Genomic DNA, 56,562 nt, shown 5'->3' with positions numbered 1-56,562 from the left:
AAAAATGCCACGTGAGTCATTGGAGCATCAGTCAGTGGCTGTGTACAGAAAATGCTATAAAATTGGCTGCTATATTCCCTCTCCAGCATCCATACAGTATCATTTCATGGCCTCCGTAAATGATTATATAATACGCACCATGGACCCTTTTCTTGCATTACAGTTATCAGCTCTGCTAACCTATTCCAGTGCAATCCCTCCTCACACCTTTGTCCCCTTTAATAAAGCATATTTTTCAGATCATCATTGCAGGGCAATTGAAGATCCTCTGAAAAATATTTTACCTAGTCCTTCCACAACCACCCTCTCAACCAACCTGCTAGAAGAGTTGTGGGGTGGCCTGATGCCAAGAAGTAAAATCAAATGTACCTGATCAAGCAGGTTTATGTATGTCCATTTGCTCAGTAGCTGGAACAGAGTACCTCACCTGCCAGGCTATTTAGGAGTGATGCAGCTAGTTGGACCTCTGCATATCAAGACAGGAGTGCTGCTGCCATAGCACTCAGAGAGTGCTAGGAGAGATTTTCACCTGCTGGGATGCTTCAAGCAGAAAGTCCCAGGCACGCAGGGCCTGTAAGTCACAGATGGTGCCTTTAGCCCCCAGCTAGAAGCCGACAGCCAGACCACAGAGATCCTGCAGTGCCAGCATCTTTCATTTCATATTCAACAGCTCAACACGCAACTCGTAGCCATATGTTGCAGGATGCTGGGGCTCTGACTAAAGACTGTGTTTGGACTCTGAATGGACACACCTTACTGTTAATCAAACCACAGCGGGCTTTGTTAGCCTTGTGCCATGGCAGGCTCCCAGCCCAAGGTCTGTGTCACATATATCTGACACCAACTGGGAAAACAGACCATGTCCAGAGGCAAAGATGGGGGCAAGATTTCACATATGTAAGTCAGCTGCAAAGACCACCTCTCCGTTTGTGAGGCAGAAACGGTTTGCTGGCACTAGAGAAACTTTATTTAGATAAGCTCAACTGGAAAGTGCTTTGGTATTATTTGCACAGATTTCCTACATGCTTTGCATTTGAATCTGAGCCACAAAAAGAAACACACAAAGTAGGTGTGTTTACATAAACAAACACACTGCAGTAAAGGAGTGATTGTCACAAATTCTATTACATCTTTTTGCCTGCCTGAATAATAAATACACATCTCCTTCTCTCTGTGAGCGTAAAGGCAATCGATAGAGAATCTATATCTGGACAGAGGATCTGCATTCTGTCTCCATTATTATTGATTATAATAAGTTCTGTGGAACAAGGACTGACTCTCCCAATGCGTTTGTGAAGGACTGGCACAGTCAGGCACAGGTCAGAGGTACTGCTGTAATAACCATCTGTGCCAATACAAATTGAAGCAGTGAGAACGTACAAAGAGATTTTGTACAACCATGACAAACAGGTGAGCTCAGCCACCATGAGCTCTGTGCTTGAGCATATCAGAGGAGCTACCAGATGCCCTTAGAAATGTGTTTTGCTGCTGCTGCTTTGGACACTGGAGGTAGAGTCTCCTGTAGCCCTCCCTGCTGGCATGTACTGTCCCCTCACAGTGGCCTCTATGTGACCCCATCACGTGATGTCCATCAAGCGCAGCCTCCAGGCTCCAGCAAACTGCCAGTCCAGCTCTCATCAGATCAGCTTTGGGTACCCATGAGTCCCATGTCCATTTCCAGCTCCAGGCCTCACACAATTGATGGGCACCACCCATTACTTTGCTTTGTGTTTGCACTAGCTTCTGTTTATGATCAGGAAAGACTGATTCACCTCATAAGCCAAGTGGCATTGACCAGCAAAGGAGTCTGTGCTGGGCTCCTGCAGCACCTCCACACTGCCACCAGGTTCCCATGCTTTACGCCTTGGAGCATTTGGAGACAAGGATGTACCAGGATCTTCTCCACCTGCCCAGGCCAGCTGAGTAAAGGCCACGTAGATGTGACTCACAAGCTAAGCCAAACCCCATGTTGCCCAGCTTCAGTCCTATTCTGCCCTGGTACAAGTCAGATCCTCTGTTCCCTGTTCACCAGCATTTCCCCCAATGATTGCCCCGGCTGAGCGTGTTTCCAGGCCATTCCTGAGCATCATGTACTCCATGAGATTAATTCGGTCAGGATGGGATTAAGTATTTCAATAGAGAATGGGCCTACAGACTCATGGACAACCTCATCATCAGCTGGTTAATATTCAAGCATCACCTCCTCCAGGCTCAAGAGCAGTGCATCCCTCTGAGGAAGAAATCCAGCAAGGCAGGCAGGAGACCTGCATGGATGAGCAAGGAACTCCTGGCAAAACTCCAGCAGAAGAAGGAAGCCTACAGGATGTGGAAAAGGGGACAGGCCACTTGGGAGGAATACAGGGACGTTGTCAGAGTGTGCAGGGATGCGACAAGGAAGGCTAAGGCCCAGTTGGAATTAAATCTGGCAAGGGATGTCAAGGACAACAAGAAGGGCTTCTTCAAATACATCAATAGCAAAAGGAAGACTAGGGAAAGTGTTGGCCAGCTCCTGAATGGGGCGGGTGCCCTGGTAACGAAGGATATAGAGAAGGCAGAGTTGCTGAATGCCTTCTTTGCTTCAGTCTTCACTGCTAAGGCCAGTCCTCAGGAATTCCAGACCCTGGGGACAAGAGAGGAAGGCTGGAGAAAGAAAGACTCTCCCTTGGTGGAGGAGGATCGGGTTAGAGATCTTTTGTCCAAACTTGACACCCATAAATCCATGAGCCCCGATGGGATGCATCCACGAGTGAGGAGGGAGCTGGCGGATGTTATCGCTAGGCCACTCTCCATTATCTTGGCAAGGTCCTGGAGAACAGGAGAGGTGCCCGAGGCCTGGAAGAAAGTCATTGTCACTCCAGTCTTCAAAAAGGGCAAGAAGGAGGAGCCAGGAAACTACAGGCCTGTCAGCCTCACCTCCATCCCTGGAAAGGTGATGGAACAGCTCCTCCTGGAGGTCCTCACTAAGCATCTGGAGGACAAGAAGGTGATCGGGAGTAGTCAGCATGGATTCACCAAAGGGAAATCATGCTTGACCAACCTGACAGCCTTCTAGGATGGAATGACTGGCTGGGTAGATGAGGGCAGAGCAGTGGATGTTGTCTACCTGGACTTCAGCAAGGCTTTGGACGCTGTCTCCCATCACATCCTCGCAGGTAAGCTCAGGAAGTGTGGGCTAGATGAGTGGACGGTGAGGTGGCTTGAGAACTGGCTGGAGGGCAGAGCTCAGAGGGTTGTGGTCAGTGGTGTGGAGTCAAGTTGGAGGCCTGTGGCTAGTGGTGTCCCCCAGGGGTCAGTCCTGGGCCCAGTCTTGTTCAATATATTCCTCAATGACCTAGAGGAAGGGACAGAGGGCACCCTCAGCAAGTTTGCTGATGATACTAAACTGGGGGGAGTGGCTGACACACCAGGTGGCTGTGCTGCCATTCAGAGGGACCTGGACAGGCTGGAGAGCTGGGTGGAGAGGAACCTCATGAAGTTCAACCAAGGCAAGTGCAAGGTCCTGCACCTAGGCAGGAATAATCCCATGCACCAGTACAGGCTGGGGGTTGACCTGCAGGAAAGTAGCTCTGCAGAGAAGGACCTGGGAGTGCTGGTGGACAACAAGTTAAACATGAGCCAGCAGTGTGCCCTTGCGGCCAAGAAGGCCAATGGTCTCCTGGGGTGCATTAGGCAGAGTGTTGCCAGCAGGTGGAGGGAGGTGATCCTGCCCCTCTCCTCAGCCCTGGGGAGGCCTCACCTGGAGTCCTGTGTTCAATTCTGGGCTCCCCAGGACAAGAGAGACATGATGCTACTGGAGAGAGTGGGAGGCCTCACCTGGAGTCCTGTGTCCAATTCTGGGCTCCCCAGGACAAGAGAGACATGACGCTACTGGAGAGAGTCCAGCGGAGGGCTACAAAGATGATGCGGGGACTGGAGCATCTCTGCTATGAAGGAGGGCTGAGAGAGCTGGGCCTGTTCAGCCTGGAGGAGAGAAGACTGAGAGGCGATCTCATCAATGTGTGCAAGTATCTGAAGGGAGGGCGTCGAGAGGGTGAGGCCAGTCTCTTCTCCGTGGTGCCCAGCAACAGCACAAGAGGCAACGGGCAGAAACTGAACCACAGGAAGTTCCGTCTGAACCTGAGGAAAAACTTCTTGACTGTGAGGGTGACTGAGCCCTGGCACACACTGCCCAGAGAGGAGGTGGAGTCTCCTTCGCTGGAGATATTCAAAACCCGTCTGGACGTGATCCTGGGCAATATGCTCTAGAGGACCCTGCCTGAGCAGGGAGGTTGGGCTAGATGAACTCCAGAGGTCCCTTCCAACCTCAACTGTTCTGTGATTCTGTGATTCTGTGATCACCTTCACAGGTGGTGGTGAGCCGAACAGCAGCCTCCTCTGACTGGCCAAGGAGTTAACCATAGTACAGAGGATACTGGAGAGAAGTTTGGAAACTAGGTCCTGACTCCATTCTGCATCCACATCCAGCCCCTCTTGATTACTAGGACAGTGATTCTTTTTGGACAGCTTCTCCAGGGTATTGGACATGCTCTTGCATGAACACCCTTGCTGTTTTCGGGAGCTCTGCAGGGTGATTTCCCAGTTTTATCAATTCGTGTGTTGTTAGCCTCTATCACTAGCTAACTGCTCAATATTGCAATGAGCCATCACCTCCCGTTGCTGAACAGGTTGCACAGAGTCTAGGCTTAGCATGACCAGCAAGTAGGTCACCTACATTCCTCAGAGTGTCATGGGTACTTCCAAATCTGAGCCCAGGACCTCCAAATCTGACTCTTGCTCTTCCTAATTCAGAAGCAGTCATTAACATTTGATGCTGCTCCCACCTGGAGCAGATGATGTGTTAGTGAGGGGAGGAGGCTTCCTTTCCCTGTATCAAAGGTACTACTCTGAGTGATTACCTTCAAGATAACTCAGTGCTTAGCTGGGCAACAACATCAGCTGGTGCTGCCTTCCCAGAGAACAGCAAATCACCTTCACTCCCTGTTTTCAAAGATCTTGGTAGCAGGAACCCAAACTGTCTAAAAGAGTGCCTGTACCTTCAGGATCAGTAATGTGCTTGGCACCTTTGAACTTTCTACAGCCAAAGCTTGCAGTAATGAACTCTCTCTGTGTAAGAGGAAGATTCTATATGGGGCCAACTATACACAGTGGAACAAACTTTTCTCAGAGCTATAAGCTATAATAAACCTCAGTACCTCACCTCCACAAGTATAAATGGAAAGCACTGTATGTGTGTTTGTGTCTGCATATGTGTTTCTGTGAAAAAGCAAGAGACAGGATGATTCCGTGCAATGAGAAATTTCAAACAAAAAAATTTCATTACACATATTTCCCCCCCGTTAACAGGATGAAATATAAACATGTAACAGCTGTTGCTTAATGCATTCCTAAATGGCATGCATGCATATATTATGCTGATAAGCACCATTTAAGAACTGAGACAGTGAAGGAGAGAAAGAGAAGTGATGATGTTAGTTATGCAGAGAGCAGGTCAGAATCGCAGTATGACTTCAACAAGCCAGTTTCGATCCCTCCATTTGTTAGAACATTTGCAGTAGTACATGTTGCAGTGAAGCATTTTGATAACATTTTAGATGCAATAAAAGCTTTAGAAAGGTGACATCCATTGCACTGCTGTATAGCCTCCTCCAGAAAATGGAGGGAGCTACATCACATTCGCCTTTTAAAACCCGACTTGAAAAAATACCCTTTGAAAACCACACATTGGTGTGGCTTCTGTGCTGGCTGAGGATCTGCATGAGACCAAATAATTCCTGTCCATTTCAGATCGCTGACCTTCAGCAGCACACAGCTTGCCAGGGGAAATGCATGAGCAAACTGAAGAGGTGACCATCCTGCACTTCTCTCACACTGGCCTCTTCCTCACCACAACAACCACCACAGAGCTCATCCCTCATTCCCAGCTCCATGAGGTGGCAGCAGTACTCCTGCCTTCAGGAAACCACTCCTGTGTGGGACGGACACTGTCTTCTATCCTGGAAACAGGAGAAAAGCAAGAGCGCACTGACTCCCTCAGACATCCTCAGAATTTCTAAGCTGAACCACCGGCTGGAGTGGGCTTAGCACCATGAACAAGAACAGTATAAGACACAGGGAATGTGCATTAAATAGAAATTTTTGGAATTTTCATTTGGCTTGTTTTTTCACAACGTTAAAGGAGGGGGGAAAAAAACCCTTCTGGGATTGAAACTAGCCCTGAATCTCTGCTCACCTTTCCCAAGGAGAAGCTTTCTTGCACTGCTCATTACAAACACTTCTGTAGCAGTGTCAGGTTCATTGACACTCTCCAGACATCAGTGATCCTAGAGGCTGAGGACAAAGTCACAAACACGTGTAGGAGAAAGAATAAAGGAAAGAGAAAGGAATATTAGCATAAAACTGTCACAGGAGGTTAACACTGGACAGATAGTTTGTGTTAGGGACCATAGTCTGAATCACGTTCTTGTGGTGTGATTATTATTTTTGTAACGTTTAGAGACGCAGCAAGATCCTGTTCCTACTTCCGTTGTGCCTGAGCAGACACATCAAGAATATGAGTGCAGTCCTAGTCCCAAGGGCTGTACCACCTCAACAGATCAAATACATCATAAGAAATTTAATGATAAAAACCAGGAACAGACCAAAACGTCCAGCATCCTGGACCAATGCAGATCCAATCAGCTCACCAGCTCCCAAAACAAACTTTTAGTGAGAAACTTTCACCTGAGAAAAGTAGCAAGGCTGTACATGTCAGTGGGTGCAGTTTCTCTCCTACACATGGATGACGCTGCTGATGTTAGCTCCATAACATTGCTGGGATAGGTGAGCAGGAGCAACACTGAGGTCACCATTTATGAACACAGATTGCATAGACTTACCAATCAGGGTCCTGTGGTCCCTATGCGGGACGGCTTCTGGCGCTTGGGGACTTCTCTCATAGCCACAGGATACAATAATATTTGAAGGTCTATATGCAGGAAGGTACTGGTGTAGCCCAGTGAATATGATTTTTGAAATTACTAGTGAAAGGCTGCAACCTTTGTACTGACCGGAGGGTCCACCGCCTCAGGATTTTTCCAGGCTTGCCTTGAACTGAGCTGGTGTTAGCTTACTTTAACAATTGCTAGTGGTCAAGTGACTTTTGTACAACCTGTTTTAGCTTAATCACTATGATACCATAGTGATTAAGCAAGAAATAGCAGCAAGAAATAGCCCTTCAAGTTAATGGAGGCCGGGAGAAGCTATTGTGGAACTTTCAAACTTTATCTGGGAACCACTGAGAAAGAAGCAGACTGTGATGGGAAAACACATAAAAATAGCCCCAAGCAGACCTTAAGCTTTGAGGACAAGGGACCTCCTCCATGAACACTGTACTTCTCCTTGAGAACAACATAGGACATTGATGACTCACTGTGACTGGCCACCACCTATCTACTTGAGGAGACCGGTGTCATCAACGGCAAGACCCAGAGGAATGTTGGAAGAAAAGCCCAGCACCAGAGAAAAGGGTTAGGTATTAGTAATTTTTCTTTTATAACAATTTGAAGAGTATTCTTATTAATTAGGCATTTCTGTAGTAATTTGGCTCTGAGTGTTAGCATTGCAGCTAGACTAATAATAAGTGCTTAGTACATCTTGATTAGATCGCTAAGATTCTAGATAAGCTAACAATAAATTCCTGGCTCTATATGTGTATGGTGTGTTCCTCGATGCCCATAACAATGTTTTTAGTGTAGGAGCGGGAAAACAAGCTATGAGAGAAGCTGTCAGAAACCCAAGATTCCTTGGTAGTCAACAGGCACTTGCAGAGCAGAGACATGGGTGAACTCTACACAGATCCCTCCTTCTAAGTCTATCCTGTGCAGTTTGCCTGTTTGGGAATGCAGAGGACCACTGTTACTGTAACATCAACTGCCAGCCTTCAGACAGTTGTTTAGCATCAGGAGGCAAAATTTGTCAACTCAGCATAGCCTGTAAGAGCTGCAGCTCTCCAAAACATTCCTGCTAGTCCTTATGTAATCATCACCTTGAACAAATTTATCACCTGCTCCCAGTACGTGCCCACACATGCACATGCACACCCAACACTTCTCTTGCTGTCAGAGTTTAGCCCTTGATTTATCCAAACTGATCTTTCGCACGAACTCTTGCTCCTCTCATACAGGTGTGAACTGAAATAACTGGTGAGGAAGTGATCACTTAACACCCAGAGCAGTGCTCTGGTTCCAACTGATCAACTAAGTGTTACCTGTGTTTCCAAGGTCCCTCCCAGGCACAGCAATATACCATGATTTGAGATTACTCTGTGTACCTGCTCCCTCCCTCCCCCTCCCCCCCCCGGAGTACTCCCTCATCCCTGGAACATCCCCTCATCCCTGTCACACATTCTAGCCAACAGCCCCAGAGGAAGAACTTTCTAATAGTGAGACAGAGATCAGAGCTTATTAAAACTCATTTCTGCTCCTGGCTCTGTTGCTTCTCCTGTCTGTTGGGCAGGAGACCTCAACTTAGATCTGGTCATCACTTAAATGCACTTTGGTGTAAGTTCTCCTATTCAGTCTGCTGCTGTCACCCTCTCTGCTTCATATCAGTCTGTTTCTCTGTCTCTTTTTCTCATCAGCTGCTTAAAGCCACCAGAGAAATCCAAGGCAAAGCCCGTCTCAGTCAGCCATTGCATCAAAAACTATTGTCTTTCCTCAGGACAAGGTGACTCATCTTCTGCATTGCTCGCTACAAAGATGACCCTACCTACTAGACATAGAGTTAGCTCATAGCATTTTCTGCTTACATTGAAGTCCTGTGCTTGACTTCCTACTGTTTGACCAATAGACCTGAGGACTGCAAAACAAATTCAGCTGCTACACAGTGAACACATCCATATACCTTCTGCTTTACTACAGTTTCTCCCTCCAGTCTCCACCACCATGATATTCCCAGCTCCTTCTAGAATCTGCCACCTTTTCTTTTCAGAAAAAAGAAAGATGAGGAAAAAAAAAAGAAGAGAAGGAGGAAATAAGGACATATAATGAACTCTCATTAATGATCAGGTCTACTTCTGCAGTAAATTGCTTTTATATTACCTGCAGGTCATTAGTGCCCTAAGCACAGTGGACTCTCGGTCCAGGGCCATTCCCTGCAAATGGTACTTGCCAGTAGTTTTGACAGCTTACAACTACTCTGTCCTTCTGTAGAAATCCTGATGTGTAATTTGCAATATAGACAGCTCCTATAATCTGACGAATCTCATAATCCTTTAATGAATGTCTCCCATTTTGCCACATGTGAATATTAAGCATCTCAGCTCCCGTTTAGGGGAAAAAAAGTGTTTCCCACACTCATGTCTACAAAGCTCTTGAGTGAGCCATAAGGGTTTGAGATGAGAGGGCAGATAAAACAAGCCACATCTACAGTTTTAGACCGTTCGTGCTTGGGAGTGTGAGGGGACTGAGTCACACTTCTCAAAAGCTTCTAGTCATCAGCGCTGTGTGTCAGACTGCTGTCACTGTATGTGAGTAGTAAGCTGTGGATTCAGCAATACAATAAAGAAAGAGGAGAAGGCAAATGAACCCATTAAAAGGTCTTAAAGTCACCCTTTTACAGACATATTGTAAGGAAGCTTAACCACATATTAAAAGCCTGACCTCTTAAGCATACCTTGAGCCTCACACAGGTAAAACAGGTAAGCATCCTCCAACACTTTGTACTAAAGCTCCCACCTCTCCAGAGAGGACTCAGGTCCTGTAACTCCAACAAGCTCCTGCACTAAATCTGAGCTTGCAGCCAGCCATGACATACAGGCAGTGAAAAGCTTCTTCCCAAATTACTTCAACAGCTTTGGATCCAGCAGACCCTACAAGATGGGTCCTTGGTTGGAGGAAGGGTCCCAGGGCTGCCACTGGCTTTGTAGTTACCAGAAGGCACAGTAAGAGAAAGGTCTTAGAAGTCTATCTGCTTGGGCTGGATGATTTGACAAGTTACTCCAAGATAGGTGCAGGAGCAAATTTTATTTTCATTCATTCATCCACACGAGAGCTCCCATGAGTTTGGCCAAGATGTTCTGTCACAGTTAAGATATGTAAAGGCAGTGAGAGATACTTCTTCCGTATAGCATCAATAGGGATGGGGACCAAGAGCTGTTCTTGACAACATTCGAGAGATCATGTCCTGGTTGAAGAAAGAAGAGCAAATGTGTGGGAACTTGGGAATACTAGGTGTTCAATCCAGTATAAGTAGCCATGGAGTTAGGAGATGAGGCTATACAGCTTTGAACACAAATCCTAATCCTTAGCACAAGGCACTATGGGGCCTTTGCTCTCTTTGATCCACAGCTTTATGGTAAAACATCTTCTCCATGGAGAAGACAGTACGCTGGGGATGGCTTTCTCTTCCCCTAATATTGTGTGTCTGCAGTGGAGGTGCCTCTGTCAGTGGCAGCGACAGTGATGGGCCACTCAGTACAAATGAGGACTTGTGGTATGATTCATCCAACCAGAGGCAGGAGCTGATCTTAGCGGGCGACACTGACTTGATTTCCATGGGAGATTGGTGACATGCTCAGATGGAGACACCAACCCATTACATAAGCCCACACTTGATCAGATGGGTATGGGTCTGCTGCCCTTTCCTATAAGAGGCAGGAAAAATTCTTTAGTCTCTGATACACAGCAGAGCACACAGTCTTGCTGACTCTAAGAAAGATCCCTTGCTCATTCACTGTTTGTCCTCGTTTTGTCTTTGAAGAAGTGCAATTCCCAAAATACTTACTGGCCTTGCTGGCCCAGGTGCTTGACAAACTTCTTCCTAAAAGCCATGGTCTCGATGTAAATGAAATACAGCAATAACTTCACATTCCTTTGCAAATACAACCCCAGTCCATGCTTCAGCCTGAAAAGAGAGAAATCCATTGGCTCCCAGTGTCATGAATTCCCGATTTGAAAGTGCTGGGGCAGGAACACTTCCTAGGAAGTGAAAGGAAGACAGCTCCCAACTCCAGATATGCTGGAAAGAAGGAACTAAGGGTGTTTTTAGCATCTGAAAACTGCCTCGCATGGTGCATGGCTGCACAGCATACAGCTTCTTTTCCCCAGCTTCTGTAATTCCTGCCCCACACCTTCCTTGTCCACCCTCTACAGCTAAGGGTTGTGTCCACCCCAAGAACAGCTCAGATCCTCTCTCTGCCTAACTCTATAAAAACCCCATTGGACACATCCATTTCTCTATCTCAGGTCATTGGCAGTTTTTCTAGCAGACACTAGGCTTTCTGGTTGGCTCAACTGTTCAGGGAAGAACTGAAATTTCAGAAGAGGGAGAGAATGGCCAGACATTGCTAATTTTCCATCATGTGGGGAGAGATCACAATGCTCTGTGTCCTCTCTGCTACGTGAAAGCGGAGATCAAAGCTGTCCTTGACATGGTCTGTATTGTGGGTAAGGCAGGCCTCATCCAGCCATTCAGAGCTGTGTGCGTCTGGTGCCTGCCTGTATCTTGCATGCCTGTTAGTTGAAGTGTCTGCAAGATCTAAGGGAGGAACTGGTATTTACATGTCTGTAAGTGTGTGTCTGTGTGGGAGTAGGGTTTGTATATATTATAAAAAGAAACTGCAGATGGAAACAACCCAGTCTGGTGTCTAAGGCCTGGTTCAAAGCCCATTAAAATCAGCAGGAGTCATTCCATTTACTATGATGGGTTTTGGCCACATCTTTCCTTGCCCCTCCCCAACATGCCTATGAAATTAGGGCTGCTCCCTGCCACATATCCTCAATTAAACTCTGCAAGCAATGGAGCTTCTTATATTCACCACAGTGACTATTTTGCAGGGAACTGCTGGAGATGCCCCCTCCTCTGGTGTTCACATCCTAGAGATACTTAGAGGCAACTATTGCTCATTCATCACTCCTTGCTCAAGATACTGAGATCCCACTGTTTGATTTGTGCTTGTAAATTAGTGCCACCGGTTTTTTTACATCTTTTGTTTTACTTTTATCAGAACACACTCCAGCTTCATCTCCCTCTCCAGGAGCCGGACTTAAGATCAGAAGGGCTCATCAGCCCATCACCTTCCTGCGTACCTCGGTCTATCTACCGACTCTGCCTGTACTGCCTATAACCTTTCTAAAATTAAAGCATCTGTTTCTGAAAGGCTTTCATGCTGAATTTGCAGATATCAAAAGCTCATGACCCCTTGACACCTTTGGAGGTTTGCTCTAGTGGTTGCAGTCTCTGTACAGCAATGATGTGACAGACCTTTGGGTCTGTCAGGTTTCTGCTGTACTCTGATGTATAAAAGAGCCCTTTAAGATCTTATCTTTTTCCACATAAGTTTGTTTACAGCCTGTAAACAAGTCACCTGTCTATCCTCTTTTCCGTCAGATCACCAGTTTATGATCCTGAAGACTTTCACTGTAAGACATTTTTCTTGACGCTTTCCATTTTAATAGCCTTTAAAAATGTGGATGCTGGAAGAGGACCAAGTACTGACGTACCAGTCACAAATGCACAGTTGCTTCCACTCATCACTCCCTCATTTATATAGCCACAGAGTGCAACAGCTCTCTCTGCCACAAGAATGAATTAGAAGTCAAAATTGAGTTGCTTTTCCTCTCTGTGCCACAAACCTTTGTCGGAAACTTTCCTGTCTGCCGCCTTCCTCTTTGTCTTCCTCTAAATATCTCCCCAGCTCCTTGATTTTCTGGAGGTTTCTCACCCAAGCCTTGACCAGGCTGAACAAACCCATTTAGTTTTTCCAGCTTGATAACATCACAGGTCAAGGTGGAACAAACAAAAGTGGAGGGTTGAACCACTGAAGCGGTTCGAGATCTGCCATGGGGGATGCCACAGACAGCAATGCAATGTTCTGCATGAACGTGCAGGAGATGTGTTCAGGGATAATATACTTGCACAGATATAGAATTGTTTTAATTCCAGGCTGTTATCAGATCTGGAAAAATGCTGAACGAGTGGGTCGCTCAAGTATCAGTTTATTTCTACACCATCAAGAGGGAGCTGTATTTCCTCTCTAACATCCACACTGTAATTGCACTGCCTCTGCAAACAATTACCTGTGCCGAACCAGACTCTTTTCCCAACATTAAATCTATATTATCAGTACATTCCCCACCCCAAAAATTAATTTTCATTTTCATACCCGCACTCCTGTGTTATAATAGATAATGTGAAATTCTCTCCCAACTAATTGGTGGTATTATTTGAAAGACAGGAGCTTCAGCATGTTTGGGAAGAAGATGTAATCACTTCACTACTGCCATACATTATGGTTTGGTTTAGACAGCCAAAGTTTTCCATAGCACTTTCTGCCACAGTATTCGATTGAAAGATAAAATTGCATTGCTTGATCACTGTGACTCCTTGTCAAAAATAGTACACGCTTGCAGTGCAAGCTAGAACTGCTATAGACATACACGGACATAAACTTTGCTCAATAATCTTGTAGTCTCCTCCAAAAATTTGCTACCCTTTCCTAGTGGGTTACAATCATCTGGGGATAGATGGATAGCCTTCTGCCAAAGCCGAAGGTGGCCAGCATCTCTCCTACACTGTACCTCCAGATCTCTCCCAGATCTTCTACTGCTTTATCCTCCTGCCCCCAGCCCATACTACCTCCTAGGCACTGTGGTGCTGCCAGAGGCGCTGTTTTTCTTCAGTGCCTTTGTGTGCCTTTGTGTACCTCTCTTTGAGGAGAGCCAGTAGGGCAGGCAGTGGCTGAAGGGGAACAGCCAGGTGGTGGTGGATGATCCATGCAGGAGAGGGGATGCTAGGCCAGTTATGTATGTTGCTTGGCCAATAGGATGGAAATAGGCATAGGGCTACAAATTGCCATTACTTGGGCTCCTAGCAGTCTATCACCATAGAAAACTGCCTATTTTATGAAATCAAATCGTCCTAAGGCAAGTGGTTCCTTTGGATAATCTTGAAACCTGAGATAAAACAGGAGAGGAGTGTCTGGTAAGGCCAGAGGAGAAAGACTCTTACCAGGAGCAGTTCGCTTGTAGCAAAGAGTCGCTGACTGCTGTCTAAAATGAAGACTACTTCACGACTGCTTGGAGGCCACAAGCAGCCCTCTGAGCTGAAGGACCTACCATGGACACTTTGGATTAAAGGGAGGGAAGAGGGGGCGAACTACATCTCTAACCAGACTGAACCTCTCAGGAACTCACCTCAGGTCCTGTCCAGAGCCTAGCAAAGTGGCTAGCCAAATACAGGGGACTTTTACTGAGATAGGGGATGTAGACTCTAAGGCTGTCATGAGAGTTCCTGTCACCTGTGAAGTATAGAGGTAACATATGCAGTCTCCCCAGATCCTGATGTGGACAAAGCGCTCAGAGAACGTGCACAATTAAATCTATGCAGCTTTAAATCACATTAAATCAATCAGAAAACAAAAGGCATGTAAGTACTGTCTTTATTCTGCAAAATAATAAGAGAAGAAGAGCTAGTCTGAAAATGACTCCCCACGCAGAAGAAGCAAGGGCAAACAGGACTCTCTGCAAACCAATGCCAGAATTTTACAAGGGCTTTTCTTATTCCAGTCCTAGAGAGCATCAGAAAAAATACCTTAGCCAAGATTAATCCTGACAGAACAGGGAGAAAGAGGGCTTTTGGAGGGGGAAACCCAGAATGTATTCCGGCCAAAAGAGAGGCTGGCTTGCATTTGAACTGCGTTATTTTCATGTCCATCATTGCCAGTTGTTTTTTCCCTTCTCCTGCACCATTGCATTCAGAAATGGTAGTGCAGCCCTTCATGGCAACTTTCATAGACTGTCCACCTGCACAGAAAAAGAAGTACATGCCATGTAAGAGGGAAACCATTCTCCATAGCTATTCCCTCCCTGGTCACTGAGGCTCATGTTTTCTTCCTGAGCGCTGTTCATTTTGTGCATCCAGTTGACTACAAATCCACCAATCCATTCCCCTGCAGTTCCCTCCCCAAATAAGTTTGAAGAAGCAGGAAGGTCACCTTGGTTGACCTGAAATACAAAGGAACTTGGGTTTGCCTTTTCCTGCTTTCTGCTGAGTAAAGATAACAAAAATCTTTTAAATTGTTTTCTTTCTCTCAGGTAGAGTCTTCTCTTCAAATCTAGCACAGCTTCCTAAAGAAATGAGTTATGCGATGGTATTGCATGAATTTATTTGTCTCTTGCTCTCTCTGACCCTCTCATGACTTTTGAACCAAATGACCATCTTTCAGCCAAATTTGACATAGGGGATGAGAAGCTGCAAAGACATTAAAGGACAGTATTCACTTGGCTAAATGTGGCTATTCATGATAACGACTGACACGTTTACTCATGTAAATCCAAGCTCTAAGGCCTCACAGGATCTAGCCAAGCTGACAGAGAAAGCTCATTCATGCATCTGCTGAGAGAGGGCCTGAAGCCTGAACTTGTCCCTTACCAGACACCAGAACATCTACCTGAGAAAGGGACCTTAAAAACGCTGCAGCCACATGAAGATGCTCACATCTAGCCTACATCTTGGGCGTCAAAGATAAGTGGCCTGAGACCCAGCCTGGGTCCCTTGTTCCAGTGCTCCCAGAGTTCCTCATTAGCCTAGAGTTTTTTCCACTCAAAACGGTAATCTACTTAGGCCTGCTGTGCCAAACTAAAGACCTATGAGAAAAATTCTTATAGGTCAACAATTCCAAGCAGTTTTACAGTTAAATTACTTAACTACTGACAGCTAGGGACACACAGCAAGTCAGACAGGCCAAGTGTGACTCTTCCCTTTGATCCTGGGTTCATAACTCCCCGGGATTCATATATTTTCACTGTCATTGTTTTTTTGCTCACACTGCTCGTGTTTTCTCCTGTACACAGGCTCAGAGGTCTGGAATATTTGTTGGACATTTGTATCTTGAGTACAAAAAATGTATATGAGCATTTCACTGGTTCCTCATCTTCCATTGCTCCCTCTATACAGTTGCTTCCTCTGCTTGGCTCATCACACTGCACAGATCTCCTCGATTTACAGTGGCCAATCAATCAAGTCAAGACAAGTTAAGAACCTTTTCTACTTCAATAACATGCAGTTTGCACCACTCTTGTTCCGTTGTGGTGACTAAGCAAATGATTGTTTTCTCTTGTGTTGGCTCCGCAAAACACTTTTTAATTCAGAATTTGGACAAAAGGTGTACAAAATGTACAACAAATATCTTAAGGCCTAATATTATCACCTGACAATAATATCATCCCAGAGAAACTATGTCCATAACCACATACAAAGGCTTTTTTCAGTCTGCTTTTACAGCAGGTGCTGCTGGCCTTGACTTTAGAATTTTTTCTGCCTGCTGAAGCACTGATGGGGCTGCCCTGAGACGCAGAAGTTTATTACCCAGGGGAGAAAGGGAATGGGAGCTAGCTTTTCCAAGCAGGCGGGGAGCTTGTCTACTTTCCTCTCTCGAGCCACAGTCTCTACAGTGGAGAATAAGATTTCTGAAGGAGAGCATTTCATGTTGACCACTGCTGGTCAAAGACGATGAGTTCCCCTCACTAGGAAGGTTTTCAGGTTCCCTGACCCCAGAGGCTCAGCCGCCACATTCGTGAAGAGGGACTTGTCTCTGAATCTCTAGGCAAAGGACCACCACTAAAAGAAATAATATCCTGTGCCCACAGCAGCCAGTGTCACCTCATGAGACAGCTGATGGCTCTGTGTTAGGAGGCATCCCCTGTACTCCAGGAACGTGTCACCTGAACTTCCTCTAAGTTAGCAGCTGGCTTAGATTCAGACACATCCTCATGCACCTTAACTAGGGCATTCATGGTCTTGGTCAGATTTATTACATTTCCACATATCAGATTGCTTCATGAGTCCAGTTTTGCTCCTGGCCTCTGCCATACCAATGCTGTGAGGAATTCCAGCAGTTATCTGCGCATGGCAGGGAAGCAGGGAGAAAAAAGCACCCCTGCTCTTTTTAATCAGCTTTAAATATGTTCCCTTTCAGGTTTGTGTCACTTCCTCTGTTTCTCCTTCTCAATTTTTTTGCCCTTTTTTATTTTTATGTGATGCTTCCTCCTAGATTGGTTTCACCAATTTAACCAAAAAGAGGATAGTCCAAAAGAAAAGATAGTTACCAGGATTTATCAACCCAGCAAGGTCAATGCATTGTGTTTCAGATCCAGTGCAATTTATGGTTTCGTTACCACACTGGAAGGAGTCAATGCTGTAGCAGGCAGGACACTGTAATCCATTGGGCACGTTGTCCACTGGTGGCACTGGGAAGAAAGAGATTGATTTTAATAAAGAAGGAGAGGAAGTACAGAGGCTCATCACCCGTGACCTCTTTAAACGCCCATGCAAAGACCCTCTCTGCCAGCAGCAAGAATAACAGAGTCTATGTGGCCACAGACAGAAAAAGTTTTCTGTGCAAAACCGTGCTGCAGACTCCCTTCCAGAACCTGCTTTGTGCAAAATGGTTTATCACAGAATCACACAGAACAGTTGAGGTTGGAAGGGACCTCTGGAGTTCATCTAGCCCAACCTCCCTGCTCAGGCAGGGTCCTCTAGAGCATATTGCCCAGGATCACGTCCAGACGGGTTTTGAATATCTCCAGCGAAGGAGACTCCACCTCCTCTCTGGGCAGTGTGTGCCAGGGCTCAGTCACCCTCACAGTCAAGAAGTTTTTCCTCAGGTTCAGACGGAACTTCCTGTGGTTCAGTTTCTGCCCGTTGCCTCTTGTGCTGTTGCTGGGCACCACGGAGAAGAGACTGGCCTCACCCTCTCGACGCCCTCCCTTCAGATACTTGCACACATTGATGAGATCGCCTCTCAGTCTTCTCTCCTCCAGGCTGAACAGGCCCAGCTCTCTCAGCCTTTCTTCATAGCAGAGATGCTATCTTTCAACTTAACTTCCCATGGCAGGGGAAACTACTCACAGGACTATTTTGCAGAGCCCTTTCAAGCAAAAAGCCCATGCTGAATTTCAGTCTGTCCATGACCTGTCCCGAGAAGCATACAGGATCTGCGATGAAGTCATCTCTCTTGCAAGACAGGGCTGAATACCCCCAAGGCAGAGGCTTGGGCTAGAAAGCCATACCTCGAAATGGGAAGGCAGAGATAATGAGGTGACAGGGTAGAAGCAAAAAAGCAACTTGCTTGAGACAGATGCTGTTCGACAGGCATCACCCACGCAGCAGGCCCAGCCAGCTCTTCCTTTTACTTTCCCATAGTTCATGGTGACAGAGCCCAGATGGCACACACTGGACATCAGGCAGGTCTTGATGAATGAAGAGATTGTCATCCCACCTATCATGAAGGAGAAAGCAGTGCCGACTCATTAACCACCAGATAACTCCCTTCCCCTCCTATTATTTCCTATAGCAAGAACTTCTCTGTCCCTTTGCCTGCTATATGGCCTTCCCCACATCCTGACAGGGGTTTGGAGATAGCAAAGCCACCCTGAAGGCAGTGCTGAGGAACTTGGTAAGGTTAGCTCACAGGAACTAAGGTGGTGCTACTACATCTGAAACACTAACGAGGAATTTCTCCCTCTCCACAATAGGTTTAAAGGGAGAAGGAAGGTACAATTGTTCCCAGTCAACTAGTGTGTTGCAGATATTTATCTTAGCTATAATGCTCCAAATTTAGAGCTTATGGGGCAACCCATGTGCCTCTGACCCATAGCCCACACTTCCCTGTGTGCAGTCCACAAAGCACACAGATCCATCAGCTGCAAGCTCTGACATCCTCACACAGGCAAATCTAGTCTTTCCCATGAGCTAGACTTAAAAGGCTTGACAGGAGTGGCAGAACAATTACTGAAAAGCAGTCTCTTGAGTCTCTTCCAGCACTGGAAGGATGAAGGGTCACTTTGTGCAAGCAGAGGGAAGAAACACACTGGAGCTAGCAGCGTGAAACCTGACAGAATAGGAGCCAACTTCCAGTCTAAAATCCAGTGGTCACAACAGTGAATCTGGATGATGGCTAAGGCCAAGCCACTAACACAGCAGAGAGTGCAGCTGTGTATGACCTCAGCACCCAGTGCTAGTGTGCCAACTGCTGGGGGGATGTGCTGTTAGCTCAGTGCCAGTAGTGCCACCAGGCTACCTGGGATCTCCTTCCCAGTTCAGGGAAAGGACTCAGATGCAGGCCAGTTTCTGTCTCCAACCCATGGTCAACCTACCCTCAGTGCTAGATGTCAGCAACCTTGTGTCCCTAACAGTCCAATCCCTCGACTCAGCTACTCAGCTCAGCCCCAATTAAAAGCCAACTTCACCATCAAGTATGCTGTTTAGGTCTCTCCCCTCTTCAGCTCAGAACTAAGCCCTCCAGGTAGGTTTCTGCTCCTCAAGATGAAGAAATATTGTCCTTTTCCCATTCCAGGGCAATCTCTGCATCCTCACTGAGTGAAAATAAAAATGAACAACTCATCTGAGGACTTACCATATGGCAGAGATGGAGAGAGAGACCCATCCCCCTACCCTTCTCTGAAAGCTGCATTTGTAAACAGCCAGAATGATCTTCTCACCTACCTATTGTGGTCTCATGCAGAATGGTGCCACAGGAATCTTCATCACCACTACAGTTTTTCAGTGGGCAAGAGAAGCTTTTTGCTATGCTGTGACAAACCTCACACTGAAGAGTGGTCCCTGAGGAACGAAGTAGGACATGTTCTTGGGTAGCAGCCACAGGAGATTTCACTTCCCCTTTTATCTACATTTTGCTTCAGCATCTGATTAGCACTTTTCAAGTTTCACTTCCCTTATTTTTCCTGTTTCATTGTTCAATTTGGGGGGGGGGAATAGTTTTCTTTTGTTTTTAATTCTAATTTCAGTTTGGAGACATGAGAGGAAGCCTTGTCAAGATAGTTTTACATTTTAAAGCCAGTTTGACTTGTCTCTTATAGGATGTTGCTTGGTTGGTTTTGCTGGGGATGCTAAAGAAATAGGCTTCAAATCCCCTCTGCCCTGGCAGGCATTCAGGCATATCCTGGATTTGCAGCCCCCAAATCCTCTCTTTGCAGTGACCAGGGCAGCCAAGAGGCTAGGGATCAAGAGGCTGCCAGTAGGTCTTGACTATGCTATGTACAAATTGTGAATGGTATAGCTCTTCTTAGACATTAGAGGAACCCACTTTATTGACTGCCTGCTATTTCAGGACGAGAGTATCTTAAGCAGAACCAGAATATCAGCCAACCATCAGGAGGCATTTAGAGAGGAATAAAGAGTTTACGGAGAGAAGCCAAACAGCTCATCTTCCCTGACACACACGCTCATCTGCACCCAAGGGTTCACCATGCAGATTGAGCACATGTCAATTTCCTAATCACAGGTACCATCAAAGATACCTTGCAGTAGCTGTGAGACCTGCATGGGGTGGCAGTCATGACACAGAACCTCTGAGAGGCAGTGGTCTTCTAGAGCAGCACTGGAGGGCAGGTGAGATAATAAATAATGCATAAAATGTCACAAGACACAAGGCACGAGCAAATTAATTGAGCTCCTGAGTTTATATCAGTGGTGGCTAGAGACTGATTCAGCCAACTAAAGGTCTATCTGTCTAAGAGCGATTGGAATCACTCTCTAGACTCCTATGACTGCCTTGACTAGAATGTTAGTGACTGCTGTGGGAGCTCATGTAGACACCTACATCTTCATCTGCAAGCTGGATCATAGCACCAAAGAACCCCTACTCCACCCTGATCCACCATTCACCCCCATAAAAGGCAAATCCCCCAGAATAAGGGATTTGCCTGTGGCTCAGATGGCAGGAACAGCCCCAGGCACGGAATAACAGTTCCCAGGCCCGTTCCACATCTCACCGCCCCGCAGATCCTAATAGAAAACTTACCTGAGTCTAGGACAGCCAGGAAGAGGCTGAGGCCAAGAGACACTTTCATGCTGATGGGATGAAAGGACAAGAAGCCATCAACTCTTGCTGAACACAGCACTGCCTGTCACAAGGGCTTTTATAAACTGGAGGAAATGGGTACGCCTGTATTATTTAGAGAAAGCTGCTCTTTGAGGAAGTGGAATTTGGAGACATGCTCTCAAGAATACAGATGCAAGAGCATGCTAGCACTGGTGTTTATTTTTTTCTTTGATGAAAAATGTCTTCCTTTTCCTTTACATGAGGAATGCTGCAGATCTTTCCCCAGTTTAGAGTATGCAGGCTGTAGGAAAAGACTGGCTTGCTTGGGGTCCTTCAGGTATGTCTCCAGGGCAGACTTTGTTTGAACAACATTCTGCCTCTGCCATACATATGAATGCCTGAGAAGAAACCATTTGAACAGCCTTGTTGAACTCTCACCATTAAGCCCAAAGAGGCCAAGTGTAGCAAGGGCCAGCCTGGAATTTTCCTCATGGCTGAGTTTTTGCTGGCTGGCATCCCATCTCCCTCCCCATTAAGCAGTCAGGAGCTCTCATACCCCAGAGTAAGGCAGCAATGCAATGAACTTCCTCTCCAAGCTGGCATGCAGCTTCTCTTTGCAAAATGACTGCCAACAAGCACCTTGGAGCAGGCTGAGTCAAGGGTTCCTGGAGATGAATGTATCAGAGCTGCAAAGCGGGTACTCCAGGAAGCAGGTTTTGACATTAAACACTTGGAAACTAATAAGAAATTCTCCTCTCATTCTGCTGGGCTCTAAATCAAACCAGCCAGCAGAGAGAAACCATTGACGTGGCTGTGAGATAGCCTGGTCACAGGTTAGGTATTGTTAGAACAGGTTTTCCAAGCCTCGAGATCTCGTGATGAGCTAATGCCAAGAAGCAGTGACCAACTTACCATTTGCCCAAGGGTTGCCTGCTCCATTTGCAGGTTTTATCAGCATGTGCTGCCTCACAGTAATTATTCCCTACCCTGGAGACATCCTCTATAGACCTTGATCTGCAGCAGAGAGGAGGACACAGCTAGTTGATTTATGGGGATTTTGCAGGATTTTTAAGCAAGAAATCTAGTCTGCTGTGGAAGGAGTCTCACCTTGAACGTGGTAGGGTTAGATGTCCAATGACAAGCAAAGATGGTTTTACTGCTGAGGTTTCCAAGTGATGTGCAAATGAACTAAGTGCTACTCCTGGCTCTACCAAAGATTTCCTGCAAATCTGTAGGGAAAAATCTCAGATCTCTCTGATGTTTCTGCTCATTCTTTTGCTTTGATTTACTATTTCTTTTTCTCCACCTCGCTGTCTCCTTCTCCCATTTGGGCCCAGCCTCTTCAGAGGAGAAGTGTTTTCCTGCCATATCCAAATACAATAAATAGTCCAGTGGGGCCTCTTGTCAGCTAAGCCCAGGGTATTATCATAATGGAAATTAGTGCAATTAGAACGGATAAAAGATAGGTTACCCCAGTGGCCATAAAGCTGACATCGCAAGAGGACAAGAGAAAAGAGTACGCTCACTTTGAATTTGCTTGTCAGCTCAGCAAGGATCTGGTGTCACAAACAATATGTTGTAAAGAAGTCAAATTTCTAGCGGCAGCCAGTCTAGGATTAAATTACATTTCTCATTGGACTTAACTTCAGACTGAATAAAAACCTGTCTCCAGGCAGGCTGGGGTCCTCAAATCAACATGTTCCTGCTATTTAACTACATGTGGGACTGCAGATACAGATAGGGAGATGGGTGGATGTGGCTGTCTCTTGTGATTTTAATTTCATAGCCATTCACTTAAGATGATTACTGAATCGCCTGGGGAATTTTCCCTGAATGACATGACTGCACTAGCCCCACTGAATTACATTGAACTCACCCATTTCCCATCTCTCATGCAGGGAGGGTGTGAAATGCAGCCTTTTTATGTGTGTTTTTAGAGATGAAACCAAGTGCAGCAAGGAGCAGCCATGATCTGCAGCAATAAAAGGCCTGGAAAATATGACTTATGAGGGGAGATGGAAATAATGAAGGTACTCTGGGGACAGCCAGTCATATCCCCATATATCTCCCAAAAAAAGTAAAGTAATCTAGAAGGCAGGACAAGATGTCACTTAGGTTAGGCATTGGGGGAAGTTTCTAACACTGACAGCAGTGAAGCACTAGAGCTGATTCCCTAGGGAAGGTGTGAATCCTCCATCCTGGCTGGCTTGGAAGAACAGGCTAGACAAATGCTTGTCGGGGATGATTTAAGTAGATGGGATCCTGCTCCAGGCCTAAGAGATGGATTAGATGCTCTCTCTCAAGGTCCATTCTAAACAGGTGCCTATACTTTTATGATTTCACAGTGTGTATGAAGGGCCTGTCTTCTTGAGGATGTCTGTGGTTCCAGAAGCAGAGGAGGTGATAATATGTTAGTCATCAACGATACCGTGCAGGGAAGTGAGGCAAGGACCGGGAAGGTCAGAGAAATTTGTGAGCAGGAGAAGTTTGAAATCCAAACCTGAAAATAACGTTGGTGGGAGGGGTTGTTATGGACAAGTGGGTGGAGGTCAAGAACCAGACAAAGATCTAGGTTCAAATGCTGTTTCCATTGCACACTGTCTTTGGGAAACCGGCTGTGTTTATGCAAGAGATCACTAACTCTCTGAAACCGCATCTTACTCAGGAAACCCTGGTGCTGAAAAAAAGCTGAGGCTAGCAGAGCATTGTGGGGGAGGGGAGTATCATACATGTTTTTCAGGGTCCTGTACACCACCAATGGCTCTCATATTGGCTCTAATATCTTACTGGCTCTGACCAGTAAAAGACAACAGCTCAGACAGTGTCCCAAAAGCCCAGGCACAGTTTCTGTGGGAGCGACAGAGGAGAAGCTTCTTCTATAGCTCTCTTTATCTAAGGTGCGAAAGGAAAGAGCCACAATATGTGGGGACATTTTGACAGATAAGTCATCTGTAGCCCATAAAAAATGGCTCTAGAAGGAGAATCAAATCCACCCCTCTTCTGATCTGATCGCTTGCTTTCCAGAACAACTGGAGAGATTGGCAAAACCTGCCAAGCTGGTTAACCAGGCAAGAAAATATAAGACAGAAATGCTAACCACACAGTGCAAGGATTAGAGTGCTTATCTCAAACACTGAGAGCAGGAGGAGTCCCATCGGTTGCTGTACTGCTTGCTTGCTGCCTACGGTCTGAACAAGCTTTTAACGATCACTTGTCTCTGCTGCAGCTGCATGAATTAATAGATCAGCCCAACTGTAGGAGGTCACTGTAAATCTAATTCCCACTCCTGAAAAAAGTTCCCAGTCCCAAAAAACAAATGCTCCATTGCGTTTCTCCATCACTGCTGCACTACCTAACCCCAGCCCAAGCCAGAGGGGTGGAGATTTGTTGTCTCTTTCCACCTGATTTGGGATCAGGGCTTGAAACAGGAGCTGGGGAGGGAGGGCTGGTGGCACTGAGAAGGTTCACAAGAGCAAAACCTTCCCTCCATATGTGGCGGCAGTGGCACGGCAGTTTATTCACTTCAAAAATAATGTGCTTGTCACTAAGGGGGTACCAGCACCTGAGGGAGGGGGAACTGCACCCCAAAATGGAGCTTGGGCAGAGACTCACAGAGGGCAGCCATAGTAACAGGTTCCCCTGGAGGAACAGGGTCCTTAACAGCCCCGTACTGCAGCTGGGTCCCAGCCTGCTGTGCTGAGAGCTGCCCTGGCTCCTGGCCCCGGGCTCCCACCACCAGTGTGGGACCTGCCCTGCCTGAAGCCGCCTTTTTTTGAGGGGTTAGTTTTCAGCCAGGTCATTCCCTTAGGAGAAAATCTACTGTTGGCAAAGGATTTAGGAACCCAGGAAGAGAAGCTGAGAGGGCTGAACACTGAGCTGTTTGAAGAAAAGGCTGGAAATCACATGACCATGCAGTCTTAATAAAACAATTATTTAAATATTTTCTGCTGTGGCTAAAAACGCCCATGATATTTAACATGTTATCATACATGTACAACATCCTAGTGAAACTACATATAATCTACCTGACTGAATATAATCAAATCATGTAACTTCACGAGATCTAAACAATTAAAGGAGTATAAAGGAGATTTTATTTTACTTTTAAGCCTACACCATTTATGGCAACAACGGTGTTAGCATTGACAAATTGTTGGTAGCCTGGTCAGCAATTATCTTTTCAATTGAAATAATTGCCAGGGAATCCAACTGCTTTTCAGACATCCTTGAATGAAGATAGATTTGCATCCACGTTAGCATGCCAAATGAGTCGTCCACACTTGCATTAATGATCAACAATGTCATCTGCAAGCAATCAAGACAACAGCAACTATTTAATCCTAACCCCCTGGTGACGAGGTAAAAAATAAGTCCTTTTTAGACATTCATATTTCAACCTTCTCTTCAGTGAATTGCTTCAACACACAAATTGCTTCAACATCTGCAAACAGCAGAGCTAGCTTGCTAAGAGTATTCCAGGCTGTCCAACGTGGCAGATCAGTCTGCCATTTTTAGCTAGTCCATGAAGCTAAAGCTAATGCTGCCATGGGCTGGTGTCAATAGACAACAAATGTGTAAGAGAAGGAGAAATCCGTTAATACGCAATTAATATCCATGCCTTTATTTATTATTAGTGTCAGTGGTCATGGACTACTGGAATAAAAATTCAACATTTCAGGGATGATAAAAGTGGCAACAAAGTTCCAAGTCCTGGAAAGAGTAGTATCCAAACAGCTGCCGTTTATAGCACCCTGGAGTTTGTAAAGGAAGCAATGAACACAACAGGGATTTATAAACTTCCCTGAAGAGCCTAATCTTGTAAGCAAAAGCAGAGCCAGTCAAAGCCAGCTTGGAGAAGAGGCACCCATGGACTGTAACTGTTAGGCTGATCTGAGGGATTCTGTAATACAAGTATTCATTCATTCATTCACTCACTCTTTACCTCTAGCTATCTACTGCTCACATCTGGACACATGTGGCACGGGAATCCTCCTTAGAACAGACTGTGAGATACTTAGAAATAGGAGATGCATAATGGTAAAGGGATTCATGTTTGCCATTGACCGCCTTTATTCTTGAAAGTGTGACTTTATCACTTTCCCACCCCTCTCTTCCCACTCGGTCAATTACTAATCAAGTTCCACTAGCAGGGAACAAGACCATATCATGAAATGTAGTAGTCGTGGCTGAGTAAGATGTGCCTTGGAAATGGGCAGATGCAGCCAAATCTGAACACTGAAAAACAAATGTTACCAATAGGCTAAGACAAAAGCCTAGGCTGTGTCTGCAGACTCTTGCTCTGATGGGAAGTGTTTGCGTGCAGCTTTTTCTTCAAATTGGCACACAGATGCAGCTGCTCTGTTTGAACTAGAGGTCTTTGAAATCTGGAGATCTCAAAACCCTAATTTCCCACTTTTGATTAAAATGAAGTGATCTGGAAATGACTGAAACTTCATTACAGTTTTTGGCATCATATCTCTGAGACATGTACTGTCACTCTGTCAATACTATTCTTATCTGTCGCGGGATTCCTGTATATGCAGTACATGTCTTTTCTAATAAGCTGAGGTGTTAGTGCATTTTTCAGTGTGAGCTCTTGCCTCCTTTTTCCAGTCCTTTATCATGAAGCGTGACACATTGCATAAGGAAAACCCCGGAAAGCCATGCCCTGCAGCATCAAGAGACATGCTCCCAGCCTTTCAAATGGTGCTCATCTTCCATATCACTTTCCAACCCAGCATTATTCATTGTGTGATAAGCATCATAAAATAAAGGTATTCCCAGAAGAGTGTGTCACAGAACACGAAGAGGAGCAGGTTTGATCAAAACGTATGTTGGTTTGGGCAGATTTTCTAGTCAATAGGCACTTTAAAAAATAAAAAACAAAAATTGCTGTTGTATTTTTCTGGATGTTTTTAAGAGCTAAAGGGATGCTCTTTGCTCTTGCGTTTTCATATTCACTCATGAGGAAATGCATCTTTTGCATAAGGTAGCGTGAGCCCCCAGGCAGAATGACTGATGAGTTGTAATACTGTGGGATGTTTAAATATTAGAGCAAAGAACATCAGATAAATACCCTGAAACAGCAAATAGTGAATGGCAGGGAAGAGAGCTCCAGGCAGACTTCCACAATTCCCAGTGCAGGGTGTCCACGATAGCTCAGCATGAGCAAAGGAGCAGCCTCCCATGCGGTTAGAGCATTGGCCAGGGGGGTCAGAGGGCTGCTGGTTGCCAGTTTTCAGAGCTGCTGTATGAAAAAAGACAAATTTCATTTTACTTGCCCTAAGCTAGGCAGACTGGAAAGAACCAGATGGAGGTGCCAAGTGGAAAAAGATGAGCAACCTTCCCAGGGACAGCCAAACACTTTAACTGAATTACATGCTCCCAGGAGTTCCTACCTGCTTAGTCTACTAGGACTTGAACCTGAGTTTCTCACTTCCTGACAAAACCCTGCTTGTGAGGATAAGAATCATTCTGACAAGGAACACTTTGCAAATAAAATATAACAATATATATGTTTTCACACATACCCACTCACTCTGCTACACCTACCAAAGAGAGATTGATTTCAGTAAATCAGGTTAGAGTACAAATGCCCTGGTCCTTTCCAAAATAAATTTTTCTATGAAATCTAGGTTTTCCAACAAAAATATGTCCCAGTAAAAATTTTCTTAACAGTGGTAACAGAGATGTAAAAAAAAAAAAAAAAATCTCCCCAAACAGTCTTTAATCAGTCTGCCCTGAGTCTTCAAACCTGAAATAATTTTGAAGATACCTGATACAGGTGATTTACTGATAAATGGCCAAGGATTTGTGGGTTTTGGCCTAAAGGCACCATCTGGGAAACCACAGGAGTTTAATGAGCCTGCTCCAAAGACATTAGGCTTTTATGGAAACAGATTAAAAGAATTTTACTTAACAAGTTAATCATGTAGTATAACGAGTAAATAAAAAAATAATGCCATACAGATAAGACATGGGAAATTCCTGTGCTAGTGACATGAAGTGTATGGAAATGACAGTTAGGTGGATGCAGAATGAAAACATAACAAACAAATATAAAAGAAGAAAGGCAGACATGTAAAACCAGGATTATAAGATTATTAAAACACTAGGGCAGTTCCCTATTAGGGCAAAAAGTCTTCCTTAACATGTCTTTTTTTTCAAGAAGGTTTTTAGTATCTTCACACTTGAACTTTTGCATGAACATAGGGTGAATGATTGAACTAGGGTCCAGATTTCTCAATTACCTTAGTCAATAGCATAAAATACCAACCACAGAATCACAGAATGGTTGAGGTTGGAAGGGACCTCTGGAGATCATCTAGTCCAACCTCCCTGCTCAAGCAGGGTCCTCTAGAGCGTATTGCCCAGGATCACATCCAGATGGGTTTTGAATATCTCCAGGGAAGGAGACTCCGCTACCTCTCTGGGCAACCTGTTCCAATGCTCAGTCACCCTCACAGTGAAGAAGTTTTTTCCCAGGTTCAGATGGAACTTCCAATATAATCTCATTAGATGTGACCATTGCATTTTACCTTGATTTTAGGAAAATCAAAACTATGTTTACTTGCTAAGCAGAGCTCAAGTTTTCTCTCTGTTCTTTCATCCACAGAAAACCCCGCGCATCTCTTACACCTCCAAGAGCTTCTGATCCGACAACTTTCATCCAGTCTATCTAGAGCTAAATCGACTTCAGATGCCTTGCAAGTTACCTATATAGATCGGCTCATAGAAGTTACTCTTATACGAGAAACATCTACTCAGTCTTGCCCTCGTGCATCTCTACTGGTTGTCACATGCCCATCTCCAGTACTATCTTCTTCTAAATATTGCATGTAAACCAACAAGAGGAATTAGAATTAAATCATGGGCCTACTCCCATACAGTGAAAGCAGGCTGCTACAGTGCCTCCCACTGCTATTGCTAGTTGTAGACTCCTCAGTGAGAAGGTGACACAAAACAAATATTGTGGCACACTGGTATTGTCCCCTGGGAAAGGCTGTATGGCTGATTTTGGAGCCACAGGAGGAAACATAGTGCCAGAAAGGACATTGGTGAAACTGTGGGAGGAATCTTCCCTCTCCCCATGATGGGACCTTTGGGACCCTCTTGAAGTCACCTGCTCAGGGAAGAGCTGCTGGCAATGCTCAGATGTCCAAAATCCGTTGTCCGGATGAGATCAAGCCAATAGTGAAACTAGTTGAAAAGCTGCTCTTTTTTCTTTCAGTTCATCAGCCAAACCGATAAAAATAACAAGCCATGGCTATCTAGTGAGGTTTTCACTTCTAAGGAGTGTTTTAACCTTTCTCCGTTTTTAAGTTTTGGCCAATTTGTAAGTGAAACAATTTTATCCTTTCTTAAAATAATCTCTGAAACATTACTTTATCAGTTTTTCTCTCTGGTACCACCTCAGCAGATGACAGCTCCATGTTTCTTCACAAATAGAAAACACATTTTTCCCCTGGAATTTTTTTCTGAAGCCTAAAACAGGTCATATACTGGAAAGTCTGCATCAAGCAATGGGGAACTCTGAGCAAGCATGCTGAAAAGCAGAAAATATTGGGATCTCTGTAGCTCCAGGAGAGGCCTTTCTGGGCTCCTTTGGTGGTCAGGCAGAGCCCATTCAGGCTTGTCTCCAAGTGGCATGTAACCAGACCCTCAAAGCACATGAATCAAAAATCTGAACTCTAGGGAAGGGAGGAATCATGAGCCCTTACCTGCTCTTGAGTTGAGGGTGTGAAGCTGAGATCCAGAGAAAGCCTCAGTCTCCCCAGTGGAAGTTGCACATCAGATAGACCCCAATTCAGACATATAATAAGGGCAAACAAGGGAAAATGCAGTGAAGCATGTTCAGCTTCCATCTCCAGGCTGGGAACCTAGACAGTCAACAGAAAGGAATTGCATGTGCTAGGCAATGGAAATAGGTCTGATTACCCTTCTCCCTTGCAAAAGGAAGTGCTCACTGGAGAAATACATGAAATTCATCAGGGTATTTCCACATGGGTTCTAGAGATGACAGTGCTTTGGGAGCTGTAACCACAAACAGTGTTAGAAAAAACCTTTTCACCCCTTGCCTCACACTTCAGGGAGCAGGATCAGTGCAGACTAGCTACCCAAAGACAGGCCATTTAATAGTCCAGCACTGCAGATCCAGTGGTTCAGCTTGTGCTGTGGGGCATAGCTCAGGGTGACTGGCCACGGAGCAACTTTTGAGCACATGTCTCTGGCCAGACTGGACACTGAAAAAAGCTGCTTCTCTCATTGCTACTTCCCTGCCTTACCCAGACTAGGGAATTCAGGTTAATGCATGTGGGCAAAAAGCTCAAAAAATCCTGGCATAAAGCACCACCACAGTCATCTGTTAGTAATGGACTTATCTCTACTTTGAAGGAATATTCTCACATTACAGTCGCATTCTTAGAAAAGGGAGCGACAGCAGTGGTGAAAAGTTTGCACATGCAACTCCACGTGCAGAGGCAAAATAGGATGTGAGTGAAGATGAACAAAGCTGGGGCTCTAAGAAAAGGGTTATGCAAGCTTTCTGTCAGTCATCTTAAGGGTGAATGGGGAAACAGATGACACACAGGCTCTGCACACTCAAGTAATAGGGTTTGGACTTCCAAGCTCCATGAATTCTGTGGCTGAAGATAGAGAGGTGTTCAGTTTTGGGGTAGCACAGTGATGAAGACAGTATGGGCACCTGAAAAGAGTCATTGAGATAGGATTTGATTGTAGGTAACTGCTAGACTCTGTACTGCATTTCAGATGCTACGCTAAGCTGCTGTTATAGGTTTGCTGTTGTTCACATGTCAGGTCTGCCAGCCATGTGTGGATTTTTCAGATACTACAGGGCATTTCAAATAGCTCCGAAATGCATGTGTCTTAGCCTGCAAGCTGAATCCCACTCAAGGAGCCTATGGCTCCTATGCACTGCAGTATCCCTGGGGCCTCTACGATATTCCGCATGCCAGGCAATTCAAAAACATTAAACCCATGGATTCACAGGACGCTATGATAGTGCTTTGGCTTACAACTGTCCCTGAGGAAATATAACTGCAATAAGATCCAGTTATGCCAGCACAGTATGTATGCATAGAAAGAGGCAATACCAAGTCCTAAATATTCTAGCAAAGAAACCTGAACACAGAGAGCTAAGTGACTTGCTCATGGTCTCACAGGCAGCGAGAGCGTCCTGCCAAGAGCAATCCTGCAAAGTCACTGCTGCTATTGCGTATAGCTCTCTTTCCCCAGGGTGACAACCCCACATGGCAGGGTTAGACACACCGGGATGGCTCTTTGCTCTGAAAGCAATAAACAGGAGGGGCAAGACAGACAGTATCATGCTACGGTTTTCCAGCTACTCTGATATAAACACATTTCTCGTTATATCACCTGTTGCTAAGGAAATAGCTTGTGTGTTCCACAGAGGTTTGCATTCATCAAGACCTGCCATTTATGAACCAGGTGGAAGACAGCTGTGGAAGTACCAGTCTTGACCTGCCTTTTGTCTGTGCCAAGAAATAAGTATTTCTTGCCATACTGGCCTGCCAAAGCTGAGTTGTCCTGGTGGATGGAACTGGTTGGGCAGAAAGCCAGTGCCTTCTTCATCCATCTGTCCATCAAATAGCTTCGGGAAGAGGTTCAAGAGTACAGTCAATGTAGCTTTGTGGCTCCTAGGACAAGAAAAATCAAAGTGCTGTAGCCACATGAGGCAAAGCTCTTGCACTGCAGAATTTCACAAGGCTGACAGAAATGTATTCCAAGGATCACCTCTGCTCTAGCAGGCTTTATTCTGCACCAGACCAGACATCGTCTGTCTGCACTAGTCTGTCTTTAGGTCAGATATGATGTCATTTGACTGCAGTCTGTGGTTATCATACCATGGCAGTTAAACCAAGACCACCACTTCTTTCCCCAACACTACCTGCTATGCATGTCCCCTTCCCCCTCCTCTGGGCCACTACTAGTGCTCTTGCTATCCCTGGCGAGGCAGTTCAGAGAGTGGATCTGTCTGAATACTGAGCCAGCAATGAAGACAGCAATACTTGGTCAGGCCAAGCTGGCAAGCATGGAGAGGACAAGGTGGCAGCAGCCGAGGTTTGACTTGGTTTATGTTGGCAGGGAACAGCATAGTTACCCCATCGCAGATGTGGTGTGTGCTGAGTCAGGCCAGTATAGGAACACAGCTGCTGCCTAAAGTCCATATTATGCATTCTGGCTAATTGAATTGAAATTTAATCAAGAATGAAATCTATTTCGGTTCAGATCTGTGCTGTGGCATGACCCAGCAACATACAGACCTGGTACTGAGGACTGCAGAAGCACAAACCGCATCTATCTCCATCATTCACAGAGACCTGAGTCTTTTGCTGGGACCTCTGCAGGATCCCAGGCTCATCTTCTGGAAGGTGGGCACCTCTCCATCATGGACAGGACAATTCACCAGGATCTCCTGCAAGGGAGGCTAAGAAATGAATTCCTCACCACATGGAGCTGAACTCAGGACACCCTGTCCTTGGAAACTCAGGTAAGTCACGGCTTTTTGGTGACATCCCCACTCCAGGAATGAACTGGTGATTCTTATTTTCTAGACCTTCCCACACCCCAGGCTGTCCAGGTTTTGGCTCCCCATGCACTCAAAGCTCAGAACACGATACTTAAGCTTGCCATCAATAACAAAGTGAATATAACACTGGATCCCCTCAGTTGAGATGACATTCATACCATGGAAAAAAAAGGCTCTATATTCTCCTTGTGACTACCCCCACAACAGTCCTGTTATGTCACAACAAAAGGAAGCTGTTTCTTCTTCTTACAGATTGTAAAGGAATAAACCAGTCCTCTGCAGACGGAGAAATTACTTCCATGAGGGAGTACGAGGAAAGGCGACACAAAATCAAAGCTGGGATTAAAATTCAGTAATCCTGGACAATAGTTCAGTGCCTACTGATGCAAAGTGCCTTTGGCCGCAAAGGAAACTGCTGTCTAATTAATGTCAGTGAAAGGGAGGCATACACACAGCTCGTACGCACTCTCTGCCAAGGTGACAGCTGGCAATAACGTGCTGCCAAGAGCAGCCTGTGGCAAAGTTACCTATCTTCCACAGCCCAGGATAGGTCTCTCCTCATTTCAGAGCTACCTTCTACCACCAGTGGGCTGCTCCCACCGTTTTGAGATCCTCTCCCCAGAGGCACTAACCCCTCTGAAGTTAACCTCCTTTTCCACTAGAAAAGGAAGCTGAGTCCCTTATACGATATTTAACACCACCACGAAGCCAGAGATGTTTTTCCCCCCGATTGTGGCCTAGAGCAAGTGCGCAAGACTCAACTAGCCCAGAACTTTCACAAGGCATCACCAAGATGAATTATTATTACCAAGTTATTTATGTGATTACTTAATATAGTGTATGCATAACTGGATGAAATCAACTCTCTCTCTCTCCCTTCTCCTTTGTCCAATCTCCCCAATTATCTTCATCTGCAGGAGCCAAGCTCCTTTCAATATCTCCAGCTTGCCAGGGAGAGCTGCCCCAGCTTGCAAGCTGAATTATAACACACCCTCCAAATAAGAATCTGGCTCAGAACATGAGCCTTACGTGAGAATATCCCTTCCCTTAAGTGTCTAACAGGGAAAGCACAGTGAAATGAGTAACTGATTCGATTTGAGTTGAACTGGAAAAATCTATTCAGTCCCAGTCTCACTTTTCCCCTCCTGTACTTGCATATGCACAGACACATGCAGCAGGTCCATTCTCGGGCCCCAGAGATGAGTTCAAGGCTCTGGGCTAGCTTTCCTACAGCAGGTGCCTGGCTCAGGGCTTCTATTTGGGATTCACAAGCAACCGTTGTCATATCCCTAAGAAGAGACCCAGGAGAGAGAATCCCAGGGTTGCATGAGTGGAAAGAAGGTAGTCCTTGTGCTTAGGAGTTATCTGAGGGGCTGTTTTTCAGTGGGAAGATGCTCAAATTTACAAGACTTGACTGTAAGCTGTAAGGCTGGGAATAGCTCCAAGGCTGCTATGCAACGTACCGAGTGCCACCAATTCTCCCTTAAAATTCACAAGTTATCAGGTTCACAGAGCCAGGGACTGCCCTGCAGCAGATACTGCCTGAGCAGCCACAGCTTAGGCATGATTTTCTGAAAGGAGAGGTTCCTCTCATCTGGAGAAAGAGGATGACCAGTTGGGATCCAGGTCCCCCAACAGGGGAGAGGATGAGAGGAAATCAACATTGCAAGACAGTTGAGAAAATCTCCAATTTTCCATTCAGGAGGGGAATTGCGGTACTATCCTCTGGGGGACACCACTAGCTACAGGCCTCCAATCAGACTTCATGCCACTGATCACAACCCTCCACACTCTGCCATTCAGCCAGTCCTCAAGCCACCTCACTGTCCACTCATGTAGCCTGCACTTCCTAAGGGTCAGAAGTGCACTATCCAGCCATCCTGGCAATATTTCTGCTTATCATCTGCGGGGAACATGTTTGGATACTCTAAATCCTTTATCCTCATTCCAGGGAGGATTTCCTCACAAACACCCCATGGAAACCTCACCTGCCCTGCCCTGCATTAGAACCACTGCCTGTCATGCTGAGCCTTAGACTGCCATGCCGTTCTGCCCTATGTGTCTTCATCAAGCTGTCAGGTCTTGTCCAACATTGCTGTAATCACTGTGAAATGCATACACATGCCTGAGTGCCATAGGACACAGGGGGATCCAGGTCCATGGTTAGGTCTGCTATTCTCTGTTACGGCAACAGAGAGGAGGAGAAGAAATGCACAAATGCTCCCAGGGCCTCCCTAGTTGCATGGCCAAGGCCTAATGGTACAGGCAGTTAATAAGTCTGTTAGATCACTTTTCAGCCAAACATGGTCGTCTTAGAAATCCACAGACTTTGGGAAAATGCTTAAATGTGCACCTCTGGAGTTCAGTGTGGAAGGAGCCAGGTGATGTTTCGCAGGGATGGTCACATTAGACAAGCCACCAGCTCCTCCTGGCTGCCAGGTCTGGCCCCTGAATCCTTCTACCAAGCCGTGCTGGGGGAGGAGTGCTGCCTGGGACACCAGCAATACTCCGATGACAAAAAAGCAGCAAAAGTCACTTCCTTTCTCTCACTGGGGCTTCCTTTCACTTCAGCCTCCCCAGTGAGATGGCCCATTCCCAGCATGATATACTCAGTAACTTTGATGACATGATCCTGTTTGCCTCATATCTGGAGGGGATCCATGTGACACATCCACAATCCCTCCAGGGCCTTGAAGCTTTGATCTTTGTCCTCCTTGGTCATTTTTCATTTCTTGTGAGAGGAAATAAAAAGGGTGATCAATAGATACATAGGAAAAGGTGTCTACTCCATGGGCATGGACTATCAAGGATACAGGTTCAGATAAAAAGGGAAGATGGGCATCTAGCAACACTAGGTCTCGAGCAGGCAGGTGGTGTGAGGCTGTGCTTAAATCTAACAACAGCATCTTCTGTGAGCCAGCTCTGTTCCCTAGAGCAGCACGCATTTTCCTTAGAAACCAAAAAGGCCAAAGTCACTATCGTCTTTCTCCCAGAAATGAGTAACAGCAGAGAATCACAGCCATTTTCTGAGCTGACTTACAGCAATGAATCAAGGCTTAGTGTTTGGGCCTAGCTTTGCAAGGGGCAAACATCCCCAAACAACGAGAAGACTCTGGGGAAAATGGAAAGGTTTGGTGTGGAGCAGAGAGGCAGGGTAGTCAGCGCAGATGCTTTATTTTGCTTTTAGCCACAAAAACATCTGCTTACCAAATAAAATAACCAAAAGCCAGCCAGAGCTTTTACCATTCAGAGCTGCTGAGAAGCCACCATCATTATTCTTTTGGCAAAACAGTATATTTCCACACAGAACAAAAGAAGTAATAACTGAGCTGTAGCAATCAGCAGCTGAACATGGAGACTATCGCAGAAGACTATGTCTACCAGATGGGAGCCCTGTGCAAGCACAGCTTTCCTCTCTGAAAAGGAAAATCCAGTCACCTTTTCATCAACCATTTTAAACAGAAGCAACTTTGAAAAACCAAGATTATTTTTCAATTTAAGAGTTTAAAAATCTTCTGTAAGTTCAGGATCCTGCTGTCACAAATGACTTTTTCCTGATGCCATCCTGGAGGATTCATACAACCATGATGCATTACTTAGTCTTTCCAATTCTGTGCGACTTTAGAAGATCAAAAATCTCTGGCTGGAAATGAGCTGATCTGTGAGCAGCAGATATCTGGTTTCTAATAGCTTGCATGCATGTGGATCCTCTGTCATCCAACAAAGGTCATGCTTATTAATAACTTCTTCATGGGGTCAATAACACAATCTCAGACCTCTATCCAGTCAGGTACTTTTGTGAAACGTACAGAAATTTATGACGCCTGCCACATCTGCCATTCTTCTATGTTTGACTGAAATTGGCCAAGTGGTTTAAAGGCAGCAGAGAAACAGACACACACGCTCATCCGCTTACACACCCAGACTGCACAATCACATAGGCCTGGGCTCCTTGGGAAAGCAGACAGCAGCAGATAATCATCTCCTCCCTTTATACGTTTCCAGTGGTAAAACTATTCCCTGCAAGAGATCATTCCTTGTGTGGGTAAATTTCCCTACCTGCAGAGCTCAAATACATACACTAAGAACATAAGACGAAGAGCACTGTGTTAGCTCAGGATCTAGGGAAGAGATTAAGTTTGTTTTGAAGCCAATAGCTTGTTTGCACATAGATCATTCTAGAAGATTTTCCCTGATTTTCCTCTGAAGGAGCTAAATAAACCATCACAGGAAAAATTACTCAGAAGTGTCTGCTCATCTGTCTCATCTACAGCTGATAAAGCAATGCGTAGTCCAGAGCACATCTGCAACTCAAAACTCCACCTACCCCCAGAAACACCTCTCTCCCCACTTTATCATGGGACATGGTGACACCTGAAGTAAGAAAAAACAGGAGACTGAAGTTATTAGCAAGGGCATGCATTATGGAAGTGACATCTTCCCTCTCTTCTTTTGTTTCTTTGTTGCTACTCAATGCCTTCTCTGGCATCCTGGCTCTGAAGTGGAGTTTTGCAGTGATGATGCATGATGCACCTTCATGCTGTTTCTGAACATATGTGGGGAGAGAGGAAGGAAAAGAAGATGAGATAGTATAAAATAGCATAGGATTCCCCTCCTGCAGGTCATCTCGAAGGATCCTGAGAGCCTGCTGCCATTGCACTTGTAAGCATAAGAGACACAGTGATGAAACAACAGATCTTTGGCAGAAATAAATAGGGTAAAAAGTGGCCTCGGGGCACGGCAATGTGGGAAGTGGGTTAGAAGAACGACGCAAGCACAAGAGCAGAAGTTCTTTCTGAAACTCTGTAAGGATGCCAAGTGACCAAACTGCATATCAGTGGTGGAGAATTGACAGCCTGAGGGTTTCAGGGGAAAGAAGTCTGGTCCCAGGCTCACATGGTGACCTGGGGCATGGCCACAGAGCAAACGCAGCAGCGGGCATCAGGGCAGGAAGGTGAAGGGGGACAGGAACTCATCTGCTTCTGCTTCTTTCTCTGCCCTCATGGTGCAGAAGTCCCTTGCATTTCCCTGCTCAGTGAAAGTCACGATGACGCAAGATTCAACAGGAGAAAAAGAAAAAGAGGGAAGGATTCAGAAAGATATGCTCAAAGCAACAGGAAACTGAAATCACTGAGTGTGCATGCGGAGGTTTGCAAGGAGATGGTGAAGGCCCCGTCAGAGAGAAAGGCTTGGACATGATGGGAGGAAAAGTTTCATCTAGATCAGGGACCACGAAAAGAGATGTAAGAGCGAGATGGAAGGAGAGGAGCAGCTGGAGGGACAGAGATCAAAGGGTCTGTGGGAAGCACAAGAGGTCTGTCCCTGGTCTCCTGCATGGCTTTTTCCTTTGACGACCAGCTCCCAACTCAGGGTTGTTGAAGGCTGAGCTTTGTTCCCACAAGTTTAGAGCATAGGTGACCATAAAGCTTCATTACCTTGGCTCAGGAAAAAGTTCTCATTACCAGTACTCCCTTTGTACTTTGCTTCCTCCCAAGGACTGATAGAGCTGCAAACATTTCCTCCACAAAAATGAAAGGAAGAAGCCAAGAAGAGACCAACCCCTGAAGGGAAATAATAAACAAACCCATGATAGCATTACTTCTTTGATAAAACACCAGAGATATTCTATAAGAGCACCTCAGAAAAAAGCAGCTGGTTGCTGGAGCAGCAGCTCATTGATCCTCGGTGTCCTCAGCTTCCCAGTTTGCTTCATCAGGGCCAGTCCCACCCTCCCTTCTGCAGCGACCCACAAGTGGAAACAGCGCTGGCGCTCTCCGCTAGGACACTGGGGCAGAGGGAGGAGAGGGAAAAACACTGAAGATGAAAAAGAATGACAGGAAGACTGCCTCAATGAAAAAGAAGTACAGGACAAAACCTGGAAGACAAATTAATCTCAGAGACACTGAAACACGGAAGAGGCACACAAAAAGGCTGAGTGGAGAATAGGCCATGGGAAGGGAAAATACCAAGCCACTTAACCAAAATGATTGAATAGCAAATGTTACTTACAGTCTGTTTCCATTAGTAGACAACACTATCTTCAGTGTATGGATTCTCCCAGCCTGCCCAGGGGCAGGGCGGTGCTGCTCTCTCCCCTTTAAAGGCACACAGAGACCAATGCCCAGACCAAGAAAAGATCTGGGGCATGGGAAAACTCTGCATCACTGCTCCTGACTTCCAAGCACCTGGCTCTGACACTGCCATGCACAACACAAGAGACAAGTGCCTCATAGCACAAACAGGGAGACCTACCCCTCCCATAGCCAGGTCCGATCTCCTGCAATTGAGGGCAGTCCCAGGGACTTTTTACCCAGTGTTATTCTGCCCCGAGTTGTAGACACAGAACAGAAATTCTTTCCTAGGTTTCCTTTCAAGTAGTGTCTTAAGACGCATCGCAGGCCCCTCAGTCCTGGGTCTTTTCTAGGGGGTGTACCACTCAGGACAGACCCCAGCCTCCAGGTTTTTTTGTTAGCTTAAATCCAGCCACTCAGAATGGGATTCAAGGCACTAGAGACACCAAACCAAAAACAAGCAGAACTACTGCTGAAAAGGATGTTCTCACCCCTTCAGGGCCAGGGTCTCCTGTGCTCTGCTGTTTTCAGTCCCATGCGTTTTCCTCCTTTGCCACCCAGGGAGCCCAGCCTTAAAAGGAGGGAAGGTGGGAGACTGTCTTCCCAGGCAAGAAGTTTGCACACAGAGCAATTAGGGCTCCTCACACACAGGCTCCTCACTTATCTTATTGCTCCCAGAGAGGCTGAGACAGGACCAGCTGACCTGCTGGCTCCTAGGAGGGTCAGATGGCAGCTGAGCTGAGATTTATTGGGTTGTAGCTCTCCTGTGCACCAGGTGCTAATACTTCTGTTCCCCTGATTCAGAGAAGGTTTATCAGCATGACCTCTCCTCTCCCATTGGCTTCTGTCCTCCTGAAGGGCCAATACAGCTGTAAACGTTTCCTGAGTGAGCACAAGGCAAATAAGAGGAAAGTACTCACACATGTAACAGTTTGACAGGAGATTACCTAAAGCAGTACAGCAAGTAAGGGAAAGCGAAGTTAAAGGGCAACAGAAACTCTGTCCTTCTGTACTGGGTGGAGTTCAAAGGTTGCAAGTGAGGCTAGGAGGTTTAAGTGAAAATGTAATTGTTTCAGTGACTGAGCTGATGACAACCAAGACATAAATTTTACCTATTATGAGTTGTTGCAGTGACTCATATCTGAACAGTGAGTGTTACTTAGATATTAGCCATGTGAGCAATTTCCAAAAGCCCGATGCGTAAAATGACATGTTTGTGTGATTGATGCCTGACTGCGCTCAGTCTAGAGAGGACAGGAGACCCTAGTGTGGCCCTCACCAGACAGTTGCCTCTTTGACTCGGACTACAGCTCTTTTAGCTCTGACAGCCCTGGCTGAACTGTCAGCTTCTACATCTGGCAGGAAATATCCACTTGAAGCCATTTCCCAGTTTTGGTAGTCAGAAGCCCGAGCGTTTGGGGGGGCTCCCTGCAAGTTTGTCCTGAAAGGGTATTGTTGTGCTCTCAAGTACAACTTGGAACAGCTAAGGATCTCCTGGACAAGACAAGTCCGACTGGCAAGGAAGCTGTTGCCCAGTGAGCAAACTAGAAAAAGAAAAGTGTTAATTATGAGACATCATCAGCATTTCTCCTTGGGACAGTGACTGTGGTTGCTCCTCCCAGTATACACCAACCAACTCTTTTCAGCTACAACCTAAAAGCAGTGTTACTCTGTCTCCTCAAGACACTTGTTTTCAAGCCTCTGTCATAACTCTAAGCACATCAAGAATATCTGGGTGCTCAAAAGCCATCTTATCTGTGTGGTTTTCGTTGCTCTGTGCTGCAGTGCTCCTAAAGAGAGTAAGGAGGTGTGAGTAGCTCTTTTTGGAGGCGGTGCACAGACCTTTCATCTGCTCCCTGTGTCACTCTTATGCCTCTGTGGAAATGGGCATCCTACCACAAAGGCAATGGAAATGATCAGGAGTAGTCAGCATGGATTCACCAAAGGGAAATCATGCTTGACCAGTCTGACAGCCTTCTATGCTGGAATGACTGGCTGGGTAGATGAGGGCAGAGCAGTGGATGTTGTCTACCTGGACTTCAGCAAGGCTTTGGACACTGTCTCCCATCACATCCTCCTAGGTAAGCTCAGGAAGTGTGGGACAGTGAGGTGGCTTGAGAACTGGCTGGAGGGCAGAGCTCAGAGGGTTGTGGTCAGTGGTGTGGAGTCAAGTTGGAGGCCTGTGGCTAGTGGTGTCCCCCAGGGGTCAGTCCTGGGCCCAGTCTTGTTCAATATATTCCTCAATGACCTAGAGGAAGGGACAGAGGGCACCCTCAGCAAGTTTGCTGATGATACTAAACTGGGGGGAGTGGCTGACACACCAGGTGGCTGTGCTGCCATTGGGAGGGACCTGGACAGGCTGGAGAGCTGGGTGGAGAGGAACCTCATGAAGTTCAACCAAGGCAAGTGCAAGGTCCTGCACCTAGGCAGGAATAATCCCATGCACCAGTACAGGCTGGGGGTTGACCTGCAGGAAAGTAGCTCTGCAGAGAAGGACCTGGGAGTGCTGGTGGACAACAAGTTAAACATGAGCCAGCAGTGTGCCCTTGCGGCCAAGAAGGCCAACGGTCTCCTGGGGTGCATTAGGCAGAGTGTTGCCAGCAGGTCGAGGGAGGTGATCCTGCCCCTCTCCTCAGCCCTGGGGAGGCCTCACCTGGAGTCCTGTGTCCAGTTCTGGGCTCCCCGGTACAAGAGAGACATGGCACTCCTGGAGAGAGTCCAGCGGAAGGCTACCAAGATGATTAGAGGGCTGGAGCACCTCTCCTAGGAAGAAAGACTGCAAGAGCTGGGCCTGTTCAGCCTGGAGAAGAGAAGATTGAGAGGGGATCTCATCAATGTGTACAAGTATCTGAAGGGGCAGTGTCAAGAGGATGAAGCCAGCCTCTTCTCCGTGGTGCCCAGCAACAGGACAAGAGGCAATGGGCAGAAACTGAACCACAGGAAGTTCCATCTGAACCTGAGAAAAAACCTCTTCACTGTGAGGGTGACTGAGCATTGGAACAGGTTGCCCAGAGAGGTGGGGGAGTCTCCTTCCCTGGAGATATTCAAAACCCGTCTGGACGTGATCCTGGGCAATATGCTCTAGAGGACCCTGCTTGAGCAGGGAGGTTGGGCTAGATGATCTCCGGAGGTCCCTTCCAACCTAAACGATTCTGTGATTCTGTGATTCTGTGAAATATGGAGATTTGTAGAGTTCTGTCCAGGCCACAACTTCCTGGGGAGGAATTCAGGTCCAACGTAGGGATCTCCAGGGCTTAACACAATTGCACACACAGAGGATGCCCTCAGATGCCTATGTGGGGCTTGCAGTTATGACATAGGACCTACAGGAGACCTGTGCCCTTTTGGAGTGACAACTAGAGCCAGGCAGGATTCCCTAGGGCATATTACATGGCTCCAGGCACCTGTATTTAGGCATCTGAATTGAGCTCATACTCAGCACAGCCAATGAGGCAATTCAACTGGATGGACTCATGAGCTAAATTATTCTCTAGGCTCCTTGACTATGTCAGGGATGACAACAGGCCTAGCATACCTAATGGCCATCTGTATTTGGGCATCTGCACGCAGGATTCAATAATAAGGCCCAGCTTCTACCTCTGAGACCTATGCTACGGTCACAGTCATTGCAGCATCCAGCACTCACAATCTTTTTAGTAACTCTCCTCATAGCAAGGGAGTCCAGGTCTGTTATCTGCAGGAAAGCATGAGAGGAATTGGAGCTTGGAGACCCTACAGGTGCGGTGACACTGAGGATATTGCTGTTTTGTCTCACTTTCCTACTCACCCAGTCCTCGGTGGAAGTTCATGGTGTCATTTTTCAGCCTGAGCAGAGTCAGGGGCTCATTAACATCCGTGAGCTGTTATTTGCTGCTCTTGCAGTGTGCTTGTCTCATAGCAATGGGCTACAGAGCTTAGATACAAGTTCTGCACCCATTCCGTGCTCCTAGGTCTTCCAGTACTCTTACACTCATCCCTCCACCCTCTAATCCCTGGAAGCAGCACAGGGGGTTGTTCAGTGTTTGACTTTTCATTCTCTTGGCAATGAATGTCCGGGGGGACAGACACCATCATCATCATGCCATCACCACGGCTGAAGACACTGGCTTTCCCATTGCCTCTGTTCATATTGGCAGCCAGACTGAACTTGATCAAGGAACTATGAGGGGCTTTTCAGGAAGCAAAACTTGGGCTGAAGTTTGGAATGTGCTGTGCAGGATCAAGTCTCCTGTCTGCATTCTGCTTCCCTGAAATTCTCCCCATGCATTCAGTAGTGTCCTGGCTTGATAAGGGACCAGGCCCCAAGGGAGGAGCGCACTGGTAGGGCAGAGAAAAGGCATGTGCCTTCTCACTGAAAGGAGCAATTCAGGCAGTGGATTCCTATAAAACTATAATACTCATTGCCGTAGGATGTTCTCAGGGCCAAAAGTATAAATGGAAACAGAAAAAGACCTCAGCACAAATTTATTCGGGCGTGGTTATTAAATTCCATATTCTTGATGTAACCTCCAGCTAAGAAATGCCCTGTCATGGAAGCAGTGGAGAAAGTGTAACCTGGGGAAAGACCACACCAAGCTTGTCCTATCTGTTAGACTCTTTACCACAACAGTGCCAGGCTCTGGGAGTATTGGCCTTGCTCTGACCTGGTATGGCTCTTACCTTCTGACTGTGGCAGGCTGTGGAGGAAAGTAGCTCTGTTCTCCATGACTCAGTGCTGGAGAAGGCACAGGAGGGGATGTCTTGGGCCACGGGAAGCACTGAGCACCCCCTCCCTTTTCCGGTAAAGCTTCCACTAGTTTAACAGTGGGCCCCCCAAACCCTTACTGGCATACTCTGGCATAAGCCACAACGAGGGGGTCCCAGACATCCACATCCATGTCCTGTTCCAGAAGTGGGAGCGATGCCACTTCTCCCCCACAGGGAGCAGGGTGCCCTGTAGGTTCTCCCATTCACCCCAAAGCAGTCCAGTGCTGTAGGGCTCATCTGCACCAGGTCTCCTCCCTTTATTCAGGTATCATCCAGATTTACCAAGATACTTTGTACAAGTACAGATACACACTAAGCAGGATTTGCAAGCACATCTAAAGAGACAGGGCTACATTCACATTGGCTCTGCAGGTATAGAAATCTATTTGGTGATATTTTCCACTTGCTACCCACACGTTACCGCTGACATACCACTAGGTACCTTTCCCAGTGAAGGAAAGGATCCAAAACTGACTCTATCTTTCCACTAGAGCTGATGTAACTTTTTAATATGCGTTGTTTATGTTGGATTTCATAACCTAAATAATTCCATGTCATAAAGTTTCTTGGTTGTAAGTGCATTTGCTTTAATGAGTGCTCTGTACAGCTTGGTTTTACATCCAAAATGCCAGGCACCTCTGTACAGCTTACCATTTGTAAGAGGGATATAGGAACTGCAGGGCTGCCTGAAACTGTGATAAAATTTGGATCAAGGGTTTCATCCAGTGGTGCAGCAACTTTAGGCCTTGCTGTATTGCTGCAGTGTATTCGCACAGACCTATTCAAATGTAAACGCAAACTCTAAGCTGTCTGTTCAGGCAATCTATGCAGGTCAATCACAAAGGTCCTCTTACTTCACTGAAATGCTGTTTACCTGGGGGAAGGGCTTTGATGCTAGCAGAAGCTAGCATGCTGCTTTGAGCATGCAAAAGAATTTGATATCAGGATGATTTTATGGAGATCTTTGATTAAAAGTCCTGTAGAAATTTTAGGAACCGCACATCAAAAACACCTTTTTAGCTCTAAGTTCATTAGGCAGTTAAATAAGGAAACCCCTATTTCCAGTCTTTACTCAGACTACTGTTAAGAGGACTGGGGGAAAAATTTAAATAGTCACTCCAATTTTGCAAATAAAAGAACATCTTGAATATGCCTTGCTTAGAATTTTAATTGTATTCTAATTCAGTGAGGATGAGACACATATGACAAAACTTTGTTGCCAGAAAAACTGACCTGCTTCTTTAATAAAAATGTTAACTTTTAACATGACTGAATCTTTTTCTCTGTGGCTCTCACAGCTCTACATTACTAACTTTTCCTTTTCCAGTGTGACTTTTTTATTACTATTTTATGGCTATCTATGAAAATATTTTCAATCTGATAAGCTCATTTGGCAGTATAATCAATCTCCAGTCCCTTTGGAGTGAGATAGTTTTGCTCATTTCTCCAACCAAATTAGTCCTTTGCAGCACTGACAAGCTACATGACAGCGGCTGGGTTTTAGATACATTTGCCTAGAGGTCCGTAATGTATTTCTCAAATGCACAGTCTGCACCCAGAAAAACCCCCTTTGGGACAGGAGCACTGAGTCATGGGGGATATTGTTCCTAAACTGGGGCTTGAATGGAAAGGGAACCTCCCTCTCAACAAGGAGTTTGATTGTGCTGCCAGGAAGGATTTTCATTAGTCTTTAAACGGAGAGCTAATGGGTTTCTTCAGCTAAGTTGTAAATAATCAATAAGCAATATAGTTTATTGAATAAGACACTTTTCCAAGGCTACAGAGGCTCCTAAAGAGCTGACTGCCCACAAGCTTGGAAGTCCTGGACACATCAAGACTCTGTCTGGGCTGGAATTGGGTGGTGAGCTAAGAGTTCTTTCTATCTTGAGGTATAGGATGGAGACAAAAATCCTTGGCTGCATGGGAGAGCTGGGAGTCCAAGCACAACCTCAGCATGCAGAACTAGCAAGGACTCACATGGCAGAGCAAGGAATAGCTCAGCCTTCGTGGCCTAGTCTTTGCCGGTGATGTCCATCAACAAAGCCTGGTCCACCAGCTTCTTTCCAGGAGCAAAGACAAGGAAACCTGCCCTTCTCCTCTCCTTTGGCCTGTCCTGGGTTGCAGACCTTGCAACAGGCTTTTGCAGCTCTGCAAGCAGTCACATTGCAGGGACTCTCACCTGCCATGCCACATGCTAGGGAAAGGGGGTCACCAGGAGGCTGCAGCATACTGGCCTGCTAAAGGGTACCTCTGCGTGCCAGTCCCTAATTGGCACAGCAGTGATGTGGCAGTCCTCAGAGCAGTGTACGCAGTCACTAGCCCTGCTGTGGAGATCCTTGTTAGTGAGCTCCAGCACGTGTCTGCACTGTCACAGCTGTCCTGCTCGGGTCCCACCAACCTTAGGGTTTCTATCCTTCAGTGACCTTGGTCCCACCTCCTTCTCCCAAAGAGCTGCCAAGTGGCTCCTCTTGGTGGAAAAGGAAGTCATGAACCAAGGGCATGATGGCACAGAGATGGGAAGAGAACAAGTGGCTCTCACGTGTCAGTGCTGACTTCCATCCTAGGGCAGCTGTCTCTGAGCCCATGTGGAAACCAGCTCTGGGGCAGTCCCACCAACCCTGCTTGGAGACGGTCACACAAGTTCCACCAAACTCCTGCCATGCCCAGCACTCACCACTGACAGACAGAGAACTGAAATTCACTTTAAGGCAGAAGAGCTACGCAAAGGGATTATATTTCTCCTGTCCACACCATAGTGCCTAGCAAGGTGGGTCTTGTGTTTCGGGATGCCACCTTGCTCCTGTACAGCACACGTGTGTGAGATCAGAATGGAGTCTAGAGATCAGCACTGCTGCTGCCACTTTACAGAAGGACAAAGCCAACAGAGCCAGAAGAGCCTTCTGAGGCTCATTTGCAAAGCCCCAGGAGAACTGGGAGTCAAAGGCAGGTTTCCTCAGGTCCCAGATGGCGCACCACTGTGTTAGAGCACCTGCAACAGTTAGCCTAGATCAGGCTGAGAATCGAGAAAGAGGAACGGAATACTTGACCACTTCTCCACTCTGTTTTATAAACTTCATAAATGTTTTCAGTCAGAAGGAACAATTCCTGTCAACTTGACCTTCTGCAATATAGAGGTCTGGGAATTTCCTCCACCAGGACTTATTCTTGGAGTACAGCTTGCTGTTTAATTGAAAGGCCTTTCAGCAAGACAGCCACAGGCAGCTTCAATTTGAAACCTTCACACAATAGAGAATCCACAACATCTTTTAATGTTTTGTTCTAGTGACTAATTACTCTTCCTGTAAAGCATGAATAGTTTAAATTGTAGATTTATTTCTTCCTACAAAGTAAATATATTTCAATAGCTTGATGGCTAGAGTTCATCTGGCCTAAAACTTAGCTATCTATATTAGGCCAGATGATTCTTACCTTTCCAATGACTCCAAAAACAAAGCATTAACCGCAAGATGATTCCTTATCTTTTTAATTTGGAGGGGGGAGAGGGGAGGAGGAAGAAATCTCTTTTAGTGTGCACCAGTCTACCACATGAATTACTTGCCCAGTTCTCTGGAGGCAACCAAATTGAAAACAAACAGAATCACAACTTACAGCAGTTTTAAGAGCGCCAGCTGCCAGGGAAAATACCATCTGCAGTTAACTGCATCTTTCCCTCTCCACACTTCAACATCTCTAGATCTCCTCAGACTTAGCATACTGAACCACTCTATGCACTACTCTCCTTACAGGGTTGGCAAAGAGCTGCCCAAGTCATGTTTCAAATGAGGCAGATGCCTCTTGAAGGCAAGGCTGAAATCTCTCTAGCTCTCTGTCCATCCTCCTCAATCTGAACCTTCCCTTACCCACAGACAATGAATCTGCTCAGCAGCTCCCACCACTTCTCCAGACTCCAGAAAAGTAGAGGCCTTACACAGTGGGTATATGGCTGAGATAAAAAGAAACAGACTTAAACTTTGACTTAAAACTAGCTCCAGGTTTTGTTGCAATCTTAGTAAGGATAACAACATAGAACACTGAAGCAAAAGTAAGATAAGGCTATTTAAAAAAAAAAAAAAAAGAAGGAATTACTATGTCCCAGGTGGAAGTGAAAGGAATGGGAGGAAGTAGGGAGTACACCAAAAAAAATCCCGGAGTCCATAGTCATAAGGTCAGTAGCAAGAATGTTAATACATGATCACATCAGTGAAAGATACTGCGTGATTAAGGAATAGAAAAGAAACTAGCAGTCTTTAAGGAAAATAGGAAGGGATCTCTGCAGCTATGTTAATTGATTGCAGTTAATACGCAAGAATTCTAAACAGATTTTGAAGGATAAACATTCACATCTTAGAAGTTGGTAAACGTGCCAGTTTATCCCAAGACAGAACACGCAAAACAAACTCAGTAGCTTTCTTGCTAGTTCACTTGATTTCTAGTTCATGAATTGCAGGAAACTGCATTTATCCAGACTTCAGTGAAGTGTTCAGTATGACACCACATGGGAAGTTATGAGTTATTTTGAAGGCAGTACAATTAATACAGGAAAAGCAAAGCAGGACAGAAATCAGTCAAAGAGCAACAGCAATTGTATTTACAGGGGATGCAGGCTGGAAGTTATTTCAGTAATTCTTGGAGCACTGGCGGTTTGGGACTATGTTTTTGTTCACTATCCCACACAAGAAAACAAAAGTAACTAGTGGAACATGCAAGGTGATGTGGTGCTGGAAGATGCCTTGAAGGCCCAGAATGGTTGTACAACCATAGAACTGCCTTGACTGAAAGAATACTACAATAATAAGATAGGCTGAACACTAGAAGGGATAAGAAACAAATTCTAGCCTCTTATTTTTTTGGTCTTAAGAAGAACAAGATGTTCTTTACCCTGGTTCATAGCCTATACTTTGGCCTTTGTACAGCCACTCCAATGCTTCCCACTTGCTCCACAAGCCCAACCTGAAAGGGAAAGAAATAAAATAAATGGAGTACATGGACATATTAACACTTACAGGCAATATGTCCAGGCAATTCTCCTTTGCTTTTGTGGGCTCAAGCAAGGAAAAGGGCTAGAGAAAGCTATTGCTATAGATAAGTTCCTTTCCATGGCAAAGTTTACTGACAACTTCTTAAAAGCACAACTGACAGACATTTTAAAGTGTGGGTATTGACATTTTATTTTTTTAAAAAGGCAAAAAAGAATACATCATTTTAGTGAATGGAAATGTGTACAAAGTTACGCATTTGAAGGAATTCATGCATTAAAGAAACAGGCTTTGAAAGAGTTTCTCTAAGGCAGTGCCACGGGACCCACAGATTCTTTCACAACCAATACTGCTCATTTCAAATATGCTATAATAATACGGCATTAGGAGAGCTGGGGATCCTCTGACATCACAACACTGTACAGGAGGTGCCTGAACGCCCAGCACCTCAATAGAAATTCCATGGTAAAAGGGCTGAGTATCAAGGCTACCTCAGTAACTGTGCAAGGTAGAAAACAGGATGCTCCGAGAACACAATGTCATAAACCTACAGCTATCCCAGGAAAATCCAGCAGTATCTCAAAGCTGTCAGAGAACAAGCAGTCCCCACAAATCTTTAAATTAATTCATCCCAACCCTGATATTTAGTAACAGCTTTAAGAAGTACATTTTATATATCTCTATAAAAACAAAAAAAAACAAAACAAAAACCACACTGTTGTGAAATTTACATGAACACACACAACTTTAGCGACACCATGTTTTCAGTGGAACTTGGCTAGTAGCCGACTGCAATTTATATACAAAGCTGACTGGCTCCCTGTAGCAGCCTTTCTAATTAAGCTTTCTTACCAGGTTAGCCCCTGGCTAAAACAAGGATTTCTTATGTGTTATCTTCTGTGTTGTGCCAATTTTAAAAATTGTGATTAAAACATCAGGGTGCAGTGGTTTGTAAACATTTTATCTTAAGTTAAAAAACAGTGCATTTTCTCTCTTCTCTGACATTATGGATCAACTGACTGATATGATCTTCTGGGAGTTCCTGGGAGGCAAGAAAAGTCTAGCCAATTAAAAGTCTTTTAGACGAGTTCACTCCTGGGGTCAAGTCATTGACTTTAGAGCTACACCAAGCATGAATTTGACCCATCACAGAAACATAGGCTGATTTTTTTTTTTTTTTTTGTCAGGATGTAGGAGTTTCCATTCCATGGTAGTAAAGCAATTTAGATTTTGCAGCGTTCCCACTCTGCAGATGGGAACACAACCTTGGAGGGAAGCGATCTGCCAAGTTGACACACCAAGCCAGCATCACAGCCCAGAAGAGCAACAGATGCTGAATGCCCAGCCTGCACTAGAGGCACTGGACAACAATGCCCACTTTTCTTCTGACTCCTACAGTCCTCTTTCTCCTTCTACTAGGGAAAGATTACATGATATCTTTACGTTTGGGGAAAGGCTCACAGGAAAGTGTCTAAAGCAAATGCATCAGGGACGTACAGAGAATGTAGGCTAGAATATCGCAAAATGGGGGGGGGAGGGGGAAGGCAAACAAACAAACTAAAAAAAAAAAAAACAAAAACTCTTCCTGTTGTTCTTGAAGCTCTCCTTGACTCCTTTCTCCTCATTGCTGACTGCAGTCCTGAGTAACATGTGTCTGCCAGACCTCGGTGGCAGCTTTCTCAGACCCTTTCCTTGTGCTTCACATTAGCCAGCTTGACTGTTTCCTGCTCAGAGGCAGGTGGAGAAGGCTCGTCATGACATCCAATCATCAGCTGATAGACTATCACTCCTGCAATGGCACCAAGGAAAGGAGCAACAATTGGGACCCACCACCACTGCCTACCAGTCCTGGAAAACAAACAAACAAAAATTAATGAGACAAGAACTGCAGCCTAGGCATTGATACCCCCATGTTTGGAGCTGGAACAATGTAAGACCTGGCTGTCCCCAAACATCCCCATTGACTTGCAAAAGACAACAGCCCTTGAGTGTCCACAGCAGCATCAAGGACAGATGGTGTCCTTCCTGCAAGCTCAAGTGACAAGCAATTCAAAAGAGCTACTTCTGGGACTTCCAGATTGTCTCTTCACCAAGATGGAAGAAAAGCTGTTACAGTGCCTACGTTAAGATGCCTTCACTTCCCTTCCACTGCCTGTGGCAGAGCATCCCTTGACAGCAGGAAGCCTGTACTGTTCATGACTCTCAATTATCTACAACAGCAACAAAAAAGGAAGACCGACTAAGGCCTACTATCTTACTATCACCCAAAAATGATTATAGGCAATTCAAAAGAGCTCATGTTGAAGGTGAACCTGAACTTCTCATGGATCCTCCTAGGTATCTGTCTTGATAGCAAAGCTGGAAGCTGCCCTGCTTCTATAGCTTCTCAAGAAATTAGAGCAATTAATGTCTTTTAAAGATTTTTATACAATCCAAAAATATCTCCTGGATGCTAAGACTCTTTGTGATGCCAGAGGTACCATCTACTTGGGCTCATTATTCCCCCCCTACCACCACCCTTTGGCCACTAGGCTTTTATTGGCAAGCACTTACCAGAACACTTCAGTGCCCCAGCCAGCAATGGCTGTGAAGAGACGAGGCCCAAAGTCTCTGGCAGGGTTGACAGCATAGCCAGAGTTGAAGCCCATGGAGGTTCCAATAACAAGGACAACGAAGCCAACTGTGAAAGCTTCCAACCCTATGGGGACAGGGTTGTTGTAGGGATCCACAATAGCCAAGACACAGACAATCAGGGAGGCAGTGCCAATGAACTGGGGAGAAAAGGGAAAGAGGAAAAACAATTTAATCCAGATTAATCTTTTAACAAAGTTACTTAGCTCCTCTGAAGTCCTATGTGTTTAGAACTCGTCCTCTGCAGTGAAAAAGCATTAAGTTATCCCATAGCATTATCAGACCCCAATAGACTGAGCACCCACTGGAGAACAGGAGAGTGGAACATGCTTCTCCTGGCAGCCAATAGGCTGGATCAAGCTCACACCTTCCCCCACAAACAGTAGAGCTATGAATAGGCATTTGAACAGCCAGAGCTGCTGAAGACATCTTCCCAAATCTACTTCCAGCCTGCTACAGCTGGGCAGCTGCTGTTGGTCTTTGGGATTGGTGAAAACTTCAGTGAGGAGATCACCCCCTCCAACAGCAGCCACTGCCCCATGCCCCTCCTTGACCTCTGGGCTGTGCAGCCAGAGTGGTGCAGTGGGAGTGAGGAAGAGTCACCCTTTCTCACACTGTGGCTCCTCAGAGGCTAAGATCTCAGGCTTTGCCACGAGACCAAGATGGCTAGACACCCATAACGAGGATTTGCCCTGTGCTCCTCTTCCTTATGAGGAGGAAACTTCCTCGTGGGCAGAGGGAAAAAGAACTCATCAGAAGATCACAAACCACTGAGAGAGAACCCTAGAGCATCAGCTCAAGCTCATTCATGCAAGAGCCATGGGAAGCATCCCCAGAAACAAAGTCCAGACTGTCAGACTTGGCTAGTCTAGGTGTCCAAGGCTGAGCCAGCCCCCTGCTGTGCAGGCATCCTTGTACAATTTGCCATATCACTTCCTCAGCACTTGGGCGTTAGGTGGGGCTTGCTCAGAGGTGCCATTTCAGAAGGAAGATAAAAACATAGGGTTGCCCACTAGTGGGATAGAAGGCACTTTCACAAGAGCAAAGTGGTGTCCTTTTCACTGGTGCTCTTGCCAGGTGTAATCTATTGTACCACTGTTCAGTACACTTAACACCAGCCCTCTTGCTTTAAAGGTCCTTTCTGGATCCTGCTCTCCCTGCTGGCTAGGGAGGAACTCCTGTCAGCTCTAAAAATCTTTCTAGATATCTTCTCTTGAAATTGCAATTAATTCTTGGCCCTAACCAATGCAGAGGCCCAGAACCAACCTGAATGATTCCTCTTCAGTTGCTGGTATTCCCCCAGTACCTTCTTACCTGGTCAAAGAATCCATTCACAATGTTCAGATGCTCAGATGGGTAGGTGGCAAAGATACCAGCAGTGCCATTCTGTCCTGTTACATACAGCTGGTTTTTGCCAAAAGCCCAGATAGCATCTAGAGGGGAAGAAAGGGAAGGAGAGAGAGAGAGAAAGGTCACTCATTTGGCATCATACATCAAAGAGGCACTTGCTTGGAAGATGGTCCCATAGAGCTGTGAATATTGAGACAAAATCCCCTGAGCATCCTATTGCTACATGTTGCGAAACCAGTTGCTATAGAGCAAATGCCAGCTTGGAAAACACAGGGTGTGGTCCACCATAACACTTCGGCAGCCAGACTCAGATTCAAAAGGCCAAAGGTCCTGCTCCTAATGTTTCTTATTGGCCAGGCACTAGCAAAGAGTTAGAGCTCACCCAAAAGGGAACACTAATCTGAGTCTTAATTCCCACCAAGGTGGGAGGGTCAGTGGAGCTGCAGTGGAGTCGGACACCTAGGTATTGTTATGATCTCGTCTGCAACAAACACCAATTAGATCTAACATCCATTAAGTCATGAACATTGGTAAGTGCCGATTGCTTTTACTTGCTTTTGTTTCAGGGTTACATAATAATCAAAGATGTGTTTAGCAGTATTAAACCTTTGTCTGAACGTCAAAAAATGTGTTTAGTTGTTGCCACTGAATATTGCTCTGCTCTACGATGTAGAGGGAACAGATATAAGAGGAACTGGATTTCTAGGATGTCTTCCAAGATGTAGCCAGCACCCTGATAAGGGCAGGCAAAACATTCTTACTGTCTAGAAGCTAACACAAGATTAGATGCACAAGAGGTTCAATGTGAAACTTTTTTTTTTTTTTAAAACCAAGGCAGCTAAATTGACTCTAGAACCATGCACAAGGATAAGATCTCCATCACTAGAAGTGTTTCATCAGCATTTCTGGAAGATCTGTTCTAATCTAGACAGTAGCTACTAGAGGGACCATCCAGTGGCTGATCTTACAGTGATCATTACTTAAGGATGAAGATTCACATATGACTATGCTGGCTGGCCTTCAAATTGATTTGAGGAGGCTTGAACCTATCATCACCGTGGGAACAGAAAAGACCTCCCAGCTCTCCTGCTCTGCAAGGAAATGCTTCTCTGATCTGGGAAGCAGCCTCCCTAAAGTCAGTCATGAAGAGCACCCCTTGTGCCCCAAAACACATGCAAAGTTTCTCTGCTTACCATGGTACAGCCCAAAGACAATGCCAGCTCCCAGGAAAGCCCCCAGTGTTTGGGCCAGAGCATAAACTGGGAACTTGATCCAGGGCTCCCGGGCCAGGAAGCACATGGCAAAAGTGACAGCTGGGTTCAAGTGTCCACCTGCAGAAAGGTTTGAGGTTAGTGCATCTTTACAGGCAGAATTTGGGCCTCAGATGAGTCAAGGAACGCTGGTTTCCATACCAGTGCTCCATAGAAAAAGCACAACCATCTGGGCCTATGTAACAATTCTCATTGTTTATATCCAGCCCAGGCAGAGTTGCAACATACCTGACACCTGTCCCGAGATCAAAATGCCAAGCATCACCGCAAAGCCGAAGGCCAGGTTAACAGTCAGGAAGCCTCCATGAGATCCTTTGCTGAGCATGGTCTGTGCAACAGACCCACAGCCAAACAGCTTGGGAGGAAAAAAAGAAGGGATTGAAGTCGTTCTCCACATTTCTTGTCAGGGCCAGTTGCTGAACAGATGCCCACAACTGTCATGCTTACATCTGCATGCGCCATCCCCAGCCCCTTGACAGAGATGCCAGAGTCAGCACCAGATCACAAGCTTTGTTGTGTATCTTATGCTAGAGGCTTTTTCCATCATCACTCTTGCTAGAAGCCACATCTTCTGTACTTTGGGGAAAAATACTATAGAAACTGGGAAATTCTCCAGTTTTGGATCTAGCAGTAAATTCTTCTCATCTTCAAAAGCCTCTGGAGATCTACCACTCTCTCTCTGATCCTTCCCTTCTCCAGACAGTTCTTGTACTCTGCAGGGAGACCCCTTCTGTTCCCTCCTCAAGTCTCCTCAGGGGATGACACACGTCCTGACCATCAGCTGAATATGACTCTTCTTGGCTCTGCCTTCACCTTCTCCATACCATCCCTCTTCTCCAAGCTCTCAGTTCTTTCCTAGCCCACCTATGACCCAAAGCCTTCACATCTTCAGCCTTTAGTCAAAGCACCTAGCATCATCTCTAAGGATAACAGGGAAGGAGAGGGGATATAGGGCACCTCTAGCTCCTGGCTTGCTCTCATTCTTCAGGAGGAATGAAAATAAAGGCCAACACTGAAAGCAAGATCAGCCAACAATTCACAGCCATTTCTATGTACAGGAGGCTGAGAGGACTTTGACAAAACATCTAATTTTGTGGTGGCTAAGAGTAGGTGAAATGAATCCTAACTCAGCCAGACTGTTCCCTGGACCTAGCTATTTACTGTGCAGCTGTTCAGATGAGGGATCTGGGTATGTTATTTTTTAAAAAAGCATTAGCACTGGCAGGGGAAAACTTCACTACAGCCTGGAAATAGAGATATGGCTGAAGGCCATATTCAGCCTGGCATTCATGGAGACTGTTTCTCTCAGGCAGCCAAGGTTGACAGAGTGAGAGACTGGGGCTGCTTCCTTGAACTGAGGTTCCAACAATAGTCTCAGCCCCAAAGTTCACCACCTGCTGTGGGCACTCTGACCACAGCCCATAGTACCCCAAACTGGCTGTATCCCTCCTATGACAAAAGGAGGTGGGAATGGGGCAGGGCAACACAGCTGACCTGTCTCCTCCATACCAACGTGGCACAGGTGCCATCAAAAATAAAAAAAAAAGTCACAGCAGAAGCCCTCATTCCTACCCACACCTACGGAAGTCGCTCCTTGGGACAAACTCACTGGATAAAATAGCAGGCTGACCAGGAAAAAAAAAAAAAAAAAGACTACTATTGCTGTCCAAAAGTCAGATCTGCAGGTCACCAGTCAGGAGCACAAACACTTCATATTATATTAACTGTATGGCTGGCAAATCATTGCTTTCATCCAGGCTCCTCAGGCAACACTCCCATCAACACAGCCAGAGGCTTGGCCTTCTGTTCGGGAGCAGAGGTACATCAAACACTTTGGGAGATGACAATTTTTTCTGCTGGGCGATAAAGGGTGTCTCCTAGTAGCTAAGGACAGGCATGTATTCAGGCTCAAAGATGTTTGCTCCAAACAGACACTCCTTTCCCAACCACATCCAAAAGCTGCCAACCATCCTTTCTGCGCTCACTTCAACAACCCAGCCCAGTCCATCCCTGGCAGCTCAGTCCTTCCCTCATCCAGCTGGGTGCCTTCCCTCTAGCTAAGTCTCTTCATTATCTACTATCTGCTGTATTTTCCACTGACTCTACCCAAGTTGATTCTCAGTTTACACCAGGGATTATTTTATCATCAGGTACTGAGAGCATCCTTGAACCAGAACAGGGACTCAAAGACTGCAGCTTGGTCCTTGCCTGCTCCCAAAGGTCAGAGATGCTCATAGAGATCACGACTTTCCTTATGGGTACATGGTCAGTAGCAATAGCTGGCCACCCATCTAGACTTCCTGCTTCTGTAATCCTCATCATCCCAGGACTACCCAATTGCCACAGAGGTGGCATCCTCTCCAAGTGGATAAGTCACCAAATGGGCATCGAGGAGGTGGAGTTGGCTCTCCACCCATTCTGCCAATACTGGACATGCCCATTGAGCAATTCAGAACAGGGGCAAAGCCAAAACACAGCTAATTCATCCCCTCCCATCTCCTTGGCAATTGATGAATTACTAATAAAATAAACACTGCACTCTGCCTGCTGGAAAAGGAGTGGTCAGATAGGCTACAGGCTAGCTCATGGGATGGACACTCTGTACACAGGTACCTCCCAAAAAGAGGCCAGGTCCACAACACAGGGCCTCATTTAGATTTAAAAAAAAAAAAAGCAACCCATAGAAGTCGTTAGCAAATGAGAGGGGACATCCAGCACTGCTCTCTACTGGGTAGAGTCAGAACAGCCCCTTCAATATCCTAGCCCTGAGCAACTGGATTAAGAAACCTAGCCCTGAGCTACCCAACTGAGAAACTGCAGAGAAGACTTGCATGCAAAGGCAGAAGAGATGAGCCTTGTCTATTGTGCAGCAGAGTCATCACTCCCAGCTATGCCCAAACCAAGGGAAGCATAAACTCCTACTGAGCAAGTAAATACTAGGTAATGCCCAGTGTGACATCTATTCCTTTCCTGACCTCAAAGGAGCTTCAATATGCTTTAGACAGAGGTTTGGACAGTATCTGCCTGGAGCATTACCCCTCTCTGAGGCCACACAGCCTGTTGACGTGACCAGGGAGGGGACGAGCCCACAAAAGGCTGCATTGGACATTTGAGTTTGGCAGGGTTG

General features: G+C 45.9%; 2 protein-coding genes across 2 annotated transcripts in view; both read right to left on the bottom strand.

The window, feature by feature from the left end:
• Positions 1 to 9,993: 9,993 nt before the first annotated feature.
• On the bottom strand, positions 9,994 to 29,556 carry LOC104152008 (phospholipase A2 inhibitor NAI). Its single transcript, XM_009687118.2, has 8 exons — positions 29,542 to 29,556; positions 20,801 to 20,850; positions 19,483 to 19,599; positions 18,107 to 18,256; positions 17,085 to 17,225; positions 14,569 to 14,780; positions 10,762 to 10,881; positions 9,994 to 10,161 (listed from the first exon to the last, which is right to left on the bottom strand). Exons 2-7 carry the CDS (start codon positions 20,847 to 20,849, stop codon positions 10,798 to 10,800), a joined length of 753 nt encoding a protein of 250 aa, XP_009685413.2. The 5' UTR covers position 20,850; positions 29,542 to 29,556; the 3' UTR covers positions 9,994 to 10,161; positions 10,762 to 10,797.
• An 18,793-nt stretch (positions 29,557 to 48,349) lies between these two features.
• Positions 48,350 to 56,562, bottom strand: part of LOC138064401 (aquaporin-3-like) — a 16,255-nt gene continuing 8,042 nt past the window's right edge. Inside the window, exons 2-6 of the mRNA XM_068926707.1 lie at positions 53,664 to 53,790; positions 53,358 to 53,495; positions 52,129 to 52,247; positions 50,737 to 50,954; positions 48,350 to 50,031 (exon numbers count right to left, since the gene is read on the bottom strand). Of these exons, the coding sequence (XP_068782808.1) occupies positions 49,863 to 50,031; positions 50,737 to 50,954; positions 52,129 to 52,247; positions 53,358 to 53,495; positions 53,664 to 53,790 (771 nt within the window). The 3' untranslated portion in view covers positions 48,350 to 49,862. The remainder of the gene's footprint in view (positions 50,032 to 50,736; positions 50,955 to 52,128; positions 52,248 to 53,357; positions 53,496 to 53,663; positions 53,791 to 56,562) is intronic.

The sequence above is a fragment of the Struthio camelus genome, chromosome Z (assembly GCF_040807025.1).
Source record: "Struthio camelus isolate bStrCam1 chromosome Z, bStrCam1.hap1, whole genome shotgun sequence".
Classification (NCBI taxonomy): Eukaryota; Metazoa; Chordata; class Aves; order Struthioniformes; family Struthionidae; genus Struthio; species Struthio camelus.
This window is presented reverse-complemented; position numbering and strand designations above follow the sequence as displayed.

Excerpts from the sequence above, each read along its gene's own strand:
- LOC104152008 (XM_009687118.2), bottom strand. The coding sequence starts at position 20,849 with ATGAAAGTGTCTCTTGGCCTCAGCCTCTTCCTGGCTGTCCTAGACTCA. Across the intron at positions 19,600-20,800 it reads CCTGGCTGTCCTAGACTCAG|GGACCACTCTTCAGTGTGAG; the intron begins GTAAGTTTTCTA and ends TTCGTTCCTCAG. Across the intron at positions 14,781-17,084 it reads TGCTGGGTTGATAAATCCTG|GTGGACAGTCTATGAAAGTT; the intron begins GTAACTATCTTT and ends TTTTCTGTGCAG.